Consider the following 72,089-nt stretch of genomic DNA (forward strand, 5'->3'; position numbering starts at 1 on the left):
ATTTTTTCTCAATGTGTCTGTTTATCCTTTTGTCAGTAAAATATTATCCTGAATACAGATATAGGTCTTGAAATTAGGTAGTGTGAGTCTTTGAAATTCTTTCTGTTTTTTGGAATTTTTTGGCTGTTCTAATTCCTCTATATCATAAAATAAGTTTTAAAATTAGCATACAGATATTTACAATATAATCCTACTGTGATTTTTGACTGGAATTGTATTGAATTGGTCAGTGAATTAAGGGAGAACTAATACCTGTATAAGAAAGCCCCAAACTCATATAGAAGAGCAAAAAATAACCAGATTACAACTCCCTATGTGACAAAAATACACAATGGATAGAAGAAGTTCATTTCTCATAGCATGGCAAATAGCAGAAGCATCAGTATGGTTGCTCCATTTTCTTTTGCCCCTGAGTACTATTAGGTGATACCATAGACCACATGTAGGTTATGTATCATTTGGCTGTTGCTGCATCTGAGGAACACAGGTACAGTGGATTAGCATGTTTTATAGCAAGCAGCAGATAAGTGAGTCCCCTTTTACCATGAGTATTTGCCGGCTAGTTATGCTATAGTCAATTTGACTTATGTAGTCGACTATGTGACCAGCTGTAGAAACTTCGGTTTCAGAAGGCAGTACTTCTTATAGTTTGCCATACTCAGCAAGGGCATTCAGGGACATTGAGGACATATGGTAGACTATTGCTCTGAATAATACTTTCATAATATTTAATTTTTATAAGGCATGGACATGGTATATCTATATTTGTTTATATCTTCTTCAGCTACTTTCATCATTGTTTTGTTGCTTTCAGCATTGATGTCATGCACACATTTTATTACATTTATATTCCCATGGGATTTTGTCCGTAACAACCTTCATATCTCATATCAGATAACTGAATCAAAGACAGCTGAAGGACTTGTCCAAGGTAACATGTTAACCTGGGATAGAATAATTACAACAATAATCATGGTAAAAACAGACATTTACACAATGCTTCGTGTCTTTCATTTCAGGCTTGCTATGTGCCAGGAATATTTCTAAGCTGTTACTGTACATGAATTCAGCTAAAATTTACAAGAACCCCCTAAAGTAGGGGCTGGTATAATTACCCTTATTCTACTAATGAGAAACGAAAGGAAAAGGAATTTTAATAATTGCCTTAAGATCGCACATCTGGCAAGAGGCAAAACTATTATTTGCATCCAGTCAGTCACTCTCCAGTGTTCCAGCTTTAAGTCAACATATGGCCCTCCTCAAGTCCTTTGATCCTAAATCCAGCACTAGTATGTATTGAACATCTGAGACAAGTACAGTCTCTTATGTAGAGTTTGGATAATTGCCCAGATTACAAGGTGAAGGAGGTCTGAGAAAAAACAAATACTCATATCTGAAGAGGAAATGATCTAGAGTAGAATGGGGTGCGTTTGCATCCAGGACCTTCAAACCTTACATGAGGACACTAGGATGTCTTATTATGTTTTGTCTAAAAGCTTCTCCTTGGGATTGAGTCATTGGGTGTGTTGGAATTAGATAGAGGAGAAAGTTGAAATTTTTGAACATTTCACATAAAACTTAAACTAAAATCCTTTTGGTCAGGGTTTTCAACAAAATAACAACAAAAAGGGTTTTTGAGATACTTAAATTATGTTGGTTTACTAGACAGTACCTTTGACCAGATCCAGATTTGAAGTTGAGGTGTGCTCCCATCTCTTTTAGTGAATTTTAATATGGGTTAAAACTAGAATAACATTCTTGTTTTTGACTGACATTCAGGTATTGGCAGCCCAGGTCTCAACAAACAGAAACATTCACCTTTCCTTGGCTTCCTAGAGAGGGAAGCCTGCCTTTATTCCTGCCTCTTTTCCTTTTACAAGGGGTAATGGTAGATATAAATTGGTACAAATTACTGAAACCACCATAACCTCCTAATATGTATATAGATATAGATGATAGAGATCGATGATAGAGATAGAGATAGAGAAAAAGAAAAATCCATAGCTTTTGATTTGTTTTCTTGGTAGGTGTTCAGTCCTATTCCTGGTGAATTAAATGACTAAGTTATCCCCCCATGTACATGTAAAGAAGGGCTGTGTAGGGGTGGGTGGGAAAGAATGGTGTTAAATTCTCTGCCTGGCAGCTCTCTCAGACCTTCAGAGTCTATAGATGTTGGGCAAGTTTCTTGTCTCTACTTAATCTGATTATATTCCTAATGGAATGAAGGAGAAGAGGCTCTGACCACAAATAGGAGTCAACTTGGGGGCCAAAAATGACTTGGGGAAACCCAGCTTAAGTTTAAAATGCGGTTTTAACTTACTTTCTCTCCTCATTGTGAATAACACAGACAGTTATGTATTTTTCCAAAATTTTCAACTTCCTAATCTACAAGCTTTTTTCTAACCTGGTTTTCATTCTTTTAAGCCAAGAATGTTTTTTGGTTTTGGAATCTATTTACCTACTTCGTTCTGTGTTTATCTTAGGATGTTTGTCCAGGCCAGAAAGATACATACACATGGAGGCCTATGTCTCAAAATGGAAAATTTGGAAAAGGTCATCTCTACAACCAGACCTCTGATGAAAAGCTGAGCATTTTAAGGATGAGAGGAGGAATAGGGCAATTCTAGGCTTTAAAGCTATTTTCTTTCTTGGAATTCAGTCCAAGTAAGTTTTACATTTTGTTTCCTCTCTAGGGTAAGAGGAGAAAAGCGATTTCAATTTTCTTTGTTGCAAATATCAGTGCCTCTCTCCTTGTCTCCTTTGAGATTATTTATGCATGTATTCTGTTTATTTTTTGGCTTTGTCATTAAGATTTAGAATTCCAAATAAGGGTGAATTAATTTTCAACTGCCATATAACATATTATTCCAAATTAACAGCTTTAAACAATACACATGTATTATCTTATAGCTTCTGTGGGTCAGGAGTCTATGCACAGTTTAAGTGGGTCCTTGGCTCAAGGCCTAACAAGACTGACATAAATGTCTTGACCAGAGTAGTGATCTCATCTGAAGCTCAAGGTTCTCTTTCAAAATTGGCAAAATGGGCAAAATTCACTTCCTTTCAGCTATAGAATTGAGGCTCTTTTTAGAGACCCTCTGTTGTTCCTTGTCATTTGACTCTGCCCAAAACATGTCAACTTGCTTTCTCTAGTCTCTAGCCTGAGGTGGGTGTTATTACATTTTTAGAGGAAATATTGATAAGCCAAGGGGCCAGTCACTGTAAACAGGGCTGGGAAAAACATTTAGACAACCCATTAGATTGTTTCATCTCACATTTTAATGATTTCATCAAAAACGAGAAGAATAAATGAAACAAGATGGGATTGGGAGGGAAACAAACCATAAGTGACTCTTAATCTCACAAAACAAACTGAGGGTTGCTGGGGGGAGGGAGTTTGGGAGAAGGGGGTGGGATTATGGACATTGGGGAGGGTATGTGCTTTGGTGAGTGCTGTGAAGTGTGTAAACCTGGTGATTCACAGACCTGTACCCCTGGGGATAAAAATATATGTTTATAAAAAAAATAAAAAATTAAAATACAAATAAATAAATAAATAAATAAATAAAATAAAATGCCTTTTTAACTCGAAAAATAAAAGGAGATGGAAAGGGAGTAATTATATGCAAATTTTCACTGTAGTGATAATCCAAACATAGATTTTTAAGCTCAAGATATTGATAACATATTAGCAAGTCCTACTTATGTGAACCATACCAGCCACCCAGAATATCCTAATGATAATGAACATGTTCAGAGAGAGGTCAGTGAGGAGATATTGTATTCTCTTTTAAAGAGCTTACCTAATTAGGTCAGATCTACTCAGAATAATCTACCTATTGATTAAATCAAATTCAAAAGATTGGTGACCTTAATTATATCTGTAACATTCATTTGGCTAATAAACATAATATAATCATGGAAAAGATATCCTATGAAATTCAAATTTCTGCTCACACAAGAAGGAAGAAGAGTATGCAGGGCATGTGCATAAGGACTCATCTTGAGACTATTTTAGAATTCTGCCTTCCTCTAAGGCACTTGCAAGTTTAAGGATGAAGACTGGGATGGAGAAGGTTGTGCGGGGAGGTGTTGATGGGAACTTCAACTTTAAAGGGCAACAAATCGCATGTAAAGCATTACTTCTAGTGACTTAAAATTTAACAGATTAACACAAATGAGACTCTATCTTATTTTTTAATTTTATTATTTTTTATTAACATATAATGTTTTATTTTTTTCAGAGGTACAGGTCTATGATTTATCAGTCTTAACACACTTCACAGCACTCACTATATAGCACAAACCCTCCGCAATGTCCATCCCCAGCCACCCCCTCCCTCCCACTCTCCTCCACTCGCAACTTTCAGTCTGTTTCCTGAAATTAGGAGTCTCTTATGGTTTGTCTCCCTCTCATCTTATTTCCTTCTGCCCTCCCTTCCCCTATGATCCTCTGTCTTGCTTCTCAAATTCAATGAGGCTGTATCTTACCTGAGTGAGAGGAGAAAAGAAGAAAGGATCATTGTCTCTCAGCCTAAAAACCTGTAAGTCAAGCAGGCGGCAGGTGAGGTGATACTGATGCAGGGAGAGATGGAAGAAGGAGGGCGTTGGGGTAGGTGTTTCTTAGATGTTTTGCATAAATCCTAGGTGCCCCACAAGGGTTGGAAGCACAGGTATTATGAAGGTTAACCTGGCTGGGGAGCATTTGGGCAGGGCTGCCACATTTAATCAAGCTTTGTGCAGTGCCCCACTCGAAAAAGTGCCACTCAGGTATACTAAAATATGATTGGCACTTTTTTGAGTGTGGTAATTCACAACATGTACAACCACATGTGGTGGCCCTAGAAGTAGTAACATGATTGTCTGTGCACAGTTGCACTCACTTTAGCCAAATCCCCTTCCTCTCAGAAGACTCATAAGTGCCTCTGGAAGACCAGACCTAGGATCTGAGGGCCTTGGGGGAAAGTTTCCATTCAATTTCTCCAAATACTTACCTACCTTTGCTCAAAAAGGGGCCTGAGACCTTGGAACAAGACTTGGATTGGGTCTATCACTCTCCTTCTCTTTTGCCATTTCCTTTTGTGCACTAAAGCCACTTTTCCTAGGAGCTTAGAAGTTCTTCCTACTTTATTATCCTTTATTTCTTAAATTATCTTTTATTATGTTCAGTTAGCCAGCATTTAGTACATCATAAGTTTTTGTTGTAGTATCCAAAGACTCATCAGTTGTGTATAGTACCCAGGGATCATCATACCACATGCCCTCCTTAATACCCACTACCCAGTTACCCTACCCCCTCACCCCTCTCCCTTGTGTAGCACTCAGTTTGTCTGATAACCCTGTTTCAGTAGCAGCTCAGATGGTGACCAGAACTTTTCAATTAGTCTCTTAAAAATTTTTATTTTAATTACTTTTTGTGTCTTATGTGAAATATAAACAATTATTGAAATGATAAGAGGTTTTACTTCTCAGACCTTTGGAACTAAAAGACACGGTGCATAGACTTTTCTTTCTGTTCTTATGGGGTCCATCTTAACCAAGCTTCTTCAAAGAGAGACTAGACGACTAGAGAAACAAACAGGTGAAAGATGGCAAGCAACACAGTTGTGGAGACCATTTCAGAACTGCAGCAATTCATGGGAAACACTTTGTATGTTATACATTCCTGTGTTGGAAAATTAGTGTATCCGGATGTCTTCAGGCTTTGAATTACAACAGAGCATTGAGTTGGCCATTGATCTTTGTCAATATTGCTCTTTTTCCCAACAGCTGCTTGTCTTTACCTCAGCCTTGGTGGAAATTTAGGTTGCAATGAAGAGAATGGAAATTGCTCTTAATATGTTTACAAGTGCGCCATATGTGTCCGCTGTTCAGTGTTTGCTCCATTTTCTTTCCTGCCCTGAGTCTCAGCTACTCCTGATTTGAGCTAGACTGTGAAAGTGACTAATTGAAAATTTTCTCAAACTTTGGGTATATTTGGGAGGATGTGTGTATGTGTACACATGCTCATATGTTTTGGAACACTTGTGTTTGTGAGGGTACACTGTATTGTTCATTTTTTATGTTTTTGATTTATGGGTTTTATTCTTATTTGGCTTTGATTTGTTTGTTGTCCATTTATATTTTGGTTTGTATATTTGTTTTGTGTTGTTTTGTTTTTTTTAGGGCTTTGTATGTGTGATTTATGTTTGGATTTTTTATAGTCTTTGCCATTGATGACTTGATTTGTGTGGTATGAGTGTGTATTTAAGAATTTACAAATTTTATCTTGCTATTTTTGTCATTTTAATTGTGTTTATTCTGTGATTGTGTGTGATTATCTGAGTCTATTTGTTTTTGCATTTCTATTTGTGTAATTGTTTTTATGTGTGTTGAGGATTCTTTTGCTTATATCTGGTTTTGACTTTATTCCTTTTATTGTTTTTTTGTCATTGTTGTTTGCTTGTGAGTTTTTGTTTATGGTTTCTCTTGGCAGTTAATCTCAGATGTCCCATATATCCATTTATCTGCCATGGACACTTGAATTATTTCCACCTTTTGGCTATTGTGAGCAATACTGTTATGATAGGGGTGTACAAATATCTGTTCTAGTTTCTGCTTTCAGTTGCTTTGGATATAAACACAGGATTGGAACTTCTGGGTCATATGGTAATTTAATTTTTTTTTAAGACTGCCATACAGTTTTTCATAGCAGTGCCACCATTTTAGAGTCCCACTAGCAATGCACAAAGGTTCTGATTTCTCCACATCCTGTCAATACTTGTTATTTTCTGGTTTGTTTTTGTTTATTATAACAGACATCCTAATGAGTATGAAATGGTATCTCACTGTGATTTCATTTGCATTTTCTTTGTTTTGTTTGTTTTTTTATTTTATTTATTTATTTATTTATTTTTGCACTTTTTAATGACTAGTGATCCTGAAAATCTTTTCTTGTGCTTATTGACTGGAAATTTTAAAAAAAAATATTTTATGATTATTTCAGCTTAATTAATATATATAGCTGTAGATTTGAGACTTTTGAGTCATTGTAGTCTATTGACTAAATAGAGTTTTAGTCTGAATGTTTGGAGACTTGGACCCATCCAGGTTAAATGTCCCTCACCTTATTCTCCCTTCGTGTGGCAAGTGATTTAGTCAGTTATGTATTTTATTCAATACAAACCATCTCTGTCTGTACAGACTCTTGTAAAACTCATATCCCTAGCTCTAAAAGTGTTTGGGGTGTTTGAATTTCTTTTACCTACTTCTACCATCTCTCAGTTTCAGTTTTTAAAGGGAATGATGGACCCATGGAGGTCTGTGCCTCCAGAGGAAAATATTGGAAAAGATCCTCTCAACAACAGGAACTCTAGGAAAAAGTGGATAAAATTCAGGGCTGGGAAGAAAAAATTATACACCTCTAAGCTCTAAGCCTATCTTCTCTCTTGATTCCAGACAAGGTAAATAGACTTATATCTTATCTAGGAATGGTGGAGAAAATGGGATTTCTGTCCTGTGAATCCTAGCACTACCTCTAAATTGTCTTCTCTTCTCTCTTGAATTTCCTGCATGTTTACTTTTCTTCTTCTGGGGTTTTGGAGTTAAGTTGTTGAACTCTGAACAAAGGACTTGGAAGGTTGGGGTGCAGAGGGATGTGGTGGGTGTGTTGGAGGAAGCATTATCTTTGGTGGAAAGAAACCCATTTTTAATATGCCATTTCTAAAAACTTGAAATTCAACAGGAAAATGTTGATGAGGTTATCTCTTACTTGAGGAAGAGGAAAAGGGAAGAGGCTTATTATCTTTCACGCCTCAAACTCAGCACATTATGGATGCAATAAAGTAAGGAGATACTCAAAGGAGGGTAAGAGGACAGTGGTATAGTCATTCACATGCTAGAAACTCTGTATTGGATGAAAGTTACATGTTTGTATTTGGGCAGGGCCACCACCTTCAGCTGAGTGTAGTGCCCTACTTGAGAGGGTGTCATTCACATAGACTGGAGCATGATTGTCACCTTTTTGAGTAGAGTAATGCATATTATATACAATATATGTGGTGGCCATGGCAGCAAGTATTAGAGCTACATACACAGAGCTGCCCTCCTTTAAGTCAAAGCACCATCCTCCCACTGCTGGGACTCTCATAAGCAGGTCTTGAGGAGCAAATCCTAAGGGCTGAGTACTACTGAGAAAAGTCATACATGGAGGTTTTCCGGGGATTTGTATGCCCTATTCAAAGGAGGTGTGCCCACGCAGGTATAAAATTTGTAGTGAGGATACAGCTTTCCCTTTTTGTGCATTCAGAGGTTATACTTTCTGCAAAACCCATGTATTCTTCATGCCCCCCGATTTTTCCTAGCAACACTCTGTGTGCAACATTTGTAAAGTACCCAACCCTTTCCCTTTCTCTTTCCCTTTGGGACTTTTCAAATTCCTTCTCACCTCAGAAGATTCCCTCTATACCTGAAACTTCTTTACTGTCTAGGACTGAAGACAAATCTTTCTTCAGGGATTTAGATGCACTTCCCTACTTAGAAAAATATATACATTTTCTTCCAAAGTATATGTATACAAACATATACATATACCTAAATATTATTCAAAATACATGTTTATGTATATCTATATCAATTCTTTCTGAATTCACCATAACAATACAGGTTAAGAATATGCCTTGAACATCTAATTTGGTTGGTTCCTTTTACTGTATTTAACGTTTTACTTTTTAATTCTGTGAAAAGATGAAGAAATGGGAAAGTACTTATCTCAGACCTCTTGAGAATAAGATTATGTCACTTGCTCTTTTCTCTTCCACATTCCCTGAGTTGTTCCTTCTTAATCCAAAGTCTTCACAAAGAAAAAGCAAGAGTCATAGAGAAATGTATGGCACTATAACCCTGGAGATGATCTACAGGACCAGAGAAGTAACTGGGAAGCAGGTTGTATACACTATAGTGCTGGGAAATGGGGTTGGGGAGCTACCATTCTGATGCCTCCTTCCAGATGAGATCACGTAAACCACATTGCATCAGCACACTGAATGGGCAAGTGGTTGTTTTTGGAATTTTGCTATTATCTCGAGATCTTGGGGGAAATTTAGATTATGACCAAGAAGAAGGGAATTCTTCTAATTTATCTCCCAATACTATTACATTATTACCTTGTACAACTAGTGTCAAATGCTCAAGAGGAGTGCTCCCTTCTCATGAGCTCTATGGGTTTCTCTGGGTGGAAAGTCTCATACCCTCAGATTTGTGCCAGGCAGTGACAATGATGCCATTGTAAATTGTTCTCAATTGGATTCTATGCTTATTTTTGAAAAGGCATGAGAGTTTATGTTTGAGTGTATATATGTTGGTGTTCATAAATTAGTTGATTGGCTCATGTATATATCACATTGTTTGAATTTGGTTTTTAGCTTTCAGATGGTTTTGGTTTAGTAATAATTGTTTATTTGGACTTTGGAACCTGGTTTTATTATTTGTTTACTTATTTGCTTTTGCAATTATTTTGTTTATACTTTTGCTTTTATTTACAGAGTCTGTGTATGTGTTTTTAAAATTTGATTTTTGCATTTTTAATTAGTGTTTTTTGTTTCTGATTCAGTGTGCATGATATTTTGTGTTGTTTTTATTTGCTTGTATGCTTGACCATTTTTTAAGTTAGAATTTTGGCTTGTTGTTCAGTGAATATTTGGGTTTTAGACTGGGTATTATTCTTGAATTATTCATATTTATTCAAGTCTGGATTCCTTTTTTATTTGATTTTTATTTGTTTATGTGTGTTTTTTAAATTTTTTATTTTTTATAAACATATATTTTTATCCCCAGGGGTACAGGTCTGTGAATCACCAGGTTTACACACTTCACAGCACTCACCAAAGCACATACCCTCCCCAATGTCCATAATCCCACCCCCTTCTCCCAACCTCACTCCCCCCAGCAACCCTCAGTTTGTTTTGTGAGATTAAGAGTCACTTATGGTTTGTCTCCCTCCCAATCCCATCTTGCTTCATTGATTCTTCTCCTACCCACTTAAGCCCCCATGTTGCATCACCACTTCCTCATATCAGGGAGATCATATGATAGTTGTCTTTCTCTGCTTGACTTATTTCGCTAAGCATGATACGCTCTAGTTCCATCCATGCTGTTGCAAATGGCAAGATTTCATTTCTTTTGATGGCTGTATAGTATTCCATTGTGTATATATACCACATCTTCTTGATCCATTCATCTGTTGATGGACATCTAGGTTCTTTCCATAGTTTGGCTATTGTGGACATTGCTGCTATAAACATTCAGGTGCACGTGCCCCTTTGGATCACTACGTTTGTATCTTTAGGGTAAATACCCAATAGTGCAATTGCTGGGTCATAGGGCAGTTCTATTTTCAACATTTTGAGGAACCTCCATGCTGTTTTCCAGAGTGGCTGCTATTTTTTATAAACATATATTTTTATCCCCAGGGGTACAGGTCTGTGAATCACCAGGTTTACACACTTCACAGCACTCACCAAAGCACATACCCTCCCCAATGTCCATAATACCACCCCCTTCTCCCAAACCCCCTCCCCCCAGCAATCCTCAGTTTGTTTTGTGAGATTAAGAGTCACTTATGGTTTGTCTCCCTCCCAATCCCATCTTGTTTCATTGATTCTTCTCCTACCCACTTAAGCCCCCATGTTGCATCACCACTTCCTCATATCAGGGAGATCATAGTTGTCTTTCTCTGCTTGACTTATTTCGCTAAGCATGATACGCTCTAGTTCCATCCATGTTGTCGCAAATGGCAAGATTTCATTTCTTTGTTTATGTGTTTTGTTTAATTTGTTCAGAGAAGTGCTGTGGAGTTTTAGCTATGGTTGTATGTGTGTGTGTTTTTGTTTAGGTATGTATTTTCCTTGTGTTGTGGGAATTTTAAATTTGTATGATTTTTCTTTTGTGGGTTTTGATGGTTTTTTCCCTTGAATATTTTTGTGGGGCTCTTTAATTTTTGTTTTGTGGATACTTCTGTGTTTGTGTTATATTTGGGGTCTGGTTTGTTCAAGTTTTGGGAGTTCATTTGGGTTTTTTACAGTTTGTGCCAGTGTGTACACTCATATGGTTTGATATTTGCCATATGTTTTCTTATCAATATATTCAAATATTGTTTTTGTTTGTTTTTTTCTTGGTTACCTTATTTGTTTATTTACTTAATCCTGTTTATTAAGCTTGGATTATATGATGGAGTGTAGAGATTTTTTTAATCTTATTTGTTTTGTTTTATTGTTGATTTATTTGTGCCTTGTTTTTCTGATTGTTTTTTCAACTGTAAAGATTTTGGCACATTGGGGTATGTTTTGTTTTATGTAGGGATGGATTATTTGTTCTTTATTGGGCTTTTTAGCTTATATTGTATTTATTTTTTGAATTGTGTATATGAGTGTGTGTTTGTTATCTGAGAGTTTTTGTATTAATGGATTGCTTAATTTGGGAGCATGATTTTATTTTTGGCTATTCCAGTCCTTTGCTCTTCCATTTGAAAAAGGTTATTAAGGTATCTGGTATGAAATCTACAATTTGTTACATACTGGCATATTTATGTACTCATGAAATCATCACCACAATCAAAATAGGCAACATTATCCATTGTCACCAAAAGATTCCTCCTGCCCTGAGTGATCCCTCATTCCTTCCCTTCTCCCTACCTACTTGCCCAGGCAATCCTTGAGCTGCCTTCAGTCATTAGAGATTAGATTTTAGTTTCCAGATTTTTATAAGAATCGAGTCATGGAGTATATACCATTTTTTGTCTAATTTATGTCCCTTAATATAATTATTTTGAAATTCATCCATACTGTTAGATAAATCAAGAGAGAAAGTTAAATAAGAACTCCACTACCTGGGCGCCTGGGTGGCTCAGTGGGTTAAGCCTCTGCCTTCAGCTCAGGTCATGATCTCAGGGTCCTGGGATCGAATTCTGCGTCAGGCTTTCTGCACAGCAGGGAGCCCGCTTCCCCTCTCTCTCTTCCTGTCTCACTGCCTACTTGTGATCTCTCTCTCTCTGTCAAATAGATGGATGGAATCTTAAAAAAAAAAAAAAAAACTCCATTACCTCTGTCTTCAGGTATCCAGTCCAGTGAGAGGGGTATTCTCCTGTTTCCCATTTCTATATTTTGCAGCAACTTCTTTTGATTAGATAGTCATGAATATTCTATCATTTACTACCTCCCTTTCTCTGTTCTAAAAAACTCCCCAGGGATGCTTGTGGCAGGGAAATATTAGCTACTTCATCATCAGAACTATCCTAGTAGTTGTCATGGACTTTAAACCAGTATTCTCAAAACATTGTCCTCAAAATCAGTGCAAGTCTAAGTCATGGCAACAAAATGGGGGACTTCAGGTTCAGACAAGGTAGCATAGACTGAAACCTACACATCTGAGCTAAGTACAACTGTAGTGCTGGAAGATTAACACAAGGAAAGCTCTGAAAGACGAAAAGAGGAAGGTGAACTGGTTAGGAAGTTTGAGACTGGACAATGGCAGAATTGCAGGTTATCCTGTGGCCCCTCACGCAATGGGGCAAGTCAACCTAGGCATGAGGCTTCCCAGTCCCCTACCTCGCAACAGAAGGTGGACTAAATGGGAGTTTTGTTCCTCTCCTTTCAGCATTAAAATGAAAGCACTGCCCCATCAGAACTGCAGTGTCCTCATGTGGTTTGCCTCAGTTATTCTAAGATTTTTGTTATCGGTGATGGATAATTAAATAAAAGAGACCAAGGACTTGAGGACATCTGAATCTCTTCGCTTGACCCAGTCTTCCTTTTTCTTTCAATGAAGAAGAACGTTATAGTTAGGTATGGATTTCTCCAAATCCACCCATTTCCCTATTAACAAGAACTTTAGATTCTGGTTGCTCATCTCTCAAAGTCTTATTTAATTTTGGAAATTCTTTACCCCGTGTGTATGAGCTGATTTTTTTCCCAGCATCTGAGGAAGAAGTGGGCTTTCTGACCTCACCATTCTGGCAGGTAAATGCGTGCTCTTCTCCCTAAGGAGGTTCTTGCTCTTACTCACTGGCTCTTATATGGGTTGAAGTTTAGGTAAATAACACTGAAAGAGGCACCAGAAAGTTTGCAGTTCAGGAGCCTGAAGGGCTAAGGTGTTTGAATTTTTACTTAAAGGATTACTTAGGGCCTGGGATATAATGAGCACTGGGTGTTATATAAGACTGATGAATCTGTGAACTCTACCTCTGAAACTAATACTATACTATATGTTAATTGAATTTAAATAAAAATAATTAAAAAAAGGATTACTTTGGGGATGGCAAAATGGTTTTTAATGAACCATCCCAAATATAATTATTAGAAAATCAATAGGATAATGCCAATATAGATTATTCTTCCTAAGGAAGAGAAGATGGACGGATATTGATTCTACCTTGCTCCTGAAACCTGGCTCATTAAAAATGCAGTACATGAGATGAAACCCAGAGACTGGAAGAGAAAGAGCAGTGGCTTGGGGGTCATAGAGGAACTTTGGTCAAATGTTGGTGTCTATTCATAGGCTTAAATGTTTGAAAGTGGAATGAAAGCTTCATGAAACAGGTCTTGGAGCAGGGCTGCCACATCCAGCCACTTTGTATACACCGTCCTACTCAAGATGAAGTTATACAGGTAACAAAACTATGAATTTTGTCTTTTTTTAAAAAGATTTTATTTGTTTATTTGACAGACAGAGATCACAAGTAGGAAGAGAGGCAGGCAGAGAGAGAGGAAGGGAAACAGGCTCCCTGCTGAGCAGAGAGCCCGACGCAGGGCTCGATCCCAGGGCTCGATCCCAGGACCCTGAGATCATGACCTGAGCCGAAGGCAGAGGCTTAACCCACTGAGCCACCCAGGCACCCCTGAATTTTGTCTTTTTGAAGTGGAGTTACATACAACATGTTCATCGACATGTGGTAGTCCTGGGGTTGGGGTAGAGCTTCATGTTCAGCTGTCCTCCTCTGAGGAAGGCACCACCTCCTCAGTGCTGAGCTATTTCAGAGGACTCTCAGAAGCACATCTAGAGAGGCCAGATCCAGCAGAGGAGGGTTCTTGGAAAAGCTTCTTTTCATATACATTCTCCAGAGATTTACATCCCACTGTTCTGAAAAGGCCTGACCAATCTGGAAAGAATTTCAGAGATGGGTCCTGCTCTGTAGTCTCAGAGTTCCTTCTTTCTGAAGAATTTCCTGTGCTCAAAGCTACCACTCTGTTCTCAACTTTAATTCCTCACAGAAGGCTTCTCCTTCATTTTCTGTCCTACCTTAGAATCATCCTCTGCTGAACTCAGAAGCCCTTTACTCTTTCAGAGATTGAATCTAGCTGTTTCCTCAGGGTGTAGAAGCTCTCTCTTCCTCTAAATATCATTTTACATTTTCTCTGGTCGCCATATCAGTAGGAGAGACTAAGATGGTAAACAGAAATTTCCATGCAATAAATAGATTTGCTATTTTTTTTTATGTTTTGTGTAAAGGCATGACAAGATGTGATAATGTACCTCTCAGTACTTTCAAGAATGAGGAAATATTGTGTTGGCTTTTCTCTCTTATTTTCTTTAAATCTAAAAAAATTATTTTAGATTCAACATATAAGTGATACCATACAGTATTTGTCTTTTTCTCTCAAGCTTATTTCACTTAGCATATTGCCCTCAGGTTCATCCTTTGTGTCACCAGTGGCAAATTTTCTTCTTTCCATGGATGAATAACATTGTTATATACCCATATATACATATATATAGGTATATATGTATGTATAGAATACACACCCTCCCACACACATATATCACAACGCAGAGTACTAACCACTATACGATCACGGCCCCACACACATATATCAATCCCACATTTTCTTTATCCATTTATCCATCAGTAGAAACTTAAGTTATTACATATCTTGGCTATTTTGAGTAATGCTGCAATGAACATGGCAGTGCAGATATTTCTTCCAGATACTGATATCATTTTTCCAGATATATACTCAAAAGTAGGATTGTTGGATCATATGATAGTTTTATTTTTAATTTTTTGAGAAATCTCTATACTGTTTTCTATAGTGGCTCTACCAATTTACATTTCTACCAATAGCACACAAAGGTTTCCTTTATTCCACAACATAAAAAAAGTTTTTATATAAATTCCAGTTAGTTAACATTCAGTGTAATATTAGTTTCAGGTGTACAATTTAGTGATTTGAAACTTATAAATATCACCCAATGCTCATCACAGCAAGTACACTCCTTAATCCTATCACCTAGTTCACCAATCCCCCTACCCACCTCCCCTCTAGTAACCAGCTGTTTGTTCTCTGTAGTTGAGTCTATTGCACATTTTCACCTTTAATTATCTCTTCTCTTTTTGATGATAGTCATTGTAACAGGTGTAGAGTGATACCTCATTGTGGATTTTATTTTCATTTTCCCGATCATTAGTGATGTTGAGCACCTTCTCGTGTACCTATTGGTCATTTGTGTGTCTTCCTTGGAAAAAGTGTCTATTCAGGTCCTTCCCCCATTTTTAAATTGGATTATTTGGGAGGGGGTTGTTTTTGTTTTTGCTATTGAGTCATATGAGTTATTTATGTATTTAGCATTTTAACCCTTATCAAATAATGTGGTTTGCAAATATTTTTTCCTGTTCCATAAATTACCGTTTCAATTTATTATCTCTTTGCTATGCAGAAGCTTTTTAGTTGATGTAATCCCACTTGTCTAACTTTTGTTGTCCGTAATTTTTTTTAAGATTTTACTTATTTATTTGACAGAGATCACAAGTAGGCAGAGAGGCAGGCAGAGAGAGAGAGGAGGAAGCAGGCTCCCCACTGAGCAGAGAGCCCGGCACGGGGCTCAATCCCAGGACTCTGGGATCATGACCTGAGCCGAAGGCAGAGGCTTAACCCACTGAGCCACCCAGGCGCCCCTGTTGTTGGTAATTTTGTTATCTTATCCAAAAAATCATTGCCAACATCAATGTCAAGGAGCTTTTTCCTATTTTTTTTTCTAGGATTTTTACAGTCTTCTTTTCTTTTTTGAGCTCATCTATTTTGAGCCAATTTTTGTGAGTGGTATAAGGCAAGGGTCCAATTTCATTCTTGGGCAGTTGAATATCCAGTTTTCCCAGAACCATTTGTTAAACTTTGTGTAGTTTCCCATTGTGTGTTTTTGACATCCTTGTCAAAATAAGTTGACCATGTATGCATGAGTTTATTTCTGGGCTATTCTGTTTCTTTGGTCTATGGGTCTGTTTTTATGCCCATTCTCTTATTCATTTTGAGGTATGACTCTTAACCCAGGGTTCTCAGAGGAGAGAGCAAGAGAATGAGCAAACACCAACCCCTGAAGATCATTACTGGACTGAAGCATAACCTGGAAACCAAGATATAAATGTTACCTTTCTATGTGGGGGGATGGGATATAACCTGATAACTTGATGCCACATCACCTTTCAGGTAATCTCTTTTAAATCATCAGGGTATTGAGTTGGCAACTGATGTTTGTGGATTTTATTGTCAATCTCTAAATCATCATAGAACACAAAAGCCTCATCTATAGCACGAAGGAAATTCAGCTGTAGTGAAAAGAGAAATTTTTCCACTTTGTGTGCTAACATTGTCACCCATGTAGCACATCTGTTTACTTCTCATGGTGTACACTTCTCTCTTACCTGAATTATTGGCACTTCCCTGTACAGTAAGGGTCATTTAGCTCTAATACGTGCTAGGTTGCAACAGGGATTCATGTTCATTCTCTGCTTTTGTTTTTATTGAGGAGTGAAGTCATTTTTTTGGTGTGTATGTTTTGGGGTTTTGTATTTCTGTAAGGATATACTTTATTTTTTGATGGGGTAATTTTTTGTGTATGGAATTCTTGTTTTGTTTTGTTTTTATTATGTTCAGTTAGCCACTGTGTAATAAATCATTAGTTTTTGATGTAGTGGTCAATGATTCATTAGTTGCATATAACACCCAGTGCTCATTACAATGCGTGCCCTCCTTGATACCCATCCCCCAGCTACCCCATCCCCCATCCCCCTCCCCTCTGAAACCCTCAGATCTTGTTTTGTTTGATGATCTTTTTGTACATTTAAATTTGGTCAGTGTATTCTTTTTTGTTGTTTTCTTTGCTTCTTTGCTTTTTGGGTTTGTTTCCTTGGGTTTTGTGTATCTGAATTTCTTGTATTTTTTAAATACAAAATATATTTTTGTATATACAAAAATATACATCCTTTTTTTAGTTCCCCAATGATTGGTATTTTTTATGTGTGTTATTTAGAATACTCAGTAGTATTTTTAATTCTTTTATTGTTTTCACTGCACTGTCTTTTGGTTTGTTTTATTATCTACATGTTTATTTGCATATATTTGTATGTATTTCCATGTGTTGCTTTTTCTGCATGTCGATTTTCAAGTACATAGTGCTGCTCCTTCTGCTGTTTAAGACCTCTACCTCTTTTCAGGCAATGCCAGGCTAAAGCCCACATGGTGGTATATAGAAGAATAGATGTGTGAAGAAAAAAATTCTGTCCAGCACTGTTCTGAGTTCTATCGGGTCTGCAATATCTAGATATAATGAGTGAGTTAAATTATACTTTCTACTTAACAGCTGACTTTTGGGAAATAAAATAGTTTTTTATGATATTTGCCTGCTTTATTTTACTTTTCAATTTAATAAATATCTTAAAGCTAAGAGGAAGAGGGAAAAGTCAAGGAAGAAGACTTATTCTCAGTCTTAAAATCTGTCCCATGAAATACACAGCAGGTGAAGAGATAAGCTTTCAGGGGAGGGCAAGAGAAAGGGGAGCATAGTGGTTACTTTCCAGGTCTTTTCGGTATATTCTGCTGATTCCTCATTGGGAGTGTTAGGATGTTGTTTATACTGGCATAGTGATGGGGTTCTGGGGTTTGGGCAGGATCACCACCTTCAGCTACGATGTGTGCAGTGCTCCACTTCAGGAGGTGCCATCCATGTAACTAGAAATATGATTGGCACCTCTTAGAGTGAAGTAATGTACAACAGGTACAACATAAGTGCTGGCCTTGGGAGATGCAATATCTGTACACTAGTGTTATTTCTTGAACCTTAGAACCACCCACTCACTCAGTGTTGATTCAATTCATGGGACCCTTTAAAGAGCCTTCTAAAATCTAGGGAAGGAAGGTCCCAGGAAAAGCCTCACTTGTATGTTCTTTAGGCCTTTATATCACTTTGTGAAAAAGGTCAAGCCTGCCACCTCCAGCTAATCTGTGTTCAGTGCCCTACTCAGGAAGGCATCATTCACATAGATTGATTTATGAATGGCGCCTTTCTGAGTAGAGTAATGTGCACTGAGAGCAACATTTGTGGTGGCATTGGCAATGGTGGGTAGAACTTTAGTGACAGAGCCACATTCCCTTGATCCCTGATACCTACCTTTCAGTTGTAAGCCACTTTCCAGTACTCTTTGAAGAATTTCTTCTGAAATGCAATGCAGAATTTAAGGGCTCCTGGGAAAAGTTTCTCATGTAGGTTCTTCAGGTATTTATAGCTCTTTGTCCACAAAAAGACTTACCACACTTGGAACAATATTTGGGATAGGAACAATACCCTCCTTCTCTTGTATGTGTTAGTCTTTCCTCTCTACGCAACAAATACACTTCCTACCTTCAAAACTCCTGAGTACTTTACACCTATTTGCTTTCTTCACAATAGTCAAGGCTTATTTTTTAGGTAGGTCAGATAGCCTTTTGTCCTTCCTTGCTAAATTCTGAACTTTTTAACTCTGTCATGGAGTGATGCCCTCCAATTCCTTTGAATATTCTTGTGTAATTTTGGTGATACTATCATATCAGAAGATACTGTCATATCAGTCTTGAGAGAGAGAAAGAGAGAGAGGGAGAAGAATTGATTATAAAAAATTGGCTCATATTATTAGAAAAGTTGTTAAGTCCCAGCATCTGCAGGGTAAACTGGCAAGGTAGAGACTGAGGAAACACCAATAGTGTAGTTTCAGTGAAATCTTGCAGGCTTAAGACCCAGGAAGAATTGATGTTTCTTTTTGGATTCAATGGCAGAAAAAAAACCTGATGTCCTAGCTCAAGGCAGTCAGGCAGGAAGGATTCTCACTTTTATTCAGTGAAATGTGAGGCTTTTTGTTCTATTGAAGCCTTCAACTGATTTCATGGGCTCACCAGCATTAGGGAGGGCAATCTGCTTTCCTCAGTCTGTAATTTCAGTATTAATCTCTTCCAATAACACCCTTATAGGAATACCTAGAATATGTTTGACCAAACATCTGGACACAATGTGGCCCAGTCTCAAGTTGACACGTAAAATTGACCATCACAAATCCATTCCTTGTCAACTTGGAACCTGTTTGAATCTCCTTAAAGCATACTTAATCTCCAAATGAAGGCAATATCAAGGTCATAACCCTGCCTAGCATGATACAATTATCCTTCATACAATTGAAAATGCACTAACTTCTTCCCCACATAAGGAGGTACAGTCTTTGAATGATGTTTACTCTTCTCCTTGATATCCTTTAACTGAAATATGATATAGCATTTAAAATATTTAATTACTCTGACATAAAGTTAATACATCTTATGTTACATGATAGGGAGACAAGCGATAGTAGAAAATAAACATATTTGCTATATAACATACATGCATATATTCACAACAAAAAGAAATACTCATGACAATTGCGCTTTGCTGTAACTTGTTACATGGTTGTACCTATTATTTATAACTGCCTTCTTCCACTATCCATGCTATATTCCCTCTGCCTTCATTTCTGAAGGGTCTGGGCTATTAGTAGTCCTGCCTGGATTGGGTTGTTGTACCTTTCCAGTCACCTTAATCATGCGCCTGCAAAAAATAAGAATCCAGGGCCAGATGACTTCCCAGAGGAATTCTTCCCCCCCACCCAGAGGAATTCTAACAAACATTTAAAGAAGAAATAATACCTATTCTTCTGAAGCTGTTTAAAAAAGAAAGAAAGAAAGAAATGGGAGGAAAGCTTCCAAACTCGTTCTGTGAGGCCAACATTACCTTGATCCCAAAACCAGATAAAGACTCCATCAAAAAGGAGAATACAGACCAATATCTCTGATGAAAACGGGTTCTGAAATATTCACCAAGATACTAGCCAGTAGGATCCAACAGTACATTAAAATGATTATTCACCACCACCAAGTGGGATCTATTCCTGGCCTGTAAGGGTGGCTCAACATTTGCAAATCAATCAGTGTGATACATCACATTAATAAAAGAAAAGATAAGAACCATATGATCCTCTCAATTGATGTACAAAAAGCATTTGACAAAATATAGCATGCTTTCTTGATTAAAACTGTCCACAGTGTATGAATAGAGGGAACATACCCCAATATCATAAAAGCCATCTACAAAAAGCCCACAGTGAATATCGTTCTCAATGGGGAAAATCTGAGAACTTTTCCCCTAAGGTCAGGGACATGACAGGGATGCCTTCTCTTACCACTTTTTTTCAACATAGTACTAGAAGTCCCAGCCTCAGCAATCAGACAGCAAAAAGAAAAGACAGTCAAATGAGCAAAAACGAAGTCAAACTCTCACTCTTTGCAGTTGACATGATATTTTATGTGGAATACCGAAAGACTCTACCCCAAAATTGCTAGAATTCATACAGCACTTCAGCAACAGGGCAGGATATAAAAATCAATGCACTGAAACCAGTTGCATTTCTATACACTAACAATGATGCAGAAGAAAGAGAAATTAAGGAATTAATCCCATTTATTATTAAATTAATTTAATTAAATTAAGGAATTAATCCCATTGTTTCCAAAACTATAAGATACCTAGGAATAAATCTAACCAAACAGGTAAATGATCTATACTCTAAAAACTGCAGAACACTTATGAAAGAAATTGAGGAAGACACAAAGAAATGGAAAAAATACTCCATGCTCATGGACTGGAAGGATAAATAATGTTAAAATGTCTGAGCTACCCAGAGCAATCTACACATTCAATGCAATCCCTATCAAAACACCATCAACTTTTTTCATAGAGCTGGAACAAATAATCCTAAAATTTGTGTGGAACTAGAAAAGACCCTAAATAGCCAGAGGAATGCTGAAAAAGAAAAGAAAAGCTGATGGCATTACAATTCTGGGCTTCAAGCTATTTTACAAAGCTGTAATCATCAAGGCAGTATGGTACTGGCACAAAAAAAGACACATAGATCAATTGAACAGAATAGAGAGCCCAGAAATGGACCCTTAACTCTATGATCAACTAATCTTCAACAAAGCAGGAAAGAATATCCAATGGGAAAAAAGTCAGTCTCTTTAGTAAATGGTGTTGGGAAAATTGGACAGCCACATGCAGAAGAATGAAACTGGATCATTTTCTTATACCACACACAAAGATAAACTCAAAATGTATGAAAGATGTCAGTGTGAGACAGGAATCCATCAAAATCCTAAAGAACACAGGCAAGAACCTCTTTGACCTTGACTGCAACAACTTCTTACTAGACATGTCTCCAAAGGCAAGGGAAACAAAAGCAAAAATGAACTATTGAGCCTTCATCAAGATAAAAAGTTTCTTCACAGCAAAGGAAACAGTCAACAAAACTGAAAGGCAACTTATGGAATGGGAGAATATTTTAGCAAATGACATATCAGATAAAGGGCTAGTATCCAAATTTATAAAGAAACAAACTCAACACCCAAAACCCAAATAATCCAATCAAGAAATGGGCAGAAGATATGAACAGACATTTCTCCAGAGAAGACATACAAATGGACAGCAGACACATGAATAAATGCACCATATCACTTGGCACCAGGGAAATACAAATCAAAACCAAAATGAGGTACAACCTCACAATGGTCAGAATGGCTAAAATTAACAAGACAGGAAACAATAAATGTTGGCAAGGATGCGGAGAAAGGGGAACCCTCTTACACTGTTGGTGGGAATGCAAGCTGGTACAACCACTCTGGAAAACAGTATGGAGTCCCTTCAAGAAGTTAAAGTTAGAGCTACCCTATGACCCAGCAATTGCACTACTAGGTATTTATCCCAAAGACACAAATGTAGTGATGCAAAGGGGCACCTACACCTCAATATTCATAGCAGCTGTGCTTGCTTTGGCAGCACATACACTCAATATTCATAGCAGCAATGTCCACAACAGCCAAACTGTACAAGGATCCAGGATATCCATCAAAAGATGTGGTGTGTGTGTGTGTGTGTGTGTGTGTGTGTGTGTGTGTGTATACACACAATGGAATATTACTCAAACATCAGAAAGGATGAATACTTACCATTTACATTGACATGGATAGAACTGGAGGGAATTATGCTGAGCAAAATAAGCAATCAGAGAAAGACAATTATATGGTTTCACTCATATGTGGCATATAAGAAACAGTGCAGACGATCACAGGGGAAGAGAAGTAAAAAAGAATGGGAAGTCATCAGAGATGGAAACAAACCATGAGAGACTCTTAATTATGGGAAATGAACAGTGTTGCTATTGGGTGATGGACATTAAGTAAGGCACTGATGTGATAAACACTGGGTGTTTTATGCAACTGATAAATTATTGAACACTACATCTGAAACTAATGATGTACTGTATGTTGGCTAGTAGAATTTAAATAACAAAAAATACATGTAAAAAAATCACAGGGCTGTTAATACTAAGAGATGCCCTATGGGATCTCCTGTATTCCAGACACACTTTCCCTTACCTCCACTGTAGAGTAGTAGTCCAATCTCTCCTTCATACTCAGGATCAGTCATACCAGCAAGCACAGGAACTCCCCAGTCAGACCTCTTGAAAATTAGGAAATATTATATTGGACTTTTTTTCTCTATGTTTTGGGAGTTATGACTTTTTAACCACAGCTTCTTAGAGGGACAAAGACAGAAATAGAACAATGCCTCTTTTACTTTGGCAAATGGTGACCATGTCTGTACTTTCATGGGGTAAAAGATCTGATCTCCTGCCATGTGCTAGGTTGCTGCAAAGACTTTTTTGAAGCTACTGAGGGGTATGTGAAGCAGAGAAGGAGAAATTTTACTCATGCTTGTGGTTAAATGAAATAGTTTTGAGATGTTATTTTTTTCCCTTGAGAAGTTTGGAGAGTTATGCCCAGGGCTCAAATACTTCAAGGACAAGAGAAGCAGACAAAAGAGAAAATGATATATATCAATGTTTCCAAAGAATCAGACTTTAGTTATTGTTCATGAATTTCAGCAATTCAAAGGAAAGGATCAAGAAATTTGGAATTATTTTGTTCCTTGAAATATGTTTCCTTGACCATGAATAAGCACTGATACTGAGCTGTGTGTTTCCCTCTCTTTTGGGGGTTGTAGACATTTAGTTGACTGATGGGAATGGTGCACAGGTATATTTGATAATAAAAATCTTCATTATTTTCCCATATCCATGTAAAAGAAGTACATGGTTACTGTGCAAGATGCTTCTAATTTTTCATTCTCACTAAGCTAAATGCAAAATGATCAAGCCCAGTAGTGTATGCTTGGAAGGAGGGAATTTTGCCTAGCTGTCTGCCAATGAAGTTTCATCATGTCTATAGCATCTACATTAGATGGGGTACGTCTATACTGTATTCTTTTATTTCTATTAGGATTGCTTTGGGAAATTAGGGAGAAAGTCATGTATCTAGAACTGGAACTAGGAAGAACAAAACAGAGTCTAGGAGGCCTATTTGTCCTGGGAATTTCCGTTAAGAGTATGAATTTATGGTCCTAGTATATCATAAGTCTTCTTGTAATACACCAAAATTTCAAGGAATGTATGGTGTTTCTTAAATTTAAGGGAGAGAATTTATTTTACAGACAGTTGAAGACAAGGAAACACGTATAGACTGGAGAACTAGGAGACATCCAGATTACATTTTCCTTACCCTTACTTTATATTTCCAAAGTAATAAATGTAAATAATATTAAATTACTATATTAGATAAATGTATTTACACAAATCCTCTTATATCTCTCCTCTCAAGAACTTCTAGAAACCACTTTCCATATTTTTAAGCCATACTTGCCTTTGGTCTAGCATTCTCCCTTGTATTTCCTTCTAGTTTTTTCAGGTTCAGTTTGGCAGGAAAACACAGGCACCTAGTAGTAGCATGTGTCACAAAGTGCAAAAATGCAGAAACATGCTGCTCATAGCAACCATGCATCCAAAGAAAGGTTCACAAAAACCAGGAGCTGAGAGGAGAATAAGGCCATCCCTAGGCACCTAGGACATTTTCTGTCTTGTTGATCACTCCTAATAAAATGTTTTGTTTTGTTTTTTCATTCCAGGGTCTGGGGAGGAAAAGCCATCTCTACTCTCTCCATCTCACCAACTACTGATTATTCTCTCATTCTTTGCTTTCAAGATTCTCTGTTTTACCTGCTTAATTGGGGTCTCAGGAGGAGTTGAGGTAATTACTCTGGTAGAGTGACTCAGATCATTAGGTGACAAGGCAGAAGCACATAAGATGGAATGTATTTCCTGCTTAGCTATTGGATCTGGGGAATGCAAACCACTTGTTTAATACACATATATAACAGTGGGGAAAGAATCCGGATAAGATATATGAAGATATCTCTTCCATGAGCAAGAAAACTTAGGAAGAAGGCTGAATCCCTCCCCAACTGGCCTCATGGTGTCCCAGCGGTCAGAAAGCCTACCCTGTTACCTGGCCAGAGCTCTCTGTGCCCCTTGGCCTCAGGAGCAGCATGTCCCCTAGTGAGTTCTGACACTGACCATCAGCCATTACCTAGATTCAAGGGAAATAATGATCAAGGTATGTTGGTTGGTCAGGTATATGAATCACATGTTTCAGGATACTGTAAGATACTCTTCCGATATTGAAGACAAGAGGTGGAGATGCTCATTACCCAGCTGTGGTTAATGCCATGAGCTTTTTAGAGACCAACATGGAAATGAGAGAATATCTCAATGTGTTCCCCAGTAAAGTACTATTTTTATCCTATACTCCAAACATCAACCTTGACAATTCTCCAGTCCCTATCTCAACCTGAGTTTGTCTCCATGAAGCAGAATCTTCATGCCAGGATATCATGTGAATCACTTAAGGATTTTACTGTCATGTTATTCTCTAGGAAGATTTTGAGAAATTATGACATATTGAAATGATTGATCTTTATACTTAAAAACATATCTCTCTCTAAAAAAAAACATATCTCTCATGTAGTTGATGATCACTTTTCTTTAGGAGAAGAATAATGATTTTATACTGTTTCCTCTGAACATTTGGAAACCCGTGGTACTAGGTATGAAAACTGAAAGGGGGAAGGATATATAGAAACAACAGTATACTTGTATGCCTGTATATTTTAGTATGTATGTAAAAATTGTAGCCCAGAGCAGCTTTTGAGATCTCATGACTACTACCAGTAAAAAAGTTGGTAATACAAAGAATTACAAAAGTGCTAAATGCTACCCAGTGTTCTTCAAGACTGTTTTAGGAAATTCATTATTTTTATATATCAAGATTAGCATTATGTTGGCCACCTATTGGGCACTCAATAACTTTTTGCTGAATGAATGACAGATTAAGTATCTTGATTTTTTTAATTAAATTTAATTTTTATTATTAATTTATTTATTTTCAGCATAACAGTATTCATTATTTTTTCACCACACCCAGTGCTCCATGCAATCCATGCCCTCTCTAATACCCACCACCTGGTACCCCAACCTCCCACACCCCCGCCACTTCAAACCCCTCAGATTGTTTTTCAGAGCCCATAGTCTCTCATGATTCACCTCCCCTTCCAATTTCCCCCAACTCCCTTCTCCTCTCTAACACCTCTGGTACTCCATGCTATTTGTTATGCTCCACAAATAAGTATCTTAATTTTTAAGAAACTGCAGTAGCTGCAGTAAAGCAATCAGCAACTTGTGACAAATCTGTTTTATTTTTAATGCCATATTTTGTGAATTTAGTCTAGATGATTATAATATAAATAAAATATAATATTTATTGGTTACCATATACTAGATGCTCTTTTCAGCGTTACCAACTCATTTGATTATTCAACAACTACTGTCATTTATTACACAGATGAGGAAACTGAGACTCAAAGAGGTTACAGAGTTTATTCAAGGTCGTACAATTTTAAATGGCAGAACTGTTGTTCTAAATAACCAGAGAGGATAGAGTTTCTGTGATCTAAACCACAACACTCTACTGCCTCTTGACATGAGGGTTTTGTAGGTTAAGAGGGCGATACAAACCTTGGAGCCTCCCAGAGTGTGTCAGAGGAAGTCTTCAGTTTGGGACTTCAGTTAGTTGAAATACACACACGCGCACACACACACACACACACACACACACACACAAATAAGTAAATGAATACATATAGCTACACATACACAGAGAGATAAGTGCATGGTGTGTATATATTCTACCTGATACATATGTACATATATGTGCATAATGTTATTATGTGTATAAGTATTTGTGTGTGCACGTGTGTGTGTGTGTGTGTCTGTCTGTGTGTGTGTATAAAATGAAATGGGTGTGAAAGTCCATAGGTTCAGAAAGGTTGTATAGCTGCTACCTGAAGGGGAAATTCTGAGGAACTTTGAGGACTTCAGTATGTGATGGTTATTTTAAAAATATCTACTGGTCAGCTGAAAAAGTTTTGAAGGATTAATCTGATTATTAGTCATCTACCTGTGATCATGTGGGTAGTAAGGTATAAAATTCCTCTTTTCTGACTCTATGCTTGGGATGCCATAGTACCTAGTCTCTGCTGGCAGGAGCTTAAATGAGAAAGAGTGTCTGGAAACCCAGAAGAAAAGATATCACAAAAATGGCTCTAAAAGCAGATAGTCAATTCATTAAAAAGGGAGTGTTGTGGCCTTGTCAAATTTGCATTACTCCCCCTTCCATGTCCCCAGATTTCGCTGATTTTAATATGTAGTTTGAATAGGTTATCACTAATCAAAACTCATTGGTATGGAGGAGAATCTTTTTGTTGTTGTTGACTTATGTACAGTTGCTTTATTTCTATATGAGAAATTTACTTTTTAATTATTTTATATTCTGGGGGGCTGTCTTTCAAGTCTTCTAATGCTCTTTGTATGAGGCACTAAATAAACCCCAAGGTTTTCATAGCAAAAACGTAATAGGACTTATGAGGAGATTCAGATCAGTTGCTGGGTTTGTTTACATATCCAAGACAGGTGCTTTTTTCAATGTTATAGGTAGGTTCTTAGATAAGTATCCAGCTGTTATTAAGAAGAATGGATCATAATAATGACACATTTGTTCCTTTAAACATGTCAAGGCATTTGCAGAATGTCTCTAATGTGCAGATTTGGGATATGGGTGATATAAAATTGAACAATAACTGAGCCTGCCTTCAGGGAATCTTCACTCATGTTAGAGAGGCAGAGGCATGTAAATTAAAAAGTAAAATAAACAGAGGAAGTTTTCTCTCCCTTGGTAGAGATGAAATGTTCATATTGACCAGATCTCAGGACTTGAGATCATTCAGTTCCCCATCTCATGCAAAGCTCACCACTTCACTAGCAATTGGCCTCTCAAATACTACAGAATTAAGCTATCTGTATCAGAATTTAAAGGAGGTACTTTTTCCCTGATCTATCTGGGTAAAAGATTTGTGCTCATTGCTAAAATGTAGAGTCATTCTGAGTTGAGAACTTCATACCCTATTGCTTAGGTTCTAATTATGCATAAATGGGTAGCTCTTTCCCCCAGAGGGCAGGTTAGTCACAGCTGGCAGTGAACACAAAGAAATGGTCAGTGCTTTCTCCAAACTCACCTATAATTATGGTTCTGGAAGCTACATATAGCTCACAGACACTTCTGATGTTTTTTAAAATATTATATGAGAAGGGACTAAGTGACAAAAGGATCATTTGAATATAAATAAATATTATAGCTCTCCTGAGTATGAATAAGTCACTCATTGGCTTTCTGCTCCTAATTTTTCTTGGACTATTCCTTCTTGACTGAGGACCAAGAGAGAATGAGACTAGGTGGAGAGACAAGATACTGCCCACAAGCCACCCTTTTAGACATGATCACAGAACTGAAACAATGTCTGAAGGGTAAGTTTTAAATATTACATTGTTCTTTTGGGAAATGGGGTAAAAACTGGTGTCATCTCTGAAATAAGCTCATTTATACTATTTTAGCTTTGACAGTTATGCTTGTGAATTTCTGTGCTCAAATCTAATAACCATATAACTCACCTCACTTCAAGCTGTGTGGGGAAATTTCAATTGTTATATAGAGAAATTGTTCTTTGCCTCAGGTTCCTACTGTGACTGTATCCTTCCATGCCCCTTCCTGACCTCTCAGTATGTCCTGTGTGCTTGTCTGTGAGAGTGACTACTCTGAATTTTTTTTCACTTTGGTATGTTTATATAGTAGTGGTAAATGTAATATATATGTTGGACATTGGGGATGGTATGTGCTATGGTGAGTGCTGTGAAGTGTATAAATCTGGCGATTCACAGACCTGTACTAATACAGGTCTAATAATATATTATATGTTTATTTAAAAAATTAAAAATAATTTAAAAAAGAATAATATATATGTGTCTTTGGTTTGAGGTTGTAATTTTAAGTGGATGTGCTTATGTTGTGTGGATACTTTTATGGGATGGTTTTGATATTTAGTTTATGACATTTAGTCTTTACATTTTCTTATATTATTGTTATATGTTCAAGTTTGGTTTTAAAATGTTATTGGGTTTGGTTTATTAGCATTTAATTGAGTATTAGATTAGAACACTTAAGAATGAGATCTTATATTGGTTGTATTTGCTCCTGTATTTTTCTTTGATTGTCCCTACTCATATCAGGGTCCCAAAAGGCAGAAACTGAGAAGCAGGTTATATATTTTATATATCTATGTTAGGAAAAGCAGTACACCCTGTTACTTCTTTGCCCCCAAGGTGATCCTCCTCAAACCACATCAATATGTTGCCTTGGTAACTACTATTTGTTATGCTTTTTTTTTTTTTTCAGAAAGCAATTATGTAACTTCTGTCTAGCTTCTTTCATCAGTATGATTTTGAGATTTATCCAAGTATTGTGTTTATCAATGATTCAAGTATTTTTATGGCTGACTGATATTCCAATATCTGTATAACCATGTTTTGTTCATCCATACACCTATCGATGGACATTTGGATTCTTTCAAGCTTTTACTTATTTTGAATAATGCCACAGTGAACACTGATGTACTGTTTTCTGTGTGGACATTTGTTTTGGAATGGCAAGATGAGATGAGAGGTTTAGGTTTTTAAGAAACTAATAATCTGTTTTCAAAAGTGGTTTTACTATTTTTATTATCAAATTTTTAGTTCCTTTAAATCCTTAACACTTAGTATATTTAAACTTTCTAACTTTAGCCATCTTAGTAGGAGTAAACTGCTGTCTCAGCATGGTTTTATTTTGCATTTCCTTAATAACTACTGATACTTAGCATTTTTAAATATTCATACTTGTCATTTGCATGTTTTTTTAGAGAAATTTATTTGTAATGATAAAAAAACTAGAAAACTTCAGTAGTTGTGGTATAGCCAATCATTGGAATACTATTCAGCAATATTAAGAAATGTACTACTTCGAGTTTATCTTTGTGTATGGTGTAAGAGAATGGTCAAGTTTCATTCTTCTATACATAGTTGTCTAATTTTCCCAGCACCATTTATTGAAGAGACTGCCTTTTTTCCACTGGATAGTTTTTCCTGCTTTGTTGAAAATTGTTTGGCCATAGTGTTGCGGGTCCATATCTGGGCTCTCTACTCTGTTCCACTGGTCTATGTGTTTGTTTTTGTGCCAGTACCATGCTGTCTTGGTGATCACAGCTTTGTAGTAAAGCTTGAAATCAGGCAACGTGATGCCCCCAGTTTTGTTTTGTTTTGTTTTGTTTTGTTTTGTTTTGTTTTCAACATTTCCTTAGTAAGTCAGGGTCTATACTGGTCACATACAAATTTTAGGATTGTTTGTTCGGCACTTTGAAAAATGCCAGAGGAATTTTGATTGGGATGGCATTGAAAGTATATATTTCTCTGGGCACTATAAAGATTTTAACAATATTTATTCTTCCAATGTATGAGCATGGAATGTTTTTCCATCTTTTTGTGTCTTCTCTATTTCTTTCATGAGTGTTCTATAGTTTCTTGAGTACAGATCTTTTACCTCTTTGGTTAGGTTTATTCCCAGGTATCACAAAGATAAACTTGAAAGGGATAAAAGATCTCAACTTGAGGCAGGAATCAAAATCGTAGAGGAGAACATAGGCAGTAACCTCTTTGACATCGGCCATGGCAACTTCTTTCAAGACATGTATCCAAAGGCAAAGGAAACAAAAGTGAAAATGAACTTTTGGGACTTCATCAAGATCAAAACCTTCTGCACAGCAAAGGAAGCAGTCAACAAAACAAACAGGCAACCCATGGAATGGGAGAAGATATTCACAATGACACTACAGACAAAGGGCTGATATTCAAGATCTATAAAGAACTCCTCAAACTCAACACACACAAAACAGATAATCAGGTCAAAAACGGGCAGAAGACACGAACAGACACTTTTCCAAAGAACACATACAAATGGCTAACAGACACATGAAAAAATGTTCATCATCATTAGCCATCAGGGAGATTCAAATCAAAACCACTTTGAGATACCAACTTATACCAGTTAGAATGGCAAAAATCAACAGGACAGTAAACAACAAGTGTTGGAGAGGGTCTGGAGAAAGGGGAACCCTTTTACACTGTTGGTAGGAATGCAAGTTGGTGCAGCCACTTTGGAAAACAGTGTGGAGATTCCTTAAGAAACTAAAAATAAAGCTACCCTATGACCCTTCAATTGCACTACTGGGTATTTACCCCAAAGATACAGATGCAGTGAAAAGAAGGACCACATGCACCCCAGTGTTCATAGCAACAATGGCCACAGTCACCAAACTGTGGGAAGAACCAAGATGCACTTCAGTGGACGAATAGATAAGGAAGATGTGGTCCATACATACCATGGAGTATAATGCCTCCATCAGAAAGGATGAATACCTAACTTTTGTATCAACATGGACAGGACTGGAAGAGATTATGCTGAGTGAAATAAGTCAAGAAGAGAGAGTCAAGTATCATATGGTTTCACTTACTTGTGGAGCATAAGGAATAACACAGAGGACATTGGGAGAAGGAGAGGAGAAGGGATTTGGGGGAAATTGGAGGGGGAGACAAACTGTGAGAGACTGTGGACTCTAAGAAATAAACTGAGGGTCTTGGAGGGGATGGGAGTGGAGGGTTAGATGAGCCTGGTGGTGGGTATTAAGGAGGCATGTATTGCATGGAGCACTGGGTGTGGTGCATAAACAATAAATCTTGGAACACTGAAAAAATAAAATTAAATTTAATAAAAAGAAAAAATTTACCACTTATATGCACAATAATTTGGTAGAATCTTAATGGGTCTTTGCTGATTAAAAGAAGCCAGTCTCAAAAGGTTATATCTATTTGATTCGATTTATATGACATTCTTGAAAAGATAAACTTATATTAATATAAAGAAGACTAATCATTGCCAGGACTTAGGGCTGGGTGTAACAACAAAATGATAACACAAGAAAAGTATGAAAGATGATGCCACTGTTTTTTATCATGATAGGGGTGATACTTACCCAAATCTACACATGTGTTTAAATAATAGGACTACACCCATATACAAAATTTCAATTATACTGAATGTTATTTTTTTTCACTCATATGCTCTTAATATATGCAATTTTTAAAACTATTTTCCGCAATGTTTAAAGACTTTTTTAAAAGAAGTTTTGGGTTTAAGGCAAAATTGAGAGTAAGGTACAAGAATTTCCCACATATCTTCTTCCCCTACACATGCATAGCCTTCCTCATTATCAACATCACTCACCAGAGGGGTATATTTCTCATAATTGATGAACCTACACTGACCCATAATTAGCACCCAAAGTTCGTAGTTCACCTTAGTACATCATTTTTTTGTTTGGCCTCATCTCTGTGTGTGTGTGTGTGTGTGTGTGTGTGTGTGCACTTTCTCACTTTTTCTATAATTATAATACATAGTAAATAATTTACCAGGAAAACATTAGTGCTTCGTGATATTCCTAAAAATTTTAAATGTGTTACCCTTAGAACGTGAATACCAGTAATAAAGCTAATTCCATCAAACAGCTACTTAATCCACTATCTGCAGAGCTTCTCCACCTATTAGGTTCTGGTTTCTCATGGAGTATAACTACAACTCTGCTATGGAACATTGTGGTTTCTCCTATTTTATGACATCTTTTCACCTTAACAGCCTGATACTAGCCCAACCCACATCTTTTTCAGAAGGATATTATTCTTATTGCTTTTTAGTTTGTGCCAAGCCACTTGATAAGGCTATTGGATGACTGATGGATTGATTGTCCTTGAGCCTTTCTTAAAACAAGTTGTTGATGGCATGAGAGGTGGAAGCATAGTACATTATTTTTTAGAGCATCTTTTATGTCTATAAATCTTCTCAGTTGCATCTCCTTTCACCATGTCCCAGTCTTAGTTGGTCAGGGTAAATAGCCCCTGGAATGTGTTTTTCAGAAATAAAATGGGGGAAAATATTATCTCAAAAATTTTACTCCAGATCTTGGTTTTTATATCTCATTTTCTTTTCTTTTCTTTTCTTTTAAGATTTTATTTATTTATTTGACAGACAGACAGAGATCACTAGCAGGCAGAGAGGCAGGCAGAGAGAGAGAGAGAAGGAAGCAGGCTCCCCGCTGAGCAGAGAGCCTGATGCGGGGCTCGATCCCAGGACTCCGGGATCATGACCTGAGCCGAAGGCAGAGGCTTTAACCCACTGAGCCACCCAGGTGCCCCTATATCTCATTTTCTAATAAAAGGATCCTAAAATCCTTAGAGAAATGGTAGATTCCAAGATAAATACAAGATTAACTTTGAATAATTTGGAATTCCAGAAATTAAGGAAGGATAATCGAAAAAGATTGGGCATTACAAATGACCAAACTTGAAAGAATTTCTAATTACCAAAGCTTATCAGCAAAACCAGTAACAATAGTATTTGGTTAAAACCCAAACAATAGAATTAATACCCATGAGTCCATACTGATATAAATTATTGAATAAATAAATACATGTGGGAAAAGATGTAAAACTCTCTTACAAAAAAGAATTCTAAATAATATATATAGATATCCCCTCTCCAAGAGGTGCTTAATGCCTCTCCACCTGAGTGTGGGCTGGGCTTAGTGATTCAGTCTCAAAGAATAGTGTATGGACAGTGAAAAGTAGTGACTTTACAGTACAGAAATCTGGCAGACACCATCTTAACCAACAATTGAAAGGTTAATACTCGCAGTGATAACTTATGTGGATATACCTTCTGATATGATGCAATGAGAAAGGTACTTCATCTCTGTGGTATTCTTCACCAAACTCAGAACCCCAGTCTAATCAAAACTCCATTTTATATTTCATGGAGCACTGGGTGTGATGCATAAACAATGAATCTTGGAACACTGAAAAAATAAAATAAAGTTAAAAAAATTTCATTTTAAACTCCATTTGAGGGACATTCTAGAAAATGTCTGACTAGTACTCTTCAAAACTATAAAGGACACGGAAAAAAAAAGGACTGGGAAATTTTACTGATCAGAGGAACAGAAAAAGGATATTAGTGGGAAAAGTGGTAAAACCCAAAGTGTCTATAGTTTTGGTAATGATAATGTCAATGTTATAGTTTTGATACTACTAATTTCTGGTTTCCACAAATGTATTGTGGTTATATAAGATGGTAAGCATACAGGAAGCTGAGTGATAGGTGTATGAGAACTCTCTGTACTACATTTACAACTTTTCCATAAGTCTAAAATTATCCCAAAATAAATGTAAGGAAAACAAAGAAGCAACTAAAAAGCATGCATTGGATTTTGCTTCTGCCTGTTATAAAGAACAATGAAAAAGTGTGGATTCTAACCTAACATGAAAAAGTCAGATAAACTCCATATTCATAATTTTTGTTGAACACCTTTGAGATCTAATGTTACAGATCTATTAAGTAGCTCGATTTTAAGAAACAATAGGCCCTCCAAGGAGAAATGGGATACAGAGACTGGCTTACCACTGACAGAGAAAGTGAAGTAATCAGATTCTCCTGGCAAGCACCAGAGAAACAAGCAAGAGCAGTTTCCCACTAGGAAAGGGTCAAGGACTTGGAGAGAGATTCCTATGTGGTTTAGGTGCGTAGAATGTCAGAGATCAATGAGTAAAGCAAGAGGAGCACTGAGAAACAAAACCCTGGGACACAGACATCACCCTAGGAACAAAACAATGCTAGAGGAATTCAAAGTCTGTAATACACCAAAGCTAAACACCACAACAATGAAACCCAATCTCAGGCTCATAATTGACAAAGACTGACTCAACTGCCCCATCAGTAGAAGGAGCATGTTTATTTCCAGGTGCAAATATTACTTACCTTATCCTCTACTTTCTGCACATGATGTTCAGCATGAAATAAAAAACGTAAAACACAAAAGACAAGGAAACCTAGTATCAAGAAACAAATCAATAAAACCAGATTCAGAGATAATCCACATACTAGACCTATCAGACAGGAGCTATACCATAATTATGATTTACATATTTAAGTATCCTGTGGAAAAAGGAGACATCTTGCATGAGCAGATGGGGAATTTTAGCACAGAGATAGGAACCATAAGAAAGAGTTCAGTGGAAATGCTATAAATAAGAAACAACAAACTACTTTCGGAGATAAAGATTTCCTTTGATGGGCCCACAACTACCTCAATGCCATGCAAAGCGAGAAATGTGAAGACTTCATGAAAGCTGCATGGATAGGACTGTTTGGGTTGGGCTTCTACTTGAGCCACTCAGTGTGCAGTATCTTTCACAGAAAGGTGTCATTCACGTGAATTACAGTATGAATGACACCTTTTTGAGAAGAGTAATGTACAATGTGCAAGGCATAAGTGGTAGCCCTGGGGATGGGGTTGTAGCTGCAAGCACAGAGATGCCTTTTTAGAGCCCAGGCATTCTCTCTTCAGATGCTGGAGTACCTCAAGGGGTATTTTGAGACTTCTAAGAGAATATATATAGGAACTGTGCACTCCTGGAGAAACACCTCCATTTAGATTCTTCAAGAGTTGATATATTTTGCCAAATGAGACTTCACTGAAGTGGGAAATACATTGTATTGAAAACACAGCCCTCTTTTGTTAGCGGAGATTTTTTTCTCTGCATTGCCAAATCCCCTAACATTTTTTTCACTACTAACTTCTCATCATTTGCAAGACTTTTCTTTTAGAGCTTCCCAAATACCCTCCTGCCTCTCAGCTTCCTCCACTGCTTAACCTCCACTGCTTATTATTTTTTCCAGTTTTATTGAGCTATGATTGACAAAAAATATACATACGTAGGTTGAATGCAATGTTTTTAAGGTGCAACGTAAGTATATATATATATTGTGCCATGATTACCACAGTCAAGTTAATGAACACATCTGTCTCCTCACATAATTACCTTTTTTTATATGATGAGAGCACTTAAGATCTACACTCTTACAATATTTCCAGAACCTATGTGATAGTGTCACTAACTATAGTTACTGTGCTATACATTATAGCCCCAGAACTTACTCATCTTACAACAAACTTTATACCCAGTAACATCTCCCCATTTCTGTCACCTCTCAGCCTCTGACAACCATTATACCCTTTGTCTCTATGAGTTCAACTTTTTAGATTCCACATAAGTGAAATCATAGTTATTTTTCATATTAATTCAGTATCATTCTTGTAACATCTATATGTGTTCCCATTTGTTATGGCTTGATTTCATTTCTGTATTTATGCATGTCTTAGTTCAAGCCGCCATAACAACATACTAAAGACTGAGTGGATTAAGAAACAAATCTATTTTCTCATGGTTCTGGAGGCTAGAAGTTCAAGATCAAGCTACAGATGTGATTGTTTTTTGGAGAGACTGCATTTCCTGGCTTACAGATGCTCACTGTGTGCTCACCTGGTGTTTCCTCAGTGTGTGCACTTGGACAGTGAGCAGCTTCCTAGTGTCTCTTCTTAGAAGAAGAATTAATAATAATCCTATGGTGAAGGCCCCACCCTCATGAGCTCATCCAAACTACTTATCTCCCAAAGGCCCCATTTCTAAATACCATCAAACTGGGTATTAAGAATTTCAACCTAAGAATTTTGGAGGGACACACTTCAGTCCACAGGAATGAATTTCTGTGTTTTATTTTGTACAATGTGTTCCATAAAGTGTTATATTGTGGATATCTATTTTTGTAGAATTTATATGTGACATTTTATGGGGCTGGATTCCTTTCTGTCTTCAACTTTTGTGCATGTGCACTATTTGATTTTTTTATTTGTTTGTTGAGTAAATCCTTCTCCCTTTTGGATGTCTTTGTTTATTTCTGAGATTGGTATGCCTTTGTGCTTATACTCAATATGAAGCTTTGTTTTTACATGTGAGAGACTTCACTGGGGGCTATTTGTTAAATTTGCCTATATTTGTGAATGCATGTATGTTTGTGGGAGGTCTTATGTGTATGTATTCAAGTATGCTTGTGTGAATTGGGTTCATATTTATGTATTTGGTTTGTTGTTGCTCTAATTTTTTTATGTCACTTTTTTTTTCTATAAAGCATCTGCACAGCAAAGAAAAGGCAAATATGAAATGGAAAAATATATTTGCAAACACATATCTGATAAAAGATTAATATCTATAATATATAAGGAATTCATACAACTCAACAACAGGAAAAAACAATCTGAACAATCTGACTGAAAAATGGACAAGGATTTGGCAGATATTGTTCCAAAGAAGACCTACAAATAATAGATACATGAAAAACACCTCAACATGATTAATTAGGGAAATACAAACCAAAACCACAATGAGATATCACCTCACACCTGTTAGAATGGCTATTATCAAGAACAAGAGATTGTTGACAAAGGTGTAGAGAAAAGGAAACCCTGGTGCACTATTGATGGAAATGTGTATTGGTAGAGCAACTGTGAAAAACAATATGGAGGTTCCTCTAAAAATTAAAAATAGAATTACCATATGATCCAACAATCCCACTTCTGTTATATATGCAAAAGAAATAAAGTCATTATTTTGAAAAGATATCTGCACTCCCATGTTAAATACAGCAGTATTCATAATAGTCAACAGATGGAAACAATCTAAGTGTCCATCAACAATGAATGGATAAAGAAAATGTGACATTTATATAATAAAATATTATTCAGCCATTTAAAAAAAAAAATTTTGCCATTGTCACAGCATAATGCCATCCAGATTCATCCATATTAAGTGAAATAAGCCAGAAAGAGAAAGACAAATAGTGCATGGTCTTACTTACATACGGAATCTGAAAATGTTAAACACACACATGCAGAGTAGATTGGTGATTATCAGGAGCTGAAGGGTAGGATAAAAGGGAAGATGTTGGTCAAAAGGTATAAACTTTCAGTTTCAAAATGAATAAATTTGGGGGATCTAAGATATGGCATGGTAACTATACTTAACAATATTGTATTTACTTGAAATCTGCTAAAAGACTAGATCTTAAATGTTCTCATACACACCAAAAAGTAACCATGTGAGGTAATGGATTATGATAACTCATCTTAATGTTGTAATCATTTTATGATATACATGTATATCAAATTATTATGTTGTATATCTTAAACATACACAAAATTATCTGTCAATTGTATCTATAACAATAAAGCTGGAAGATTAAAATATATCCTCAAAAGTTGGTAAGATCACTACATTTGTATCTTTAGGGTAAATACCCAATAGTGCAATTGCTGGGTCATAGGGCAGTTCTATTTTCAACATTCTGAGGAACCTCCATGCTGTTTTCCAGAGTGGCTGCACCAGCTTGCATTCCCACCAACAATGTAGGAGGGTTCCCCTTTCTCCACATCCTCGCCAGCATCTGTCATTTCCTGACTTGTTGATTTTAGCCATTCTGACTGGTGTGAGGTGATATCTCATTGTGGTTTTGATTTGTATTTCCCTGATGCCGAGTGATATGGAGCACTTTTTCATGTGTCTGTTGGCCATCTGGATGTCTTCTTTGCAGAAATGTCTGTTCATGTCCTCTGCCCATTTCTTGATTGGATTATTTGTTCTTTGGGTGTTGACTTTGCTAAGTTCTTTATAGATTCTGGACACTAGTCCTTTATCTGATATGTCGTTTGCAAATATTTTCTCCCATTCTGTCAGTTGTCTTTTGATTTTATTAACTGTTTCCTTTGCTGTGCAAAAGCTTTTGATCTTGATGAAATCCCAATAGTTCATTTTTTCCCTTGCTTCCCTTGCCTTTTGCGTTGTTCCTAGGAAGATGTTGCTGCGGCTGAGGTCGAAGAGGTTGCTGCCTGTGTTCTCCTCAAGGATTTTGATGGATTCCTTTCGCACATTGAGGTCCTTCATCCATTTTGAGTCTATTTTTGTGTGTGGTGTAAGGAAATGGTCCAATTTCATTTTTCTACATGTGGCTGTCCAATTTTCCCAGCACCATTTATTGAAGAGGCTGTCTTTTTTCCATTGGACATTCTTTCCTGCTTTGTCGAAAATGAGTTGACCATAGATTTGAGGGTCTATTTCTGGGCTCTCTATTCTGTTCCATTGATCTATGTGTCTGTTTTTGTGCCAGTACCATGCTGTCTTGATGATGACAGCTTTGTAATAGAGCTTGAAGTCCGGAATTGTGATGCCACCAACGTTGGGTATTTACCCTAAAGATACAAATGTAGTGATCCAAAGGGGCACATGCACCCGAATGTTTATAGCAGCAATGTCCACAATAGCCAAACTATGGAAAGAACCTAGATGTCCATCCACAGATGAATGGATCAAGAAGATGTGGTATATATACACAATGGAATACTATGCAGCCATCAAAAGAAATGAAATCTTGCCATTTGCGACAACATGGATGGAACTAGAGCGTATCATGCTTAGCGAAATAAGTCAAGCAGAGAAAGACAACTATCATATGATCTCCCTGATATGAGGAAGTGGTGATGCAACATGGAGGCTTAAGTGGGTAGGAGAAGAATAAATGAACAAGATGGGATTGGGAGGGAGACAAACCATAAGTGACTCTTAATCTCACAAAACAAACTGAGGGTTGCTGGGGGGAGGGTGTTTGGGAGAAGGGGGTGGGATTATGGACATTGGGGAGGGTATGTGCTTTGGTGAGTGCTGTGAAGTGTGTAAACCTGGTGATTCACAGACCTGTACCCCTGGGGATAAAAATATATGTTTATAAAAAATAAAAAGTTAAAAAAAAAAAAAAAGTTGGTAAGAAACCCACAAAAAATACAAACAATAAATAAGGAATATGGACCAAAGAATAAACAGACCCTTCAGTAATATATGGTTGATTAATAAGCACATTGGCAATACCAAGTATTAATGAGAATGCAGAAAGAGAATGCACACATTACCAATATCAAGAATAAAAGAATAGATATAAATATAGATCATAGACTCATCAAAAGAATCAATTAGAGGATATTATTAAAAATTTTATACTAATAACTTTGATGAAATCAACAAAATTCTTGAAAGACACAGGCAACCACAGATGACAAAGAAAAAATGTAAAACATGAACAACTTCACATTAAAGAAGTACATTTAAAAATCATCAAAAGAAAATACATTTGAAATCATTTTATATGTCCTGTACTGTTCTAATTCCAAAGTAAGGCAAACATATCATAATAAAAAGAATTACAGACCAATGTTTCTCAATACAGATGAAAAAATCTTTGAGAAAATATATCTAACAATTTATAAAGATTTTTATATTTCTTGACACTCTGGAGTTTAACCATACAAGGAGTTTAATCCATACAAGGATGTATTAATTTCAAAAAAGAAATCACTGGGGCAAATAATAGATTATATGTCAATAAAGAAATTTAAAAAATAATGAAACTGTATTTCACTATCAAAAAATAAAGTACAAGTGTCTGTCCATATCTTCTGCCCATTTTTTGATATGCTTGTCTGTTTTGTGTGTGTTGAGTTTGAGGGGTTCATTATAGATCCTGGATATCAACCTTTTGTCTGTACTGTCATTTGCAAATATCTACTCCCAGTCTGTGGGTTGCCTCTTTGTTTTCTTGACTGTTTCCTTTGCTGTGCAGAAGCTTTTGATTTTGATGAAGTCCCAAAAGTTCATCTTCGCTTTTGTTTCCTTTGCCTTTGGAGACATATCTTGAAAGAAGTTGCTGTGGCTGATATCGAAAAGATTACTGCCTAGGTTCTCCTCTAGGATTCTGATGGATTCCTGTCTCACATTGAGGTCTTTTATCCATTTTGAGTTTATCTTTGTGTATGGTGTAAGAGAATGGTCGAGCTTCATTCTTCTACATATAGCTGCCCAGTTTTCCCAGCACAATTTATTGAAGAGACTGTCTTTTTTCCACTGGATATTTTTTCCTGTTTTGTCGAAGATTATTTGACCATAGAGTTGAGGGTCCATATCTGGGCTCTCTACTCTGTTCCACTGGTCTATGTGTCTGTTTTTATGCCAGTACCATGCTGTCTTGGTGATCACAGCTTTGTAGTAAAGCTTGAAATCAGGTAATGTGATCCCCCCCCATTTTATTTTTGTTTTTCAACATTTCCTTAGCAATTTGGGGTCTCTTCTAATTCCATACAAATTTTAGGATTATTTGCTCCAGCTCTTTGAAGAATACCGGTGGAATTTTGAGCAGAATAGCATTAAAAGTATAGATTGCTCTAGGCAGTATAGACATTTTAACAATGTTTATTCTTCCAATCCAAGAGCATGGAATGGTCTTTCAACTTTTTGTGTCTCCTTCAATTTCTTTCATGAGTGTTCTGTAGTTACTCGAGTATAGATCCTTTACCTCTTTGGTTAGGTTTATTCCCAGGTATCTTATGGTTTTTGGTGCTATAGTAAATGGAATCGATTCTCTAATTTCCCTTTCTGTATTTTCATTATTAGTGTATAAGAAAGACACTTATTTCTGTACATTGAATTTGTATCCTGCCACATTGCTAAAATGGGCAGAACATATGGACAGACACTTCTCCAATAAAGACATACAAATGGCTATCAGACGCATGAAAAAATATTCATCATCACTAGCCATCAGGGTGATTCAAATTAAAACTACATTGAGATATCACCTTACACCAGTCAGAATGGCCAAAATTAGCAAGACAGGAAACAACATGTGTTGGAGAGGATGTGGAGAAAGGGGAACCCTCTTACACTGTTGGTGGGAATGCAAGTTGGTGCAGCTGCTTTGGAAAACCGTGTGGAGATTCCTCAAGAAATTAAAAAGAGAACTTCCTTATGACCCTGCCATTGCACTCCTGGGTATTTACCCCAAAGATACAGATGTAGTGAAAAGAAGGGCCATCTGTACCCCAATGTTTATAGCAGCCATGGCTACGGTCGCCAAACTGTGGAAAGAACCAAGATGCCCTTCAACGGACGAATGGATAAGGAAGATGTAGTCCATATACACTATGGGGTATTATGCCTCCATCAGAAAGGATGAATACCCAACTTTTGTAGCAACATGGATGGGACTGGAAGAGATTATGCTGAGTGAAATAAGTCAAGCAGAGATAGTCAATTATCATATGGTTTCACTTATTTGTGGAGCATAACAAAAAGCATGGAGGACATGGGGAGTTAGAGAGGAGAAGGGAGTTGGGGGAAATTGGAAGGGGAGGTGAATCATGAGAGACTGTGGACTCTGAAAAACAATCTGAGGGGTTTGAAGGGGCAGGGGGTGGGAGGTTGGGGGAACCAGGTGGTGGGTATTGGGGAGGGCATGGATTGCATGGAGCACTGGGTGTGGTGCAAAATTAATTAATACTGTTATGCTGAAAATAAAAAATAAATTAAAAAAATCTTTTTAAAAAATAAAAATTAAAAAAAATAAAAATAAATTAAAAAAAAGAAGAAAAGAAAAGAAAGTAGAAAAAATGATCATTTCAAAGGATGTAAAGTACCTGATATAAAATTAACTCTCTTACAATAAAAATAAAATCTTATCAAGGAATAGAGGTGAACCCCTCAACCTAATTAAAAACATCTTAAAAAAATCAAACTATAGCTAACATACTCAACTAAGAAAACAAAGTTTTATACATAACGTCATGAATAAGGCAGAAATATATGCTCTAAAATTGTATATGTAACTTTGTATTCCAGAATCATATATCTGATAAGGGTCTAGTATGTAGAATATACAGAACACTTATAACCCAATAATAAAAAGATAGATAATTCATTTTAAAAACTAACATGTTATTGGGGCGCCTGGGTGGCTCAGTGGGTTAAAGCCTCTGCCTTCGGCTCGGGTTATGATCCCAGTGTCCTGGGATCGAGCCCTGCATTGGGCTCTCTGCTCAGCGGGGAGCCTGCTTCTTCCTCTCTCTCTGTCTGCCTCTCTGCCTACTTGTGATCTCTGTATGTCAAATAGATAAAATATTAAAAAAAACCTAACATGTTATTAAATAGACACTTCTAACGAAGATAGATATTTCTATTATCACCAAACTTATAAAAAAATGTGCAACCTAACTAGTCATGAGACAAATGCAAAGCAAAAACACAGTGAAATTCCACTTCATACCCACTAGTATGGTTATAATCAGTAAGACAGAAATAACACATACTGGGTTAGAATAAAGTGAAGAAATTAGAAAACTCATTCACTGCTGGTTGGAAAAAAAAATGGATAGCTACTTTGGAAAGAGCTTGGCACTTCCTCATAATGCTAAACAGAGTTATCATAGTTACCAACAATTCAACCCTTAAGTATATATCTGAGAGAAATATGTGTCCATATAAACACTTATACCCAGATCCTCATTGCAGTATCATTCATTCAATTTGAAATTTTAACACTTGTCCTTGCAGCTCTCTCTTCCTCATTTATATTTTCCCATAGAATTAGTCACTTCCCTGCATGATAAATATTGTGTTCATTTTTTATTATGCATTCTAATAAAAATGTCAGTTCCAGAGTACCTGGGTGGCTCAGTCAGTTAAGCATCCAACTCTTGATTTCAGCTCGGATGTTGATCTTAGGGTTGTGAGATCAAGCCCCACATCAGGCTCTACACTGGGCAGAGAGCCTGCTTAAGATTCTCTCTCTCCTCTGCCCCTCCCCACTCCCTCTCTTAAAAAAAGTCAGTTCCATGAGTATGTTTTGAATCTGTTGAGTTCTGTAGTATTCTTAGCACATGAAACAGCCTGGCATCTAACATATATTCTTAGTAAATAGTTGATACACGAATAAATATTTCTTCCATGTCAAAATTCCAAGGACATTAAATAGCTCAGTAAATATTTTTGAAACATGATCAGATGTAGTAAAATTTTGAATTATACGTAATTATTCCCAGTACTTTTTTTCCCATCAGGCTTTGTTCCTGGTAACAATACTGTAAGTTGGTTAAGAATACATGTAGGGGCGCCTGGGTGGCTCAGTGGGTTAAGCCGCTGCCTTCGGCTCAGGTCATGATCTCAGGGTCCTGGGATCGAGTCCCACATCGGGCTCTCTGCTCAGCAGGGGGCCTGCTTCCCTTCCTCTCTCTGTGATCTCTTCCCTTCCTCTCTCCTACTGTGATCTCTCTCTGTCAAATAAATAAATAAAATCTTTAAAAAAAAAAAAGAATACATGTATTACCTCATTTAACCAACTAAAAAATACTTAGAAAGCTTTTTTATCACGTTTATCACACATTTATAGATGAAGAGTAAAGCTCACAGAAGTTAAATAAATTGCTAAAAGCCACGAAACTATTAAGAAGCATGATCCCAGGAGGATAAAGTTTACCACAGTCCTCACTCAAACTATGGCTGCATAATAAGCCATCTTGAATGTCAGTGCCTAAAAATATAATCCTTTATTATTTCTCATGATTTCTTAAGATGTTTGGGAATTTTTTCCACTGGGTTCACCTGGGTTCACTCATGCAAATGCAGATAGCTGAGCTGGGGTGATCTAAGATGCCACCTCATATGGATGATGTCCCAGCTGGAATGGCAGGAAGTTATACAGGCTGGGCCTATCCCTCCATCTGGGAATTCGTTGCCCAGAATTCATTGCTCTGAATTCAGAGCATGAATGGCTCAAAGTTCCACAAGGGAAAAGGCAGAAAACGCAAAGCATCTTAAAGCTTAGTCTTGGAAGTTAAGCAACATCACATCAGAAATATCCTGTTGATAGAAACAAGTTTATAAGTCAGCTCAGGATCAGCACCTGGGGAAATAAATCCAAACCCTGAAGGAAGGAGAAGAAAAGGTCCCATGACAACAGGGTATGTTCACAGAGACAGAGGATTCACTGGGCATCGTTATTGTAATGGTCCACCAAACTATTTGCTGTGCAGAATTTCAATGCCATTTGCCTTGTATGCTTTTGCCATTGTATTTAAAGTGCAACCACACAGGTTACACTATTGAAAGATGAAGTGTCTCTGGTCAACAATGATCCTTCAGATGTTGTTGTCTCTGGGATGGAGCCGCATTAATGCCTTCGCGACGCCTGGCTTTGCTTCAGTAATTGTACTTTTTGCTTAGAGTTGGAAGGAGCCTAGAGAGTTTGATGACCAAATATTGCTAGATTCCTCACATTCTTTCCAGTTGACTACTTGCAAATACTGAGTTGTTAGTTTGTGTGTTGCCATTTTGGCCAAGGGAGGAGGCTAATCTGTGAATCATCCAGCCCAACCCCTCCTTGTCTTCAGTGGCCATCTTTGGTTGTGAGGCCGAAAGCAACTAGTGCTCATGCTCACCGCCCACGGCAGGTTCCCGTGTGTTGACAAGGTTTGGAACTGAGATGGTTTTGAGAACAGGAGCTTGAGCTGGCTGACTGGAACCCCACAGCAACTACTTGGCAACTTTGAGATGTCCCCTCTTGGCATCCTGCAGGAGAGGAGTATGTTTGAGAGCAGAGACTTCAGGGAACAGGAAGGGAGAAGAGGAAGACCGTGAGGACTGAGAAATCACAGAAAGCTGCTGCCAGGTGAGAAGAGAACACCAGGGCTACCATACCTGCCCTTTATCCTCCAACCCCAGCCTACACAAAGACACCCTCACCCCTGGCCTGCCCATCAGGGGAAAGGCCCCAAAACCCAGAGAGTAACAAGGTACCTGTGCCTCATTCTCCTCCCAACCTTCCCACTCTCACCAGTTTCCTCAACAAATCAGCTGGAGGGGGAGGGGATCAAGACTTACTGCCATCACCATGGAAAGGCCCTGTCATGCCTGACAAAAGGTTGCAAGATTGCTCTGGGAACCAGAAGATGAATTAAGCATCAGAGGAAAACTGACCAATCAGAGCCCATCACCAACCAACCCCTTCCTCTGAGGAGGTCCTGCCAGGCAAGGACAAGACAAGCAAGGCCTGATTAAGTTTCCCAAATGGAACTGGACAGCTGAGGACCAACAGACAGTGGTTTCACTTTACCTTGCTGAGAAAGGGGAATCTGAAGCCCAGGGGTCCTCATTCCCATGTGCCCTCCTGAGTGGGACGGAAGGGTTCTTTCTTCCATCTCTGTCATGCCCTCCTTTCATTTCACCTGTTTGTGCCTGGGCCTCTTCTTCCCCTGTTTGTGTCTCGAACTGCAAGTGCCTTGAATGCAGGTCCTACTGTATATCAGCCCATCCATCTGCATGACGGCCACATTCCCTGACAATGAGAGGCAAGGATCCAATTGCCACGAGGGAGTAAAGGCACCCACAGAGGACACGGATATCTCTCGCATCTCAGCCACAGCCGAACACGAGGCCCTGATGCTCCTTATAAATGTCAAACAACCTATGTGGGCTTTTGGAATGGGTAAACACACTGGCACAGGATCCATTGAGACTTCCCCCTAAGTAAGACCTTCCACATGCACGACAAAAGTGTAAATAAAGCCCATAGGGATTATCTGGGGCTCCAAATACGTGTATAGCCTCTAGGGAACTGGTCTTGAATGCATAAAGTAAAGGACTTCAAAAATGCCCCAAGGGGAGTAACTACCCCCGACCCCTGCCCTGACCCTACAGGATCCCAGGAATCAGTAAATAACATCTCTCCTGGAGAAGCGAAGCATTTCTCATAGCAGAAAATAACACAGAATGCTATGGCAAACCAGGGGTTCTGGTGGAGGGATACCGGGTCCATGTTACTTGCTAGGATGGTGAAGTATCTGGGAATGAGGAGGGTGAAGCTAGTTTTACCACTTGGACATGCTCCCACATCCACTCTAGCACTCTTAGGAAGCAATTGCCCTTTACCTGCTTTCTGAACCAACTTTGTGGCCCCATGTGTGCTTCCTCACTCTCAGTTGGTACTTCTGGTTGGCCACTCTGCCTTCAGGGAACCCAGAACCAGCACAGCTCACTGGAACAGGCCATGTCCCCATGAAGGTGGCATACATACACAACGGTTAATTTTGCCAAGCCTCTCTGGCGGAGACCGACAAATATTTTGAGACCCGGTTACCTGCACAGGTTTTGGAGACACCCAGCCACGTCCGTTAGGGCTGCACCAACACCTCCAGCTATCCTAGGCCACCATACTGCCTGCCCAACAGTGAAGATTCCAAGTGCCTACATGTCCTGACTGAATACCCAAGAAGAAGCCTCAGCAGCACAACAGGCTTCGGCCTGTGCATCTCCCTCCCGGCCAAGCCCCACTGCTTCAGCTTCAATAAAGTGCGCTGGGTAAGAGCACGAGAGACAGCTTTCCATGGTCAGAGTCCCTGTGCTTCCCCTGCCCAGCCGCAGGACCTAGGAAAGGCTTCAAGCTTTTGAAGGACTGAAGCAGATATTTGGAGCAGCAACACCTGCTGGAAGAGGCTAGGGACCTGAGCAGAGAGCCTGGAGCCCTTTCCTTTTCTGGAGTAGAGTGAGGTCTGTCACTGTTGTGAGATTAGCAGCACGGCTGCACAAATGCCAGCTCCCCAGGACACTCCCTGAAGGTGGTGTAAGGAAGCTTCCCCAAGTGGGTGGAGGAATCAGCTTGCATCTATCTTCTCTTGCCCTGTCTCTCTTGCTTTTTCTCCCTCTCTCTCCAAGGGCACAGGGGCACCATCAAAAAAGGAAAGACAAGGGTTACTCCCCATTCTCAGGAGGTCTGTCTGGCCTCCCTCCCTTCATTCCTTCACACAGCATACAGAGAACAGATAATTACAGCAAACACAGTGACAACTACTCACCAAGTGTGTGTCCGACGCACCATGTTAGCGCTCGTTCTCCTGGAGACAAGAGAGCTGTATATGGCTGCTTTCAGTATATGAGTGGCCATCAGAGTTTGTCCAAAAACCTGGCCAAGCCAACCTGGCCCAGAGGGAGCGTCCCCTCACCTGCCCTGAGGACCACTGGAAAGAATAGGAGTCCCCCCTTTTTCATCCTGAGAGCAGCAATAGCCTCGCCTGATGATTTTCACAGTAGGGTTCCATGCCCACTTAAATGTGCTTTCTCTATGTCTTCACTCAACTGGAGTTAAGTGTGCTCCAAAGAGAAGGCACTCCAAGGCATGAACTGTTCCAGAATCACTTACCAGAACTCAGAGCGGCACAAAAGCAACTCCAGCTTCTCTTAGGAATAAGGAAGCAGGAAAGACAGAGGACTCTGAGTTTGCTGGGATCCTGCTCCTGCTAAGCCCCTGGGGGGAAGAGAGCCCAGCCCAGCCCAGCCTGCCCAAGGCAACTTTCATCCCAACCCCTGATCAGCATAGGAGTGGCCTCAAGCACTTGGCCTTCACCCTCCCCAGCACCCTCCTCCCAGCCCCAGTGAGTCTCCATTTCATATGCTGCCCCTTAACACACTGGCTTTCAGGCTCTGAGAGGGAATATGGACCCTCAGCCTTGCCTACCACAGCCCCCTGGGCCCCATACCTCCCAGCTCCTCTCTAAGAGGAGCTATCCTCTACTCCTGGACGTAGAGGATACCCTGTGAGTATATGCAGGAACCAGGAGATAGAGGGGAGAGAGAATTCAGGGGCTGTTCCAACCTCTCAGGAGATTCTCATGCAGAAAACAGCCTAACTAATCAACCATAAATGGTTATTGAGAGCCATGAGTTTACCCTGCTTTGTTTTCTCAAGGCAGACACATCAACCCTCATAATGTCCATAAGGAATTTAAGTGTTGCCTTGGTAGTGCGTGTCTGAGGCTGTTGAAGCCAAGGAGCCCCTTCCTTCACGCTGATGCGGTCTCTTTATGAAGAGACCTTTTCATACTTTTTCATTCCAGTGCACCCTTTCCCTTTCCTGGCTTGTAGAACAAGATAGCTAGCTAACATGTAAGAACAGGGAAGAAGAGCTAACGAGATGCTTCCCATGACTGACAGGACGTTTGCTGTAGGGACCTCTTCATTGCAGTCTACATCCCCGGAGGCTGTTCTGAGTGGGGAAGCATAGTCCACAAGTAGCCGTTGCCACCACCACATCCACCCCTGACACCTACCTCCACCTTCCCACGTGCCCCGTGTTTCCCTCTTCCCCACCCTCTTCGTCCTGCGAGTGAGGGTGGACTGCTCACCTGGGACCATGTCCTCCTTTTTGGCTCTCCCTCTTCAACTTCAGGCTTCTCTACCTTCTGTGGAGATTGCATCAAAAACCCGGGAGCTGATGGAACTCTGGGGGTGGGGTTGGGAAATTACATCCAAGCTGGAGTGCACAGGGCATTTACAAATATCGATGGAGCACCCAGTTCTCTAGGACAGGGGCTATGCTCGGTGCTGAGCATATACATGAATTCACTCTCATGGATCTGCAGCCCCTTAGGGGTAGTGAGAAAATAAGGGAAGGGAAAATAAAAATATTTGTTATGGTCATAAATATTATGGAATAATATAATTAGTTGATATGAAATGAGGGACTGGATGGGAAAGAGTACATCCTGAAAGGCCTTCTTTGCCTTTATTTTTCTGAGAATTAAAAGGGAAGATATGTAGGTAAATATAAATGAAAACTGATCAAAACAACTACAACAATATCTTAAAAGTTTTATGTTGTATATGGAAGTGAATCATTAGACAAAAATGAAACCAAGAACAGGAAGGAATAAATGAAATGAACTTTTAAAAAATATATTTAAATTCAATTTAGGTAACATATATTGTACTATAAGGCTTTTTCAGAAGTGATAAAAATATTTTTATGTTATATTAGAATAAGTTATTGTTATATATTTTAGCCACTGGAGAAACCATAAAAGAATAACATAAGATCATGATAATTTAAAGCAAATAGAGAACAAATGGAATAATGAAAAAAACATTTGATTAGTCCCAAAGTAGGCAGGATAGGAGGACTCATTTGAGAAATATCAGGTGGGAAAAATAAAAAAACATAAGTTAATTGACTTAAATCTAATCTTAGAATCACATTAAAAGAAACTAGAGCAAACACGCCAATTAAAAGAAAAGATTTTTAGATCAGATAAAATAAGTCAACTATATGCTAAACACAAGACACTTTAAATATGATGATAACATGTAGGTGGAAAGAAGTATGGCGGAAAACATCTTTATTTTATCGTCAATGGTTTTACTGAGGTATTTACAGATGTTTATAAGTTTTGAAAACTTTAAACTCAAATCACCATCCAAATTCATATTAAAAAGAGTATTTCCATCATCCCAGAAATTTGCTTTGTCAATGCCCCACAAAAAGGAAAACAATGCTATGATTTCTATAGTCACAGGTTACTTTTGCCAAAAATAGAATCCCCCATTCCACATTCAGAGGTACATACAGTCATCCTTATTTCTCAGATTCCATATTTATGATTTCTCCTATTCACTAATTTTTTTTTATAATTCAAAAATCAATACTTGTTACACTTGCCTGGTCATTCACAGACATGCATAGAGTGGCAAAAAAACAAATAAACAAAAAACAAACAAACCTTGAGTCACCTGACATCGCATTTCTATCTAAAGGCAAACAAGGGGAGACCCTGTACTCTTGCTTCACCTTCATACTGTAAACAAGTATCTTTTTTGCAGTACATTTAGTGCTACATTTTTCAATTGTTGTTCTTTTTGTTGGCGATTTTGCTGTTTATAATCGCCCACAAATGTAATGCTGTAGTGCTGTCTTGTGTTCTTAAATGAAAGAAGTCTGTGATGTACCTTATGGGGAAAATACTTGTGTGAAATAAGGTCCATTCAGGAATGAGTTATATTGCTATTGGCTGTGAGTTTAAAGTTAATTAATGAACACTCTATATTAAATAAGATGTCTATAAACAGAAACACATATAAAAAATTTTATATATTGATAGGTTGACAAAAATGTTTTGGCTGATGTTTTTAGGAATCTAAACTTGTATTTCCCCTAGAAGCAAAGGCTTAGTATTTAATAATTCTGTCTTCACAGCAATTTCATAGAACATAACTAATGCACGTAACAAAAATTGACTGTATGATAAATATTTTCTCTAAATTTCTTTAAACATATAATGCAATCCTAATGAAAATACTAATAAACGTTTTTTGGGAGCTAGAGAAGTTGATATTGAATTTTCTGTATACACATAGCTATAAAACACTGAAATGAAGGGAAATGATGGGTTATAGCCTTATGGGATATTAAAACTTAAAATAAAGTCTGTATAGGTAAAACAGTGTGGTACCAGCATATGAGTAGACAAACGAGATTAAAGGAATGGAATAGAAAGTCTAGAAATAGATCCAACCACATATAGAAATTTAGTATATAATAAAGATAGAATTTTAAATCATTTTGTCAAAAATTGATTTTAAATAAATGATGTTGAGAAAATGGAAAGCCATTTGGAAAAAGAATAAATTTATTTCTATTCTTCCCACTGGATATAATTCCAATAATAATATACATAAAGGGGCACCTGGGTGGCTTAGTGGGTTAAGCCTCTGCCTTCGGCTCAGGTCATGATCCCAGGGTCCTGGGATCGAGCCCCACATCGGGCTCTCTGCTCTGCAGGGAGCTTGCTTCCTCCTCTCTCTCTGCCTGCCTCTCTGCCTACTTGTGATCTCTGTCAGATAAATAAAAAAAAATCTTTAATAAAAAAATAATAATATACATAAAGAAGAAAAATCAATATGCAATAGATACAATAAAATATGACAGGCAAGAGCAAATATATCAAAATTATAGTAAATGTAAAAACAATTAAGTTATGTAACAGATTTTTCAGACTAGATAAGAGAGATCCAACTTGATAGGAAACACATTTTTTATAAAAAACAAAAACAGTAAGTAAAGTGTAAAAATTTTAATTCTGTTTATTTTCCATAATGAAATATTACTTATTTTAGATACCCAACTCAAATATCCCTTCTTTTGTAGACTTTCCTGAGTTGCCCTAGCTGAACTGATTATTATCCTCTGCTCCCCAGTCTTTTATAGATTCCTCTACTATAGTGTTTTTTTCTCTCTTTTTTCTGTCCCCTGTACCAGATAATAAGCTCATTGAAAGCAGGATGTTTGCCTGATTTGTATTTGTACCTTCATCATCATCATCATCAACTCTCTCTCTCTCTCACTGGCTTGACAGTAGGTACTTAAGTAGATATTGAAAGATCTGTTTATGCTGTAGCGATCAGGAAGAGAAGGTTAATTCTTATTTCTTCTTGGCCTGTTTTAGTACCTTTCCTCATGTTCCCTATATGGGAGAAATATTTCACTGCCTGGCTGGAAAAAAATAATTGTATTTGCTCTATTTCAATTACATCTCGTTGTTACAAAATAGATGTAACATAAATGGAGTTGTCTCTCTGCTGAAAATGGGTGACATAACAGTGTTTACATCCCATTAAGCTTGTCACATCATGTAATGTGACTAGAAAGAATAGCTCACACTTTAACTATTGGAACTGTTCGAATTGTCTTTTTTGTGTGATTATAGCATTTTTCCCCCAAGATCACAAGACAGAAGATACTTTTACTTTAGGGTCACTGAAATGTGGTCTCCACTGTGCAAATGTGTGTTTGAAAGATTGGCATCTTTCCATTTGTACATATAATTGTGAAGTAAAGAACTTTTACCTCAGTTTCAAAATATAGTTTTCTGCAAAATATAAAATTCTTTTTTTTCCAAGAGATACTTGCATGAAGTCTTTGCTAGGATGCTGAAGTTCTAGTTCTAGGCTCAGAATGGTTTGCATAACTATATGTAGACTACTTTCCAAACTACTAATGTGAAAAAATGGGCAGTGTTCTCAACTTATTCTACCTGATCCAGATATTCAAAGTATTACTACATTTTTTACTCCATTGAGAAGTTGAAGAAGTAGTTCAGTACCTATGAAAGTTATCCTTGAATGTGAATGAACACCAATAGATAAATTGCACCACATCACCTGGTTCAGAGGCTAAACAATAAGTTAAAATATGAACACTTCAACACAACACTGTAACAGTCCACATAAGACACTAGATGGTTAATATCTTCCAACAGAAAGACCAATATTAATGTGAATAGCATAGAGTTTCCTCAATCATGATTGATATATTTTAAGCATCTTCATTTTTAATAAACTAGTAAATCTCAAAAAAAGACACTAATCTTCCAAAAATTATTCTCAATTACAGTTCTCATTGTCCAAGTATTTCAATATGTCGTTGCACCCAAAAACTTTACCAAAGAAAGAATCCTATCTTCACTTAAAAGACTACCTGGTAGTGACGCAGGTACTTTGTCTTGCTAAATCTTTACACATTTATTGTTTCGTTGTCTGAAAGGTATGAAATCTACCTGCTTTGGTCACTTCTTTGAGCCTCGTATCTTTGGGGTTCCAATACATATGAAATTAATTTTTTCCTGTTAATCTGTTTGTCAATTTAATTATTAGACCAGCCAAAGAACCTAGAAAGGAGGAAGGGGAGCATTTTCCTCCTTTACATATATATCCTAAAATACCATGTGACTTCTGGAATGGTCATGTAATTACCATCTAACCTACTCTGCTTAACATCTATGTAGGACTTCTGTCCTCCAGGACCTTTTGGAAATGTGTGGAAGATATTTTGGTTTTCAAAATGTGTGTGGATTATCAACTGACATTTTAGCAGAGGGTCAGAGAAGCTATAAACCACAAACATGTAGGGCAGTGAGGTATTCCAAAGGTTTGTCCCTTCCAAAATGCCAGTAGTAATCCATTTGAGAAATGCTGGGCTGGAAGATCTCTATAGACTTTTTCAATCTGTGGTTTTAATTACATATTTGTGATGTTTCAGTTTTTAGGAGCAGGTGAGCTGAAAATTTGTCTTAAGGAATGTTGTGTAATCTCATTAAATGTTTCAGTATTACCTTTTGCCTAAAAATGTAAACAGTTTATATATTCAGTGATTAGAAATACCAACAAAAATGGAAACTTTTTTGTCCCATATTTGAAAGTTTGGATGAATAGAGTTCACATTCTTGATGTAGGGACAGACTTAAGGAACTCAGAAAGATTGTTAAAACTTAACTTTTTCCTGTCTGGCTAATTTTGGCTATTCTAACTGGTGTAAGGTGGTATCTCAATGTGGTTTTAATTTGAATCTCCCTGATGGCTAGTGATGATGAACATTTTTTCATGCGTTGATAGCCATTCGTATGTCTTCATTGGAGAAGTGTCTGTTCATATCTTCTGCCCACTTTTTGATATGATTGTCTGTTTTGTATGTGTTGAGTTTGAGGAGTTCTTTATAGATCCTGGATATCAATCTTTTGTCTGTACGATCATTTGCAAATATCTTCTCCCATTCCATGGGTTGCATCTTTGTTTTGTTGACTATTTTCTTTGCTGTGCAGAAGCTTTTGATTTTGATGAAGTCCCAAAAGCTCTATTTTTTCTTGAGATTCCTCAAGAAATTAAAAATAGAGCTTCCCTATGACTCTGCAATTGCACTCCTGGGTATTTACACCAAAGCTACAGATTTTGTGAAAAGAAGGGCCATCTGTACCCCAATGTTTATAGCAGCAATGGCCACAGTTGCCAAACTATGGAAAGAACCAAGATGCCCTTCAACGGACGAATGGATAAGGAAGATGGGGTCCATATACAATATGAAGTATTATGCCTCCATCAGAAAGGATGAATACCCAACTTTTGTATCAACATGGAAGGGACTGGAAGAGATTATGCTGAGTGAAATAAGTCAAGCAGAGAGAGTCAATTATCATATGGTTTCACTTATTTGTGGAGCATTACAAATAGCATGGAGGACATGGGGAGTTAGAGAGGAGAAGGAAGTTGAGGGAAATTGGAAGGGGGGGTGAACCATGAGAGACTATGGACTCTGAAAAACAATCTGAGGGTTTTGAAGGGATGGGGAGTGGGAGGTTGGGGGAACCAGGTGGTGGGTATTGGAGAGGGCACGGATTGCATGGAGCACTGGGTGTGGTGCAAAAACAATAAATACTGTTATGCTGAAAATAAATTCAAAAAAATTTTTAAAAAGAAAAAGAAAAAAAAACATAGCATTTTGTGCTTCTTAAGGGAAAATCGTGATTCTGATACAAGTATAAATAGAATACATTTTTATTTAAGTAATTAAGTAAGGAAGGAAGCAACAAGATGTATTGACCATTTCAAAGGAGACTTCGAAGTGCCACACACCTATGTAGGTCAATCAGGAATACTGAAACTAACCTAAAAAAATCCATTTTTGTCCCCACAAAAGGAAATAAATCCTTCTTCCAAGCATAGAATTCATTTGCATGTCTATGAATAAGAGCCATTTGCATGACTATCAGATATTTCCAAGGTAAAGAACTGTACAAAGTTTAAAGGCAAAACCCATCAAATCAGAATACCCTGATTGAGGCAACATCTATGATTTACATTGTAGACATAGGATTCTTTTTGCTCATTTCACAATCTTTCACAATCTTTTTTAATAGTGTTGCCTATTTAATTTTAATAATCTCAAAGAAAGGTTATGCTTAGTCACAAAACAAAGCTAGTTTCAGTAGGTTTGTCCTGATTATTTACATACATAGAGTAATAGTGTTAATTTACCATATAGTCTTCCTTGAGTTTGCTTTGCAAATCAAGAGCCATACTGTATTGAAAAATAACTAAGGGCACAAAATTAATTGCTATGTCTGGACGCTTTCAAAATTAATCTCAGAGCAAATTTTAAAAAGCTACACAGTTTCTAAATCTCTGTTTCTTTCTATCCCGAGTCTAGGGAACAAGTCCCAGAAAACCCTTCAACAAATTATACTTGTGCTTCCAATGGAGTTGAGTGAATTATTGAGTGAATTTCTCTTTCTTCAATGTTCTCAACATGCCTTAAGTTTTGTAGCCTAATAGAAAGATTCTTTCCTTAAATCCTGTAAGTCTGGCACCTTGAAAGTCAGGTAGCAGTCCCCTTTTCCTAGGAGGATTTTATGAGCATTGGCTTCAACAGTAAAACAAACCTATGTTCTTTAACAGTGGTTAGTCCTACCCGAATTAAAAAAACTTTTTTCTCTTTTCTCTCTCTCTCTCTCTTTTTTATTTTTTTCGAGAGAGAGTGAGAGAGAGCATGAGAGGGGAGAAGGTCAGAGGGAGAAGCAGACTCCCTGTGGAGCTGGGAGCCGGATGCAGGACTAGATTCCAGGACGCCAGGACCATGATCTGAGCCAAAGGCAATCACTTAAGCAACTGAGCCACCCAGGTGCCCCCCAAAACTTTTTTCTCTTATATGACACTTTAGATAATGCTTTAGTCATATAATTAATTTGTTAACAATGTCCTGGTAAAAAAGAAAGGATATTCTTAATGTATTTTTTTACAAGCACCAATATTGCAATGAAAAACAAGGAGACACTTGGTAACATTTTGAATTTTGAAACTGAATGAAAATCAGATACTTTAAATGTATAATTTCACATTACAGAGGCAGAATTTATGAAATTATTATGGATTAGAGATAGTTTATGAAGACTGTATTATATGTTCAGAATATAAAACATTAAAACAATATCAACAATATTTTTAGCAAATAACTGCAATAAAACTCTCCTCATAAGTTTATCAGTCATACATTATTAATTCTCATTTTTCTGGAACTTGGGTTACCATAAAGCCATCTGCTTTTCTAAGAAAAAGAGTCCCAGATATACTAACACAGTCTACTTCTACAATCTGAAAGTTATCTGATGTCAGTTTGAAAGTTAACAAGAGTTAGGTTTCATTTTCAAGTGTTAATAGTTTGAAGTATCTGGTACAGTTTTTTTTTTTATATGACTTTGAGACTGTCCTTTGTTGAAAACTCAAACTGTGGATTGTTGCTTATAGCAGGTCCTTCATACACACATCAAAAGCAAGCAAAAATTATCTGTAGAAAACAGACAATTAAAATTGCTGTGATAAATTTATACTGACAATTTTTCAAGTGTGAAATGTCTGATGATATTCTTTATAAGAATAATACAACTGACAAGGAAATTTGGTTGTTTCAGTGGCATATAAAACAAAGGTAATAAAGTCATTTTAAAAACTGACAAATTGGGGGCGCCTGGGTGGCTCAGTGGGTTAAGCCGCTGCCTTCGGCTCAGGTCATGATCTCAGGGTCCTGGGATCGAGCCCCGCATCAGGCTCTCTGCTCAGCAGGGAGCCTGCTTCCCTCTCTCTCTCTCTCTCCCCACCTGCCTCTCTGCCTACTTGTGATCTTTGTCTGTCAAATAAATAAAATCTTCAAAAAAAAAAAAACTGACAAATTGTATCCGGGTAAAATGATTAAGTCTGATTTCAAAGAAGACAGTGAAGCTTAGAACTACTTTATAAAAATGGATGGACATAGTATTTAGAAGGAAAAAATCTTAAGATGTAACATCAAATAATTTTATACTAATAATATCAGTATGAAAAGATTCACTAATTCTGGAGTAAGGTTTATTCATCTGCAGTTTTATAATAATCCATGATTAAATCTGAAGTACATCTACAGTTGGAAACTACTGCCTTCAAAAATGCTAGATTTAAATTAAAGAGGTAAAATTGTAACTCATCATAATTTTAGATAGTAATTAAAATTATGAGTAGTAACATCAACATTACTGTTGTTGTATATTATCATCAGACAAAATACTACCAGGACTCTGATACATATAGGAAAAGTTGATAGGATTATTCCTTAAGAATTATGATCAGTGTTTCTCTTGAACTTACAACATATTATGGAAGGCAAAGACATTGACAAATCTCCAAGGACTTCCTATGAAGCATACGATTTCTAAAATATTTATATTGATACTACCTTACCTATACAAATTTAACCTAGCAAAGGTTGGCCTTATCTTCTGATTTGACAGCTCTTCTCTATATAACACTTGAAAGGTGATGTATTGAGCAAACTATTTTTAAGCATCTCTTATTAGAAGACAGAAGGACAAATCTTTTTGTTTATGAAATATCAAGTGTAGTTTTAGGTGTTGTTGGAGAGAGAAAATTTACTCTGCCCTTTAAGATCCTTCTAGCCAGACTAAGAATCAAATTGACATGAAATAGATAAAGAACAGAAAGTCAAATTTAATAGTGTACTTATGGGGAATCTACAGACACGGTAATTTCAAGGAGAGGCAAAATGATACTTATATGCGCTAAGAAGGGTAGGGGTCTGAGGATATAAAGGGGAGAAAGACCACTAGCTAGAAGGTGAGAGGAGGTGTTTGAAAACAAAGGTTGCCCTATTACGTAGATAAATTTCTTAGATAAAGAGGAATCTCTCTTAATAGTTCTCTTATTGGTGCAAGCAGGCAGTTGAGGAGGATGTAATGAGCTTTTCCTGAATGTATTGCTTTTAACTCAAAGCAATATTTTCTGCCAAAGTGGCCCATCTTGTGGTATCCTGTCCTTGGCCCCTACAGTGTAAAGGTATCCTGAAAGTTTACTTTATTTGTTTTTCTAGTTAGGCTTTAAGTTATGGGAAGAAAAAAAAATTGAAGTTGTTAAGAGGAGGTTTTGACACTAAACTAGGATAGGACCATCGGTGCCTAAGAAATTACCCGGATGCCTGTTTAACCAAAGTGAGAGTAACACTTAAAAATAAATATATAAAAAGTAGGCTGAGGCACTAATTAATAAGCAAAAGAAGTAAACCCATCAAAATTGAGTGAACTTTACTAAGATTAAAATCTTAGCTTCTTTTCAGTTACAGTTCTTATAAACCATGTTAAAAATTCTTTCCAAAATTTCACATTCATTATGCTCTTTCATATTCTGGAACAAAGTGATACCTTACTTTAGGATGTATCTCTGGGGTTCATGATGTCAAAACTAATTTCACAATAATTTTAAGAGGTTATTTATGCTAAACATTAATTGTTACTATTTTCACGTGAAATCAATAAATAATGCTTTTTAAAAAATTCTCAATTTTAAGCTTCTAATGCAGTTTAAGTATTTACTTTTATAATCTAGATGAATAGAAGCTCTTTGGAGTGCACAATAGGTCCCAGGAATATAATAGATCCACAGATTAAAAAAAAAAAAAAAAGGACTTTTTTTTTTCTTTTAAAAAAAATACCGTGAAGTTTAGGATCAACTATTAAATGAGAAAAAACAGCCCCCAAGACCTCTCACTTTTGACAGCACCTGCAAATTCAGGAATTTCCCCAAATCACCTAGAGGTTTAAAAATTTACTAGAAGGACTCACAGAACTCACCAAAAACTATTATGGTAATGGTTTCTTTCAGGGAAAGGATACAGATTAAAATTAGGTGAGGGGGAAAAGTACATATAGCAGAATCCAGGGGAAGTGGAAGGGCAGAGCTTCCATTTTTCTCTACCCATGAAATCAGGACACATTACTCTCGTGGAACTGAATTTGAATTATAAGATGCATGGAATACTACCAACCAGGGAACTCACATGAGCTTCAGTGCCCAGAGATTTTACTGAGGAATAATTATGGAGAAATGAATGACTGGCTGATTGCCCATATGGTTAATCTCAATTTCCAGTGCACTGATGACATGTGAACCAGAGACCTTAATCTAAATTACACTGTTGGTCTTTCTAGTATGGCTAGCCTCTACCTTAAGACTATATGGATGTGGCTAGCGTCCAGTCAAAATTACATTGTTAGACTACCCAGTATGACCTAAGGTCTCCAGGTAAACAAAAAGAGATGTTCCTAAAATGTTTCAAAGGCCTGGAGCTTATCTTCTAGATGCCAAGTGTAAAGGCCAGAACTTCTCTTTGAGCAAGTCCAAATCGTTGCCTACAAACACAAGAATAAACACAATTCTATTTTTCTATCACCTTTGCTTCAAAATAAAGTGTCAACTATTCATATTAATTGTACTTTTTCACTAATGCACTAAATACTATTACACAGAGTAAATTGGGGAGTAGTAATTGAAAACTGTATTATAGGATAATTTTAGACAATTACCAAGGCTCAGGAACACACAAAGTGTATTTTTTATAGCCACACATATCTTTTTTTAAATTTAATTTAATTTTTTCAGTGTTCCAAGATTCATTGTTTATACACCACAGCCAGTGCTCCATGCAATACATGCCCTCCACAATACCCACCACAAGGCACCCATCCCTCCACCCCTCACCCCTCCAAAACCCTCAGTTTGTTTATCAGGGTCCACAGTTTCTCATGCTTCATCTCCCCTTCTGATTTACCCCAATTCACTTTTCCTTTCCTTCTCCTAATCACAGATTCTTAAGTTACAGAAATCAGCACATTAACATGATCCATATTTTAAACTCTCAATAGCATATAAAAATAAGAGGCAAAAGCATATAAGCTTAAAATTATGCTTAGTAATCAATGTTTCAATATTTTACTTCATAATTATGTAGGTATTCAACAGTGTTCATATTTTTGCTCAATCTAGTAATAGTTCAAGGTTTTAAGTTACCAAGCTACTTCAGCAATCATCAAGCTGATGTACTACAAAACACTATTACTGTTGAAATAAAGTTTTTCAGAATAATGACTCAATATTGTTGAGTACAAGCTACAATTTTCATAGTCTTAATTGTTGACAAGCAATGTTACCTTACTTGATCAAAAAAACAAATCCCAATGGAGTGGAATAAAACATGCTTGTTTTATATATACTTAATGCTGTTAAATCAGAGAGTATATGGGTGTTTTAACTAAAATTATGAAACTACTCTTGTTTGGCAAAGATTTACTTTCATTATATAAAATTGGGTTTGTAAAAGTTTTCAGCGTTACTTTCTCTAAGAATAATTATTTTTAAGTATAGCATATTTAGTACATTGGAACTTTGATTTCTCTATTTTCAGGGAATTTTAGGTATATTTGATTTTATGGGTACTTATCTATATAAACCAATGAGAACAGATCTTTTTTGATTTAAGAGACTTTATAATCTAATTTGTTAGTTCTCTCTGGAGATAAGAAAACATTGCTTTCTCAACACAATGAGAATTAATAGTTTTTCATTACAGGCATGTTATCATGCAGAGACAGAACTTGCTGCTAAAATTCTTCAATTTTAGTTCAACATCAAGAAACACAAGAGACTTAGAAACACAATAAACTCACCAGTCCAGATACCAAAAAGCCCATTTCCTTCCTAGTGGGTACAAAATTCTCAATTTATTTGATTTCAAAATATACAATAGACAAACAAACAAAAGCTAACAAGCCAGATTCTTTGTTGTCTTTCACCCACCAGAGACAAGAACTTTATAGTCCATTAATCCATTTATGGAGCTCACCAAATGGTCAGATCATAAAACCAAATTCCCAGACACTGCTGCCACCAATAGGGAATAACTAATCAGCTATAAAAGAAACAACATTAAGTCATCAGAGAGGTGGGAAAAAAAGACTAAAGAAACAGCAGATCAGCAAAAATATACATATCTTACTCATGTATAATTAATATATTTTACTAATTTCAAGTGTACCATAAAATGAATCAATAATTCTATACATTACTCAGTGCTCCAAGTTATACTGACACTTGGGTTTCGCTTCTGGGAGCTGTTGGGGAAGAGGAATTTCTTGTACCCCTCAAGGTCCTTCTAAGCAGACTAAGAATCAAATTGACATGAAACAGATGAAGAGGAGAAAACCAAATTTAATAATGTACATATGGGGACTCCACACAGACATGGAAATTCCAAAGACAGTGGGCAACATGATGCTTATATGAGCTAAGGAGAGGGGTAGGAGTTTGAGGATACAAAGAGGAGAAAAACAATTAACAAAAGGGTGAAAGACCTTTGCTTTGGAAAGCAAAGGTTGCCCTTTTATATAGATAAGTTTCTTAGGTGAAAAGGAATCTTTGTTAATAGCTCTCTTTCAGGTATAAGCAGGCACTCTAGGGGGAGGTGGAGAGCTTTCTCTGAATCTGCTGGGTTTGGATTGCTTTTAACTCAAAATAATGTTCATGTTAAAGTGGCCCATCTTGAGGTGGCCTGCACTTGGCCCCTACACATCAGATTAATGTTTTTTATTTCTTATTTTCCTCATTCTATTATAGAATTAAGATATTTGAGGAATTTCACCAAGCCCCATCTTTATGGCAGAAAAGTAGTATTATGTTGGTTTAAAAAAAAAAAAAATGCTGCCTGGGAGTCAAGAGGTATCATATCCTTGGGGATAATTATGTCTTTTCTAGTTCTAAACTGTTATAATTCTAAGCTATTGTAACAGCAAAATCAATTGAGGATTATCCCCAATTCAGTTGTATTTACCGAAATAGTGGAAAGGGTTATGTGGACACATATATTCATGGATTAAAGTTTAAATAAATATAAGCATGCCTTTTTACAGGAGAACTTCCATGCAAACACTAGTATACATTTTTTGTCTCTAAAAGAACAAGCTTTGAAACTTCCAAAAATTATTTAACCACAGAAATTTTTCCTGAGGAACTGATACCTCCAAGAACAGAGTTTGACAGATTCTAAACTGAATGAAGTCTTTTGTTCCTTCTTGTAGTCAGTATTTGGTATTTCTATGGAGTCTACTTAAACAGTGCCATTTATACTTGCCCCTTCTTGCTACCAGTTCTCTTGTTAAAGTCTGGGCTATATTTTACCAAGACTGCTGTGTAGCTTTCTAATTAGAGACTCATCAAATCTCCTCAGGGAGCAGTGCTTGTGTGGGACACTACTGAGTGGTAGAGTCCACATGTTTTCTCTGTGAAACTATACATTCATTCCCCTGTATACCCAGTTTTCATCTCCAGAAAAGGTGTTTCTTTTTTATACCACTGTATTTCTAGCACCTAGTAGAGTGCCCAATATACATTATATGCTTAAGAAATTTCAGTGATTGTTTCTTTGAGAATAATGGATGAACACAATTAGATTTGTCTTCATTGTAGCATTTCTCAGGACTTCTACTAGGCCAATAGGCAGAATAGATATCTAAAAAAAAAGACATAAAAAGTGTGTTTTTACCAAAATTCGGGAGCATGAAAAAGATTTGTTTTTACAGAAAATATATTAGCATCTTACAGAGCATACTTTAGGTGACACTCCTCAATATAGTTTCTCTCTAGGAACAAATTCTGTATTTTAAAATTCTTATAATCTTAGTTCCAAAGCAAAATTTCAGGATTTCCATTTGTTGTAAATACAGGAACAAAGAAGAAGAAGAAGAAGAGAAAGCCCGTCATTTTCATGTATTAATACTCTTCAAAATCAGAGCTGCTTGTCTTTAGTTACATTTTGGAAATGCACTATGTACTCTAATAGAATTAACAAATGATAAAATTATCTAAACTTAGGAAAAATAAGCCAGATTTACAGGGACAGTTCCTCATAATAAAGAATATTAAGAGATGGGTGGAGAACAATATCTTGGGACTTTTCAAAAATTGAGATCAAATTTGTCTTATAGAGTAGTATACAAAAATAAAGATGTTTCTATTTACCTAGATTTATAAAATTCTAATTGCTTTTCTTATGGGATGTGCAATATCTTCTGGATAGGATTTTTGTCAACATCAATAACTTAATACTACAGACTTAGAGAATTGAAGAAATAAACTCTTTTTAACTAAGAGTATTAATTCTGATTAGCTAATAATTTAATCTGATAAAGATTGCTACAAGATTTGAATCAGTTTGTACTCCCCCACACCCTACATTTTCTTAAACTCCTCATTTATAATTCCAGAGATGAGTAAATTATCACTCATCTCAAAAAGTCAATATTAATTAATTTTAGTTAATCTAATATTACTTCATAGTAACTTCCACATGAGATCAGCACAATAAACAACCCTCACATCCTTCTTTCATGTTTTTAGCACAATATTTGACTCTCAGATAAAATGCATGTTGATTATAATAAGAGTCTCTGGAGCCAGACTGATTGAGTTTGAACCCTGCTTATTAGCCTTGTGATCTTGGGTATGGTGCTTAACCTCTTTGTACCTTAGTTTTCTTGTTGTAGGATAAAACACTACCTCAGAATCATTGGATTAAATAAGTTAATACTTATAAACACATGATAATGCCTCTCCCATGACAGGTGCCGTATAAATGTTTGACATAGGAAAAAATGAAAACAAAGAAATAAAAGGGTGAACAAGAGTCAAGTATGGGGACGCCTGGGTGGCTCAGTTGGTTAAGCAGCTGCCTTCGGCTCAGGTCATGATCCCAGCGTCCTGGGATCGAGTCCCATATCGGGCTCCTTGCTCCGCAGGGAGCCTGCTTCTCCGTCTGACTCTGCCTTCCACTCTGTCTGCCTGTGCTCGCTCTTGCTCGCTCTCTCTGACAAATAAATAAAATCTTAAAAAAAAAAAAAGAGTCAAGTATGTTTGTGGAGGCATGTTGCTCACTTTTTCTTAAAAGATTTTATTTATTGGTGAGTGCTGTGAAGTGTGTAAACCTGGTGATTCACAGACCTGTACCCCTGGGGATAAAAATATATGTTTATAAAAAATAAAAAATTTAAAAAAAAAGATTTTATTTATTTATTTGACAGAGATCACAAGTAGGCAGAGAGGCAGGCAGAGAGAGGAGGAAGCAGGCGCCCCCTGAGCAGAGAGCCTGATGCGGGGCTCGATTCCAGGACCCTGAGATCATGATCTGAGCCGAAGGCAGAGGCTCAACCCACTGAGCCACCCTGGCACCCCAGATGTTGCTCACTTTATGAATAATAATACACTAATATGTAAACCTTTAGATAGAGAACACTGTTTTATTTTCATACCACACTGAAAATTTAAAAATAGAAACACAAATTAGTGCACAAATAGTGAAGAATACAAATAGTACCCCCGGGACCTTGGGGTCAAACCAAGGGAAAAGTCATCTGGTTTGATGGAAGAGGAATGTACAACTCTAACATGGTCTATGCTTTTGTCATACTAACAGCACTTCTTAAAAACAGCATCAGACCATATTTGCAGACTGTGTGCAAGCATAGTTTTGAAATAGATACATATCCTGACATTTTTGAGGCTTTCAATACATGGCAAGATTTATGAGTTGAGACTAGGATGGGCCATGGGCAAGCCACCCCAATATGGTCGACATTGCCATGAACATTATTTTGAGTTAAAAACAATCCAAACCCAGACAGTTCAGAAAAAGCCCCTTATCTCCCTCTCAATTTCCTGCCTCATCAGGAAGAGACCTATTAAAATGGATTCTTCTTTACCTAAGAAACTTACCTGTAGCATAGGACAACCTTTGTTTTCAAAACATCTCCTTTCACCTTCCTGCTAATGATCTTTCTTCCCTTTGTATCCTCAGACCATTACCTCTCCTTAGCTCAGAATGTCCTATAAACCTCATGTTGCCCAAGGGTCTTCAGAATTTCATGCCTCTGCAGATTCACTGTATGTACAAAATTAAACTTGATTTTCTCCTGTTATTTTGTTTCATGTCAATTTGATTCTTAGTCCAACTGGAAGGACCTCAAAGAGCAAAAGAAATTCTTGCTCCTTGATGGTTGGTGTAGTGGACCGGATACTTTAACTCACTGGACAGCACGTGCATAGGACACTGGTGCAACTGAGAGATCCTTGGGGAAATCTGATATTCAGCTAGCAGAAGGTAAGATTTCTTAGCATGTCATCCTCCCTGAATCTCTATCTGCAGAATCTGATGGAGCAAAAGTACTTAGAGTCCCTTTTTCTCTCTAAATTTAGAGTACCAGGAGAAAAAACCTGTGGAACCAATTCCTTGGGCTCAGTGGCTCTTTGGTTAAATTTGATACAGTACTCTTTGGTTATTGATACAATTCCTCACAGAGATGTACTTTGTTGTTGTTGTTGTTGTTGTTGTTGTTTTAAGTCTCATTTGTTATTTGTCATAAAAGGGAATTACCATAGGGCGGATTTCAGGCATAGGACCTATAAACCTCCCATTTGAGCTGGCCTGACAGTTCATGCTTCTCATCAGACTGGCACGCGTTGACAAACCTTGCTGTGGATTAAAGGCTATTGCTAAGGGACATCTTGGAAGTCAAAGCTACAAAATTGATGGACGTGGGTTGAGTACTTAAAAACAGTTAGAGGGGTGCCAGGTTGTCTCAGTGGGTTGAATATCCAACTCTTGGTTTCAGCTCAGGTTGATGAAGTTTTGGAATATAGATGAAGTGCAATGGCATGGAGTCTAGAGCCAATGACCAAAAAAGAATTCTTGAGGCATCTTTGGTGCAAAATAGTGGTTTATTAAAGCATATGGACATGACCTGTGGGGAGAAAGAGTAGTTGTGAGGAGTGGCTGCTTATATACTAAGGGGTTGGGGAAGGTAAGGAAAAAGGGAGGTTTCAAGAAAGAACCTTCATAGGGCACCTGGGTGGCTCAGTGGGTTAAAGCCTCTGCCTTCGGCTTGGGTCATGATCCTGGGGTCCTAGAATCATGTCCCGCATGGGCGCTCTGCTCAGTGGGGATCCTGCTTCCCTTTCTCTCTCTGCCTGTCTCTCTGCCTACTTACGATCGCTGTCTGTCAAATAAATAAATTAAAAATATTTTAAAAAAAGAAAGAAAGAACTTTCCTATATTAGAGAATACTCACAGGATACCAGAGGCCTTATTATTGTCAATTAAGGCTGTTTACCCCTCTAGTAAGGCATTAATAGTAAGATAGTTGGGAGCTTCCTAGAGGAATGTTACATTTTTCCTATCACAGGTCCTTATCAGTGGGCTGCAAGTTTAAAAGAAATTCAGTTTTATTTACATTTCCTTCTGCTTCAGCCTCCCTCAATTTAATGGAGGGGAGGATGATGTTAGGGCTTTAGGAAACTGAGCTAGGGTCTCTGGAAGTTAGGTTATGGATAAGAAAGCTTCTTCCTTGTAAATCACTAGGACCTTTGCAAACTGAGGAAGACTCCTGTCCTGCAAGACCTGATCTCTATCAGTTAACAATTGGTTTTTCCTTTGAGGCAGCCAGGAGTGCCTGAGGAATGTCACGCATACCACATGGAGGAGAGGGAGTAGGGTGACAGCTTCTGCTGTGTCATTAGCTTGCCTTCTGTTCCCTCATCAAGGTCATGATCTCATGATCTCAGGGTTGTGAGATTGAGCCAGAGTCAGGCTCTGCACTTAGTGTGGAATCTGTTTGTTCTTCTCCCTCCCCCTCTGCCCCTCCTCCCACTCATGCTCTTAAATAAATAAATAAATAATCAATCATTGATTGATTTGCAGATGTTGAACCAGCCTTGCAGCCCAGGAATAAATGCCACTTTGTCATGGTGAATAATTCTTTTAATGTACTGTTGGATCCTATTGGCTAGTATTTTGGTGAGAATTTTCAGATCCATGTTCATCAAGGATATTGGTCTGTAATTCTCTTTTTTAATGGGATATTTGTCTGGTTTGGGGATCAAGGTAGCGCTGGCCTCATAAAATGAGTTTGGAAGTTATCCTTCCATTTATTTATTTATTTTTTGGGCGGGGGGAACACTTTCAGGAGAATAGGAATTAATTCTTTAAGTGTTTGGTAGAATTCCCCTGGGAAGCCTTCTGGCCCTGGGCTCTTGTATATTGGGAGATTTTTGATGACTGCTTCAATCACCTTACTGGTTATGGGTCTGTTCAGGTTTTCTATTTCTTCCTGGTTCAGTTTTGGTAGTTTATATGTCTCTAGGAATGCATCAATTTCTTCCAGATTATGAAATTTGCTGGTGTATAGTTGACCATAATTTCTTATAATTGTTTGTATTTCTTTGGTGTTGGTTGTGATCTCTCCTCTTTCGTTCATGATTTTATTAATTTCGGTCCTTTCTCTTTTCTTTTTGTAAGCCTGGCCGGGTGTTTATCAATCTTATTAATTCTTTCACAGAACCAGTTCCTAGTATCATTGATTTGTTCTACTGTTCTTTTGGTTTCTATTTCATTGATTTCTGCTCTGATCTTTAGTATTTCTCTTGTCCTGCAGAATTTAGGCCTTCCTTGGTGTACTCTCTCCAGCTCCTTTAGGTGCAGTGTTAGGTTGTGTGCTTGAGACCTTTCCTGCTTCTTGAGAAATGCTTGCATTGCTATATAGTTTCCTCTCAGGACTGCCTTTGCTGGTCCCAAAGATTTTGAGCAGTTCTGTTTTCATTTTCATTTATTTCCATGAATTTTTAAAATTCTTCTTTACTTTCCTGGTTGACCCATTCATTCTTTAGTAGGATGCTTTTTAGCCTTCATGTATTTGAATCCATTCCAATTTTTGTCTTGTGGTTGAGTTCTAGTTTCAGAGCATTGTGGTCTGAAAATATTCAGGGAATGATCCCAGTCTTTTGGTACTTGTTGAGACCTGATTTGTGACCCAGGATGTAATCTATTCTGGAGAATGTTCCATGTGCACTAAGGAAGACTGTGTATTCTGTTGCTTTGGGATGGAATGATTTGAATTTACCTGTGATGTCCATCTGGTCCAGTGTGTCATTTAAAGGGTTTATTTCCTTGTTGATCTTTTGCTTAGATGATCTGTCCATTTCAGTGAGGGGGGGTGTGTTAAAGTCCCCTACTATTATTATATTGTTGACTATGTGTTCCTTTGATTTTGTTATTAATTGGTTTATACAATTGGCTGCTCCCATTGGTTGAAAAAAGAAAAAAAAAAAAAGGAAAGAATGTGATCAGGCTGAAAACTAGAATAAAGCCATGCACTAGACTTAGGATATATTTTGATCTATTAGAAGAAATTATATCCCAAAATTTTAAAGGGAAAAAAACCCCATATGTATACAAACAATAAGGTTAAATATAATGAAGGGATAAAATATGACTATAACAATGAAAATTTTAAAAGAATTTTAAAAAGGTTTTGATAAGATAAAACAGTTAAAAAAACATTAAAGCAGGAAAGAGCAAAATTTTTTAAAAAGAATAAGAAAAAATAAAATAAAATAAATTAACTGTGAAAGATTAAAGGGTCATGGGAAAAAATGCCATGAATTCTATTTGTTGCTTTCCCTAGCTCTGGAGTTCCACAGTTCTCATTGATTGATGAACTTGGTCTTGGCTGGATTTTCTTGTTGATCTTCTGGGGGAGGTGCCTGTTAATTTGATTTGACTCTCAAATGTCTTTGCCGAAGGCAGAAGTGCACTACCCTCATCAGGGACCATGCTAAGTAATTTGCTCTGTTCTCTCGGGACCTTTTGTTCCCTGAGCACTTTCTGTAGAGCACTGAAGGATGGGAGTGAAAATGGTAGCCTCCCAATCTCTGGCTGGAAGAGCCAAGAGTTTGGGGCCCCACTCCTCAGTCCACCCTCAGAGAAAAGCAGTCAGTCCCTCCTATCTCCCTGGTCTTTAGCCGTGCTCCATGCTCACCCATACTGTGACTGAGCATTTCTATCTCTGGTGCATGGCCTCTTTTGGAGTCTCCAAACCCAGAAGATTCCTACTACACCACCCCTCCCAAAGAATAAAGGTGAGTCTCCCCATATCTGCCATTTGTGGGGTCCCTGCTCAAAGAGCAGTGGTATGACTGTGCCTTAGAACACAATTTAAGGTAACCCTGAGCTGAGAGCCCACTGCTCAGCTCCATCTCTGTAGTTGGCTTCCCCACTCTGGGAGCTCTGCTGCACTCAGACACCCCTAGTCTTTCTGTGACCCCACAGGTCCTGAGAGCACACTGCCCCTGCGAGGTCTCCACCCCCTATTTAGCCCCTGGAGCGATGTCCCTCAGTGGAGCAGACTTCTAATAGTTCTGATTTTGTGCTCTGGTGCTCTTTCCCTTGCCAGGAGCTGGCCCCTCCCCCCGCCATCTATCTTCCCGAATGTTGCCTCAGATTCACTTCTTCGCACATCCTAACTTCCAGAAAGTGGTCAATTTTCTGTTCCTAGAATTGCTGCTCTTCTTTTCTTCTCTCCCCTGTTGAGTTTGTAGGTGTTCAGAATGGTCTTTTCTATGCTACTTTATACATGCTCTTTTATTTATTTATTTTTTTGTGCCCAAGGACAGAGGGATCTGTTCCCCATCTTCAGTATTATTCCCACTACCATTCACAGCATTGGGGATGGAGTTCCCTTTGTTACCATGTCCCCATCTCTCTTGCTTTTCTTTTGCCATTTTCTCCATCTTTGGTTGTTCATTAGCTGTTCAGTCAGCCCTCCATTTTTCAAGAGGATTTGTTCTAGTAATAGGTGTAATTTGGTGTGTTCTATAGAGGAAGGGAATTCAGTTGTCCTCCATGGCCATCTTGAACCCATAATCAACGCCTTTATTAGACTAATTTTGGGAGTAAACTTTTGGATCATGGGAGCTGCATCATCTGTGTCCTCTTTGTATACCTACTTTATCTTTGATTAAGCAATTAAAAGGTTTATTGGTTTGAGTCTTTAAGAGATCTTACTCAGCAATGGCTAGATAATGGATCCTTTTAAGTTGCCCATATTTAAAAGAAAAAAAAATATTCTTTATAGAGAGCTCTCAGTTGTCTTATTAGTATAATGTCTAGCCTTAGGGACTCTCTAGACAAGATGAAATCCTAGAAATTAGACATAAGACTTAAAATCTGGCCTCATCTACATGTTTTAACTTCTTTTTCCCTACAAGATTTATAAAGAGCACTCTAGCTTAATATCTAGGTTCAAAGTATATAAGTTGCTCATGGAAATGCTGAAAGCCAGAAAATGAATGTAACAAAGGGACCCAAGATGTAGTAAGCTCACTTTGCTACTACCTCCCAGGGATTGATGATTAGGCTCTGCCAATGTTAGTATTCCTGTACAGTATTCCTTATAGGTGTATCTTAGACCCCACCAATGAAAAACACGTTTTGTCCCTGGACAGCAACAGAATCTTTTAAATTATGAATACTTTTAAAAAAAATCTCTACTTTGAGAAGATCCTACCAAATTTAGAGAATAACTAAAAAGGTAAATGACTATTCATAGCTCCCCTTCATAGAGGCAACAGGACCAAAATTTCTCCTAGGTGTTCCTACAAATGACCTGAAAAATGTCAAAATTCAGGGGCCAAGAGATGCCAAGTTTGAATTGGATGCCCAGAAAGAAGGCTTTTGTTAAAATGCTTTAAACAGACATTATGAAAATATAATCTTTTGATTCCCATTTTAGTAAAAAAATCTCCCTGATATGGGTGCCTGGGTGGCTCAGTGGGTTAAAGCCTCTGCCTTCAGCTCAGGTCAAGGTCCCTGGGTCCTGGAATCGAGCCCCACATCGGGCTCTCTGCTGGGCAGGGAGCCTGCTTCCTCCTCTCTCTCTCCGCCTGCCTCTCTGCCTACTTGTGATCTCTGTCTGTCAAATAAATAAAATATTAAAAAAAAAAACTCCCCAATAGAGGGGCACCTGGGTGGCTCAGTTGATTGTCTGACTCTTGGTTTTCTCTCAGGTCAGGATCTCAAAGGTTGGAGGTCTAGTCCCACTCAGCAGGGAGTAAGCTTTAAGATTCTCTCCTTCTACCCCTCCCTCCACTCACACAGTCACCCATGCTAGCTCTCTCTCTCACAAATAAGTAAATAAATCTTTAAAAAAATTCCCTGATATAAAGAAGCAAATTTAGTTAAAAAAATAGGTCAGTCCCTTGATATTCAGGCTGTAGTCCAGGTCTTTGGGGAATTAGAAACAACTATCTTTATTTTACAAATCTCTACAAAGCCAGAAATGCAACTTTAGAAACAAGTAAAAGCCCACTGATCTTTACCAATCCCCAAACCTTACCTACTCCTCTTAACATGTTTGTGGATATTATGAAAGATCAAACTATTGGAACAAAATTATCCCATATTTTATTTATTTTGTCCTGTACTTTAATAAAGGTAAATTTAAAATAACAGTTACCCTAAAACCCTGGGGAAAAACTTTATATTCTTTCTCTACCCCTTGAAATTATAAATGTTATCATGTCTTTGAAATATAAACACAGTCCACCATTACCTGAGACTGAAGCAAAAAAATCAGGGGGAGAAGGACTTTTAAAATACAAACTGCTAAAAGGGCTCTTGTGCCCAGATTCTAGCACCCCTAACAGGCAGTTATGGTCCAAATCACCTAGGAAGAGACTTGAATAATTTCTGTATGACTCTGTGATGTAAATTTTCTATATATGCCCCCCCATCTTCTCTAGGACCTTCTCTAGGACCTGAGAACCATTCTTTGAAATACAAATGTTAGGAGGAAGTTATTCATAAGAAAAAGAGAAAGAGAGTGATGCTTTTGGAAATTAGGCCCTTACTAACCTCTGCACAAATATTAGTAAAAGCAAAAGCTCTAAGATTTTTGTTTGTATCTTACCTGTGGTGTGTCCATATGTGTTACAAATGTGACATATTTTCTCTACCCTCAGGTTGTAATGCTAATTTGTAGAAGAGCTCTATTTAGTTGGTTTGAAAGGAAACACCTATAAGGATTGGGCATTCCAAAACTCAAAGATAGAAACTAACCCAAATGTTATTCAAGTTCATGTCATCTGGGAAAATGTTTGGCATTAAAACTAATTTAAGGTTGTTGGTTTAATTAAAATAGACATGTCTTTAGAGTTCTCAGCATTAAAATAAGACTTTTATTCTACCTGCATTTTCTAAAAGTCAAATGAATTCATTTTATCTCTGTTGCAAAATTTGTTGAAAACCCCACTT

At 37.4% G+C, this 72,089-nt stretch overlaps 1 long non-coding RNA gene across 1 annotated transcript; it reads left to right on the forward strand.

Annotated features, from left to right (window-relative positions):
• Positions 1-7,365: 7,365 nt before the first annotated feature.
• Positions 7,366-28,086, forward strand: LOC309856079. The gene is made up of 3 exons (XR_014307063.1): positions 7,366-7,442; positions 24,319-24,440; positions 28,015-28,086. It is a non-coding gene; the product is annotated as an uncharacterized lncRNA (long non-coding RNA).
• Positions 28,087-72,089: the final 44,003 nt, after the last annotated feature.

The sequence above is a fragment of the Mustela nivalis genome (assembly GCF_964662115.1).
Source record: "Mustela nivalis genome assembly, chromosome: X".
Classification (NCBI taxonomy): domain Eukaryota; kingdom Metazoa; phylum Chordata; class Mammalia; order Carnivora; family Mustelidae; genus Mustela; species Mustela nivalis.